Here is a 67,792-nt window from a genome sequence, read left to right as displayed (position 1 = left end):
AGCAATTTCCAAGAAGCTTAGAAATGCCAACTCTGAAGCACATTGTGGACTCTTTCCTTCACCAGACAGCACTGAAATGCTGTAGACATCTTGGCCCTGCAAATATAGACAGCATATTTTAGCCCAATTTCCAATTTCTGATTTTGCGTTAAATTAACCATTGAGTTGAATGATCAAAATCAATGAGTACAGGGACTTGGTGTCTAAAAACTCCTGGTCTAGAAAGAAAACAAAATGATGTCTAGTGGAGTTCAGAGTGATGACAACCAAAAATATAACCTACAATCAAGAAGCATGACTCTAGCAATGCCAGTCACAGCATCATTGCTTCTAAAACCAGAAAGGCTATAGAAGCTGAAACACAATATTCAGAATTCTGTAAAATAAACCCGCTTGGTCTATCATCCTTCAAGAATTTTAAAATTCAACAAAAGGCCTGCCTTGTCAACATTGATAATTATCCTTGATCCTTGTTTCCTTTTATCATGTTTTCTGATAGATAAAAGTGACAGTAATATTCATGTTCCTACAAGCATAATCCAAATTTAGTGAGTACCAAACTAACACATGTCCATGCGTGTGGGTAGCAATGAATTGTGCATTTAGTTTTTAAGCACTAAAATTCCCAGACAAATCAACAGAAACTCATCATTACTTTTTTTAATCTACAACAGTTAAAAAGAGGAACTTACATGTGAATTGTGCAGTGGGCAACTTAGTCTTGCTGGAAATGAAGCTCCCTCAAGCAGAATTGGCAACATATCTGAAATGAATTTCAAGAGAACCATTCAAGATGCATGCTTAAATAAATAAAGTATGTCATTAAGAAACTGATTTTACCTATAGAACAGTGCTGGTTGACCTCATCAAAACTTTGATTTAGTAGCTTGAAACATGAACAGCTGACAGGTAAGCTGCAAATATCATCCTGGATGCCCCGGTTGTTTTGTCCCCCCTGCAAGCAATGTACACGTCAAATTCATGCATGAAACATTCTCTAATTAGGGAGTGGGGGCATTACAATGTGGTTTTACATGACCCGTATACGATACCACAATTATTAAAAGCCATTTGCTACCATCACTACTAGAAAGTTAGAATATGTTTTGGCATGGACAGGCAAAGCAGGACATTTGAGTACCCAAAGGAAGCACTACATAAAAGGGAATTCCTCTACATTTGTTACAGTACAAATGAATAAGTCTTCATAAAGCCAGAAAATAGCAAAGGATCGGATAAGAGAGAAGGAAACGGGGCGTCCTCCTTTTAAAAGGAGATGGGGAAGGATTTGAGGGAATTTGAAGGGTAAGGGATTTACATATTCAAAGTACAGAGTTTAATAGAAGAAGAGTATATTTGTCCATTTCTTTATACATTATCATTTCTTTCCTTTCCCTTCTACAACCAGACAAGAGGGAATTATATCTACTTCTCCTTCCTCGATATTAATTTTAGAACATCCAAATAAGAAGATAGGACATCTTCTCTCCACTCCTCACTTGTCCTCTATCTCCCTCTCTTATCCTCTCCTGTCCTCTCCCCCTCCAATCTTCCAAAAAAAAGTGCAAATTATCGCAATGAATGCGAGGGTTTCGATTCAAAATCCTCATTGTTGTACCAAATGAAGTGAAGATAACAGTCTATTGAATCAGCAAGAAAATGCTTATCATCTTAGCTACATGAGAGTGGATCACATTTAACTCAGTACTAATGATTTTATCAAAACTCCTTTTTTCTTTTTCTTCATTTCCTAAAGCATAAAGGAAACACAACTAAATACTAAACAGTAAACATCTCACTCAACAAGCTAAGAATTTAGTTCAAATACAAAGGAACAAAAGCCTTTGGCACACAATTACAAAATTAAAAAAAAAAAAAAAATACAGATTTCAAGTCCCAAGGAATAAAATTACTTGTAGAAAGAAGTTGATAAGAGCCTAATCAGACTAGGTGGACCAGCTCAATTCTGAATTTCAAGAAACAATAATGTCTGATAATTAGGTCTACCCCATCAATTTCTTCAATGCTTCCATAATGCTAAGAGTAACTAAAAAAATCTTAAATTTGTTAAGTTTTATGTTGCTTTATCTACAAAAATAGAGTCAAATGAGCGAAAAAAATCGAAAATTTAGTTCAATTTCTTGGCTTCTGACCAGTCGAATTGAAAATTGAAGCACAATTACAAAGCAAACTGGAAATGCAGCTGGAATCAGAGAACCAAAGCTTAGAAAAAGCAGCTGGAATTTTGAAAAGAGAATCGAAAACTTTTACCTCTTTAGCCGAATCAGCAGCCATTGGCATTGTGAGCAATCACAGCTAAGGAGTGAAGTGAATGAGAGACAGAGAGAGACAGAGAGAGAGAGAGAGAGCCTTTCGTACTTATATTTCAGATTGCAGAAAGAGAGAGAGAGAGAGAGAGAGAGAGAGAGAGGCTCTCTCGGGTCTACTGGTCTCTCTGTGGATGTGAACGTTACGTGGGCAGAGAGAGCTTTATTACTTTTTCTTTCTTTTTATCGGTATAAATATTTATTATATTCTGTTTAAGTAAGCGGCGCGATTTGTCTGACAAAGCAACTGACTTCTTCTCTCGACTACGATGTCGTCGACTTAGACAATTTGCTATTCAGCTATTGCTATTGCTATTGCTAGCTACCACTCTCGCTGACTGTACGGGATTATGTATGTATGTATGTATTTTGTATGACCAAATCGGCCTTAAGTTTTCCAGTTTTCAATTTTCACAGTTTCTATTTATTGTCCTCCAAACTTTGGTACTTTTATTTTATTTTCTATTATTGTAAGGTGATTTATTTGGTCAATGATTCGCATACTGAATTTATTGTCTTAGATATAGATAAAATAATAGAAGAAGAATTTATTGTCTTAGATAAAGATAAAATAATTGACATATTCTGACGTTTCTATTACAAGATATTTTGGAAATATTTTGGAGCCAATTTTTTTTTTTTTTTTGGAAATAAATTAAAGAAGCATTAAAATGGATGATACTTGTTAAGTAAGATTTTTTTTTTTTTTTTTTTTTGTGCATACTTACTTTTCAAAAATATCCTATGGCAAATTATTTATTTTACATTACATTACATTAAAATATTTTTGTTAATTGTTTCTTCTTCTTTACGCACAATAACTATCATCCACTCTCTTCTTTTGATCTTGAAAAAAAAGAATAAAAACCTATATGAGCAAAGTGAATAGTATATCGGTGTAAATTTACACAATTACTGTAGCAACTTCACAATATTACACAATTTTAGCTTGACTAATGTGGGTGATTTTGGGAGTAGAATGTTTAAAATTGATACATTTTTCTATTTTGCATTGATTGATGCAAATGCTCTAAGTGCCCATTTGGCTTAGGTTATTTTCATTTATTTATTTGACTTACAAAATAAATTGGACAAAACTACAATGACACTAAAAAAAAAAAATTATACTTGTAAGTGCACAGTTGCACCTGGCCCCAAGAACAGGTATGGGCTCAAGCCCAATGAGCCTTAAACAATATGAATTTGTAGAGTGTGGGCTTGAAACCCAGGTTAGAAGTATGTGAGGATTAAATGACAAGCCAAAGACTAGTAATACTTGAAAACAACAAGGAATGTTATGAATCAACCTCCTCGGACGTAAGCCAAGTGCTATTCTTAAATTATCTCTTTCTTTCTGTTTCTGTTTCTTTTTTTTCTTACAAAAGAGTCCGTCCCTGTTTCTGTTCCAGGTTCCTCTTTAAATACTTCTCTTTTTAATATTTTATACACGTGTTGCCCCAACTCCTCCCTTAGCCTAGATATTTCTTTTCTTAGTGCCTTTGAACAGTAACTAGAAGTTTCTCTTCCACTGTTCAAGTGTCACTTCCCCATTAATGCGGCCAGAGTGGTTGGTGCAGGGTCTTTAATGTGGAGGTAGCAGCCTTTATCTTTGATATTTCTCCAACATCGGTGCTTATAGGACATTCAAGAGTTCACTCCCTCTAACCATTGGTCTTGACCATGTCATTCCCTAACCTTTACCATGAAGTCCCGGGTTCTCCGGTGTCAGTCCGAGGGGAAAAACATCCTCGGCCGGATCCTCGGATCCTCGGCGTATGGGCCGACCCGTAGTACTAACAAGTCCTAAACCCAAGAGCAGGTCGGCCTTCCTTAGCAAGACCCAACGGCCCATACTCCCATCAAGGTCTTTTTACCCCCCACAATACTTATAAAAGTTGTACTTAAGCTAAATAAGTTGAATATTAGACCAGGCAGCATAACTCACTTTCCTCCCAAAGTTTGGAAATAAATTGGTCAAATAACTACGAGATTTACAGCCATTTTAATCTTGCTTGAACATGTTTGAACTTTAAACTAGTGACCTTCATTTACTGAGGCATGTTTCTCAACTAATTGCACTACTCCTTAGGGTTGATTCTAAATTTATATCTTGTGTACAGCCCGGAGATTAGCACTAACCAATGGTTAATACTTTAGAAAGCATTAAAAACAATATATAAAATTATGAATAAAATAGTAAATAACATTTTTTATAGGAGCCCAAAAATACAAAGTCCACTTAGAATAGTGGAGTTAGATTTAGGGCCTAGTGCAATTAATTTGTTAGAGTATGAGCTTGCAATGTCAACTTTGACACGCAGTTATGATCCAACTAGAGGATTAATGAAGTGAGAACTTTAAAGGTAACAAAGGAAACACAACTATAGAAGAATAACACTTCCTTGGGTCTGACCGAGGATGTAATATGCATAAAAAAGGTTTAAGCATTTAAGACAAAGTCGTTTCTGCCATTTTCTCTTAGGTTTTTCCTTTCCTTTATATAAGTTTTAGGATTGCATCCTAGCCCTCTACTTGTACAATCAAAGTCTTTCCTTTGGATGCTTGTCACATCAGAGTTGTACTGAAGGTGGTAAACTGTGCTACAAGCTGTGAGTCCACTGTTCAGGGGTCACTCCTTTATTAATGTAACCATCTGAGTTGGTATAGTGCATTAAATGCGGATGTGATGGTTACTTTATCCAAATATTTCCTTACTTTCTTGTCTCTTCCTCCTCCCTCAGTTTCTTGTCTTGTAATATCGTTGGTTACTGTTCAGTTTGGTTGGTACCAAAGGCAATTAGATGTTTCTAATGCCTTTCTTCATGGAGTGTTGCAAGAGGAGGCTTACATGAGTCAACTACTTGGGTATAAGGATATATCTAAGCCTCATCATGTCTGTCTCTTGCACAAAGCTATTTATGGTCTGAAACAGGCTTCTAGGGCTTGGTTTGACAGCTTTACCACTCAACTTTGATACTATGAAAGGGAACTGTGATTTTTGGAGAGAATGTTCTAGAAGAAGAAGCATTGGAAAACTGAATCTTCTATATCCAATAGATTACATGAGATACAACATATATAGGCTCACCAATCATAATAGATTTAGGCACCAAAACTATCCTAACAGAATTGTGTAAAGACTAACAGAATACATACATGCAAGGACGGAACCAAGATTCGTACCTAGGGGGACCAAGCTTAAAACCAAAAAAAAAAATTATGAAAATAAAAACTAACATTTAATTATATTCAACAAAATACTACATATAAAATAAGTATTTCTTAAACATTTCATATTATAAAACACATCAACAAAGTATAACATACAAAATAAGTGTTTCTTATTTTGTGCGCGATTTTTGTTTAGTCCATATTTATTTATTTATTTCTTTTTTTGTAGGTCAATATCTAAATATTTTAGAGGAGGATTGACAAATATATATATATATAGGGAAAATATTAATTTTTGTATACTAGTTTTTTTTTTAAAGCTTATATGCATATATCAGCTTTTTTTGGGGGGGGGGGGGGGCATGGCCCCCTTTGCCCTAGTGTGGGTCTGCCCCTGCATACACATGGACAATAGTGTAACTAACCTATACTCAAAGTTCTCATACTAAACTACATACAATTTTACAATATCATGGCTAAACTACAAGCCGTTTATGCAGTGTATGCAGCTGTGCTTGTCTATGAACTAAAACTCTGTTGACAGATTCACTTAAGGCAGCACCATCATCCTTTACAGGGCTCCTCGAAGGCTCGACCTCTTTATCTTTTTTCCTCGGGCTCAGGCCCTCAGGTTGGGCCAAGATCTAATGTGTGTGAGGCCCTTTTTTCCTCCTCGAGTTGGACCCATAGTTCCTGCTCCGTACTCGGTTCCTCCCCTTCCAAAATTTCATTTATACAAAATTTGACATGAATATTATATATATATATATATATATATATGAGATCTCTCCATAATTTAATTTTAACTTATACTTTAACATATTCAAACTTCAATGGGAGCTCTCAAATATTCAGTTTGAAAATATAACCAAAATTTTCAAAAATATTGGCATTTATAAAATTAAAAAATAAAATAAAATATCAATCCAATATATATTCTCTTTTTTTTTCTTTCAATAAGTGAAGGTTGATAGATTCTCCTCTATGGTAGAATTAGGCCATACCATTAAATTATGAGGTTTTTGAAATTGTTAACCTTTTCTGTATATAAAAGTTTTAAAAAAAATTTGCTTGGAAGACACTAAACAAATTCCTCCTATATATTTTATTAGATGCGATTTTGAAAATCTAATTTTATTAGATGCGATTTTTATACATAATTTTATACCACAAAAAATTGAAATTTTAACATTTAATTAATGACATAACTATTAATCTTCAATTTTTGTAAAATTTTACATGTAGACACCCAAGGACCGAGGAAGGATAGCACAACTATAACCTTCAGTCGTTCCTCATATAGAAGCATTTATAACCTGAGGAATGAGGTTACCCGAGGAGAAGATGGGAAGAGACATAACGTATTCTGGAAGTATAAGAGGTGAGAGGGGCGTCTTAGGGGAGAGGAACAAGATATTTTTGGGAAGTCCCCTATAAAGTTTCACCTACCACTTTCGCATTAAATGACTGGCAACAGCTTTATCAGCTGCATTGATGAGAAAGTGACCTGAACAACAGATCCGCAGCTAAGCAGCTCCTTCTACCACCTTCACTAGAAGTCTAATGGGACAAGTGTACTAATGAGAGTTTAGAGGGTTGTAGGTGGAGGGCTAGGATACAAGGAGTATAAGAGTATATAAAGGAAAAGAACTTCCAGGGAAGAAAGATCCGGAAAAATCAAGGGAAAAAAATTAGAGCCAGAACCGTGACTGAGAGAAAAGAGAGAGAACAATATATACATTTGCACAAGAGTATTGTCCTCAGGCAAGTTTGTAAAGAACTATCAATATACTTAGTTTTGGACTTTCATTTGTTCCTTCTTTATCTGTATTTTCGGGTGAAGTCCAACTTGTTTTATTCCACTCTTTTTACAAATATCTATTGGTATGGACTTAGTCAGGTAATATCAATTTCATTATTCTAAGTGAGTTTGAGTCGCCAGATTTTGTACTCTTACATTACAAGTATATGAAAGATATAGTAAAAACATATAATTCAATAATTAAAAATTAAAAATTCACATTCGAAATATAAATATAATAGAAATTTGAAGAACTTCCCCCATAACTTTTGAAAAAAGACATTTTCCTTGCAAACCACGAAGCATTTTCTCAAAAAAGGGAAAAAAAAATCCAAGCAGCAATACCCCCATACCGTAAGCACGTGGGAGATTCTTTCTACAACGTACAAAACAAGAAGGGCAAAAGCGAGAAAGATGGCAAGAATCTTTGGTGATATAATAGTACGGTACAAGATTTGTCTAGATGTTGAGATTAGCGCTGCATGTGAAGCTTTAAAGCGACGAAAAAGCTATTGCGCTACTGAAAACAAAGACAACGAGACAAATGTCAAATCAAACGGAGTCACGGGGGCTGTTTACTATTTTCTTCACAAAAACCTTTGAGAATAAATTTTGAGACCCCACCCTCTTTTGCTGTCACTGTTAACGTTTACGTAAGACGAAGAATGTAAATGCAGACCGACTTTGTCGTTTGGTGCAGGTTCATGTTATTTATAATTCGATCCGTTTGCATCATGAAGCCGTTGGACCTTGAAAGTGTCGAAATTGTTCCGTGTGAGCTTCGGCTTGACTTTCAGTTTTCAAAGAAACTGTATACACTCGGGTTTCGATTCGATTCGATTCGATTGCCTTGCCCCAATCAATGAAATTTTCCTCCAAATTCATTATAGAACAAGTCACGGGTTGTCGACTTCTCAGAACCTGTTTTTTTTTTTGGACGAATAATGTTATGAAGTACACCAGCCTTGTTTTATTGATTTTATATATTGTCGGTATATACTTAGATTATAATATTTTTTAAAAAATTTTAATTTATGATGTCTGTTTATGATAATAGTTCTTTATTATCAGACCAAGATATTAATAAGTTTTTGGTGTAGGCAGGGATTGAACTCCAAATATCTTGTACAACCCTATGACTTTTTACTAGCTGAGCTAATTGGAGCTCACTTTAGATTATAAGTTAGTAATAATCTTCAAAGAGTTTGCTTAGTGGTTTTTAAGTTCTTATGTTATCTATAAGATCCTGAGTTTGAAATTTCTTGTTCTTGTTAGCATCTTGGTGTGTGTGGGATGGGAGACTATATACACTCGATAAAATAGTTAGATATTCAAAAAGGTCTAGACACTCTCATATGTCACAAAAAATAAAATAGTTTAGTGTAATATTTGAATCATAAATATTTTCTATTGAAAATATGAAAAAGTGTCGATTAAGTTATACGACTCTTAACAAATATAATAGCAACAATTAATAGCACTTTTATGCAAAAAAAAAAAATCTCTCTCTCTCTCTCTCTCTTATTGGGATTTGAGATAAAATTATAGTCTAGCATAATTTAAGTGTATGTGTGTGAAATTTCATAATGAAAATTTTGAACACTAACCTTTGCTCCCAACACCCCATATGCAATTATATTTGTATAGTGACCATTATACCAGTTTTGGCCAATTTTGACCGGTTTTTAGGGTTTTTCTGGACCGAACTAGTGGCCGATTCCCAGTTCAATTGGTTGAATCGACTAATCCGATCTGATTTTTAAAACCATACTCCTAACAACTCTTTTTCTATCTTTTTCATTTGGTTTGACTTGATTGCTTAATGGTGAGGGGACATAGTAGTGTCGTGGGCCTTGTGGCAATGGTGAGGAGCAACAATATGGGAGGAGGGGTTTGGCTTAGTGACTTCTCAAGAACAACTTTCTTTGTAATGGCTAAGTTGATTTTTTTTTTAGTGAAGAGAGAGTGAAGGGGAAACAATGAAATAATGGATGTTAAAATGATAAATAACCATGTATTTTTTTTTTCAATACATGCATATTTCCATCAAAAGATGATAAAAAGTTGAACAAAGCTTTTTGAAAAAGAGCTCCAAATTATAGCTTTAGTTAGATATATTTTCCCAAATTGGTCTATTAATAAAGTCATTAGTAATATCTCAAGTTTCAAATTTCATTTTTTCAATATTTGTTTCGTTGGGTTAAGAGAGATTGCAATTCAACCATTTATATAACTGCAAAGTTCTCACTTAATTTGAAAGACTGTTTCCATTTAAGTAAGACAATCTATCAAGAGTAGTTGTCCATCCGTTATTTTTCTTTGAATGGAAATTACAAATTATCAATAAAAAAATGAAAAATTGATAAATCAGGTTTGTAGGTTACTGGATCAACCATTTGCAAGATTTTGAAAGGGTCATAGAATATAGAGGAATGCTTCCAAGGTCCCAACGAGCTTTTCTTATAGGGTTGAAGTCTTAAAAAGATCTAATTTCCAATTTTAATGGACCTTTTCACTCTATGTCTGTTAGTCTACAACTTCAACCTTACTTGTAAACCAAATTAATTTTATTAAAATTTTTTAAGATTTTAACTCATTTTCTTAAAGAACATAGGATCGTCTAGGATCTATAGGATCCCACTGTCCAAATTGTGATTTTAACAACTACGACCCTAATATTGCATTTCAAGGATACTTTTTTAACTTTTAATTTTCTCCAATGTTTCATGTTAAAATTGATATAGAAAATCGATTGGTCTTTTATATGCATTGATAACGTGAAATGAGTATCCAAATTAGGTTTTATTTATGTGTGATTAAATTCGTAACAAATGTATGTGTGCATACAACTATAATTTATTTGTGATTATTAAAAAAAAAAACAAACGCACACACAATACTTCGGTGCGAAAAGGAACTGTGGATTTTTATTTTTATTTGATGGTTTCTCGAAAGCAAATAGGGGTCAGTTAATAAAAAAAATTATGTATATGAAAAGGAACTTTGATTTTTTTTTCTTTTTTGGGGGTTTTGAAAAGTAAATAGCGGCGTAAGGTAATATTAAGTGGCATATTTCTTGAGAAGAAAAGAGAATTCTATCTAGGCTAAAATATTATTTTTGTCCCTAAACTTTACCAAAAGTTTGCTTTTTATTCCTAAACTTTAAAAAGTTTGTTTTCATTTATAAACTATTGAAAAAAAATTCATTTTTCTTCCCTAAACTAGTGAAAATGTTTACTTTCTATTCTTAAACTTTTAAAAAAAATTTATTGAAAAAAGTTATTCTTTAATCATTATTTTTGTTTCTAAAGTCTAAACTATTGACCAAAAAACTCTTTACGTATTTTAGGGATGGAAAAATTATTTTCAAAAGTTTAGGGATAAAAAAAACTTTTGGTAAAATTTAGGGACCAAAATAATATTTTACCATTCTATTTATTTAACATTTCACCTCATCAAAACTATGCAGTCATGAGGACCGAGGATGAGGCTCAGGGGTCGCAGTGTAGGATGACAGGGCCGAGGGCTGCGGACCCGTGGAAGAAGGCTGCTTGGAAAGGTGCAAAGAGGAGTCCAGGAACACATGGCTAAGAGGGGAAGTCTCTGGCTTGGGATTGCAAGCCTATGGGTTCCGTATTGATTGCTTTGCACCTAGCTTCCTAGCCGCATTAAATGGGGGACAACAGTTTTATTAGCTGCATTGATGTGGAAGTGTCCTGAACTGCATAGATGACAGCTAGGTAGTTTCTTTCCACCAACTTCTACCAACTGTTGGAAGGGACAAGTGTCAAAGGAGGAAATTGGTTAGGTGGGAGATGAATGGTTGAGATGCAAGGAAGGAAGGAAGGAGTATATATAGGGAGAAGGGAGATTGCATGAAAGTGGGGTGAAAAAAGATCAAGAAAAGAGAAAGGAAAAAAATAAGAACATGGTCAAAACAGTGTGATGAATAGTATTACTTCGTTGTAACCTATGCCTCCTCAGGAAGGCTTTAATTGAATGGTTGAACCATTAAATCTAAAGATTTCATCTTTTTCTTCCTAGTCCAATCCTCAGAATGGGACTATTCTTTGTTGTGTTGTTTCCTCTTTACAAATTCTTTGTTGTGTTGTTTCCTCTTTACAAATTCTTTGTTTTGGGCATTGAATGAGTTGATCTAACCACTGTTCTAAGTGTGCTATTCTTCAAACCCAATATTTTCAGGTCCTTACAATATTAATTACTTTCCATGCGTTAATTGGATAAATTTATTTATTCTCACTAATTAATTATCTATAGTCTATAGATGATGTCTAACTATTTATATAAAAATAATTGATATGGTTATTTTTTATAAAATTTATGCAAGAAACTATTTATTGGAATACTTATTATAGATTAGAAAAACAAATTTAATAACATATGCATAAAATTATAAAAACATATGGGCTTAAAATATATTAGTTGATATAAAAAATAGCTGTGAATTAATTAACAAATATGTTCATATTTTTAGTTATATGAATATTAACAACATACTGTTATGTACATTTCTCATCCTTTTAATGTGTGTGTAGAAACAATACTGTCATAGCCTAAATTTGTGCAACATAATTAAAGAAAATATTAATAGAGTAACTGGTAAATTATTTCATGGTTAAATAAGAGATCTAGGGTTCAAACATCGCTTACACAAAAAATTAATTGGTGCCAATTGGTCTGATAATAAAGAGCTATCATCATGAGCGGAGGTCATAGGTTGACACTCTCTTAAATATAAATAGAGTAAAAATATTTATTTTCATGTATTAATTATTTATAGACCGTACACTAATTATTTATATAAAATGATATTTTATGATTTTTTTAAAGATTAATATTGAAATATTGATTTGAAATATGGCATTTTTACACAAATTGAGTTGTTTTGACAATAATTGAAAAGAAAAATATAAAGAAATTTAGTAATATACAGTAAAGAATATTAAAAAAATTTATAAGCTTAAATTAGTCAAAATAATCGAATATTTATTAATTTACTCAAGCAATACATATTTCCCAAATACTGACATACATAATAACTATTAAGTCTACTATATACAAAAAAAAAAAAAAAAAATTCTTACAGAACGTTTCAAAATGCACACAATTAGTTGTTAATAAAATCACTCCAAAAAAAAAAAAAAACCTACCTAACTTTTTTTTTGAGAAGGAAAAACCTACCTAACTAGTTGTTAGTCCTGGACTCTTGGGGACTTGAGTTGCTAGTGCGAGTGGGCTTGTATGGGATTATACGGGTCAGCAGTTCATGGGCTTCTCATTCTAAAAGGAAATAACCAGTTAATCAATAACCACAATTGTAAAAGCTGAACTTTGGGCTTATGTCATGGGTCCATTCTAACTAGAAACGTTCGTTAAAGATAGTTACCCATGGATCAAATTTGTACCCCTTCCATTGAGAAAACATGAGGATAGAGACATGACGAGTTGAGATCGGATCGGGTTCGGACACGGGAACCCACTTAGGACAAGAGTGGGGCAATTTGGGGCAGGTTGGTTGGGGGGTATTTGATGATTTTGACAATACCGAGGTACAAATGAAAAAGAAATTGAAGAGATACACAAGTATTTTGGAGATAATAATAGAATATGCACCCAAAAAAAATTTATAAACAAAATATACAAAATAAATTTAAATTATATATATATATATAAGTTAGTTATTAAATAAAAACATATATTAAAAATTCAGGATGAAATGGAGCAAGCAAAATCTGTCATCATCAATAAGAAATATTCATATGGAATAAAACGAATTAAGTATAATAATTTTTTTTGTCATCATTAAAGAATTACAGATTACATACGTACCATCTGAACCTAGAAAGATTGGTAGCCAACCTTAGATAAACTAATTACCAACAATATTTGTTGGAAAGTCTATGTGATTGCTAGCTTAACCAAAATAGATTCAATAATAATAATAAAAAATATTTTTCCTAATCATTTTTAGAAATTCTGTCCAGTGTTATTGTTAGGTGATGTTTATTTATTTTTGACTGCTTGACTTAGTGCACGTTTGGATAACGCTGAAAATTGAAAGTTTTCAACGCACAACATTTTTAGTGGGTCACAGGATCCACAAACCTCTCTTTCTTTCTTTTTTTTTTTTTATTTTTTTTTTAGCAACTTTTTCTTTAAAACTGGGTCTCACGGCACTATTCACACATTTAAAAATTATTTTGTTAGTGTTTTCAATTTTTAGTTTTCAATTTTCAGTAATAAGCAGTATCCAAATAGACCCTTAGTGTCCGTTTGACAAAGATTATTTTTGCAAACTTATTTTATTCAGCTTATTTTTACCATTATTCATAGGTCTTATCTTTATCTACAATACTTTCAATAAAAGGTTTTCAATTTCAGTAAAATTTTTTCAATTTTAGCAAAATAGCATATCACAAATGGATTCTTATACACGTAAAGCAATGAAAAGAAAAGATTGCCAATGGCAATCTATATTTATCGAAAAGGAAGAGGAACATATTTATTCCACAAACAAGTTGCATCGCAGCTGAAAGCATAATTCTCTTTTTGGATTAAAGATAAAATCTCGATCACCATTTCCATTCTTTTAATAAAAGATAAGAGATAGGAGAGGATGTAATTGTAAAGTGTACGTGAAGGCCTAAGGATTTGGCAATTTAATAAGGAATATCCCAATTCGTTTTTTTATTTTTATTTTTAAAATCACATTTGATGTGGGGAGACCCCTTATATGGAATCAATCAATCTTTTAGAGTTTTATTTAATGTTTTCTATTCTTTTTTCTTTTCCTTTTTTTTACCTCATAGAAATAGAAATAGAATATTGAAATTGTGTTGAAATACTCACCTTTTAGTAATTAATTTCATGGTGATCCGATGTGAGAGGCCACTGAACTAATGGCTATGCCATTTGAAGAAGCCGAAGCTCTTTCTCTCTCAAGTCATTTGATTTATGAAGCCGTAGAGAATTAGCAATAAGAGTGTAAAACTCTCCCAGTTGCTATTTTACCCACCAACAGTCCATAAGTCAGCTCCATCTAGATATATATTTCTAAAAAAGTTTACAACTTGTGAACAATGGGTTTTTAAATATATATAGAACCTAGTGTAGCTTTGGATGTAAAACAAGAAATAATATTTGAAAGTGATTGCATTAACTGTTTTTAACCAAATTGTCAATGATCCCAAAATATAAGAACTAAAATGATATTCTCACAAGTAAACATGCTATATCATTGATGGACTAACCTACAATATTTTGAACATTTTCTTTATATGAATTGCGTCTTCAATGTGGTTCAACTTTGAGAGGTTTGCTCACTTGTCTAAAACACTTATCATGGAGAAAAATGTTTATTTTGTAGAACTTTTTCTTCACTCAAGAATCAGTATATATACGTTTCTCCAAAAAAAGAAGAAGAAAGAATCAGTATACAAGTATTCAAAATTTTAAAACAAAGAGAATTCTCATTATAATTCCCAAAACAAAAATTTGAAGAACTGTTAAATCTTTTGCAAAAAAAGTGAAACTTGTTCATAAGATTATTCTTAACAGAGAGGTGTCTTTTTTAATTTTTTATATTTATTTTTTAAAAGACTGTAACTAAATAAAACTCAAACAATCAAATAGGGTAAAAATTAATAAATAATAATAGTGACACACTATCTATACAGACCATTACAACTCAAGTTTTTTTGTCCGTAATGTTGTTTTTGGCTTTTTGTAAACATATTAATTATATAGCCACTAGCCATAAATAAAACATATTAGTTATGTGATCTCATTTAAAACTTGAATATATATATATAGACTACCTAATGAAAATGTTTACACAAATAGCTTAAGAGCATTCTCATCAACAATTGTAAAAATATTAGCATTTACAATTTCAAAACACAACCTTTACAATTTTAACACCTCATTTTACAATATATCAAACATCAAACATTTTTTTTTTTTTTTACAATTTCATTTAAATATTGTTTCTTTAATATTTATTATTCATTTTTTTACCCCTTCATTCCATTTTTATTCTTTCTTTAAAAGAAAGTGGACCTCACTGAATAAAAAAAATAATATAAGTTTTACAATTTGTGAATAATACGGTCTCAAATTTAAGATTGCACTATTTATTAATGCAAAATATTATGACACTTAAAACACTTGATGAAAATAGTTTTTAGAATTTAATGTGTCAAATATCAAATATTTTATATTTGACACAATGATGGGAATGCTCTAATAAAAACGAAAAAAAAAAAAAAAAAACTCATGTAAAATTGAGTGTTGGAAGGCTTTCCGAAAATAAAAGGCTTTCCTCTTTTTTTGAACCCCATTTCCGAAACAAAACTGCATGGCGGAAAGGAAGCAAAAAAGGCGAAAACAAGCATCATCAGACTCCAACTGGAAAGAATGCAAAAATGCGTATGCCACTGCCAGTGCCAGTAGGTGTGGGGCGATGCAATTGGCCCTCCAATTGGAAGCCAAATTCTCATTCCCATTCCCATTCCCATTCCCATTCCCATTCCATTCTCTCTCTTACTCCTCAAGCTTCTCCCCAGCAATTTTTTTTATATAAATTTTTAAAAAACCCAATGCAATGCAATTATTAAAACCCAAACGCAAACCCTACTCCCACCAACCCCCTCAATTCCCCAAAACCTCACTCTCTCTCTCTCACCACCACCGCACCACCTATGCACGGTCTAGATCGATGGCTCACCCACCTCCTCATCAATTCCGAGCCCTCCGATCCGTGTCTCGGACTCGGCGGCTTATTCCTCGACCACCAAACCATTCCTCCCTCCTTCGTCTCGCTCTTCGATTCGGGTTCTTCCCGGACTATCCAGAACAACGCGGCGGTCCGGCTAAGAAGAGAGAGATTCTGGGGCGGGTTCTTGTCGGTGAGCTTGTCGATAAAGGGCGGCTCCGATGTGGAAGTCATGGGGCAAAGCGGGAATAATAAAAGTTTGGAGGAAGAAGAAGAGGAAGAGGACCACGATACGACGTCGTTGTCGTTGTGTAATAAGGAGGAAGACAAGGTTAAGGTTAAGGTTAAGGTTAGGGGATCATCGTCAGGTGCTTTCAATGTCACCAAGCATCTCTGGTCTGGTGCTGTTTCTGCTATGGTCTCTAGGTTTTTGCTCTCTCTCTCTCTCTCTCTCTCTCTCTCTCTCTTCTCAGTGTTCTATTTGATCAGTTTTAGTAGTTACTAGTTGGTATCTGAATTCCATTGCTCCAACTGTCAACCTGAATTTTTATCATTGCACTGAAATGAGTGATATACTTATATTTTGGAAAATCCAATGTGAAGAAAACATGGACTAAACTTTACTACTTGTCAATTTCACTACTGATATGACAATTGTTAAACACACCAACTATTAAAGTCATTTGTCTCGAAAAACCAATGTGTTATCAAATTTTTAAAAAAATAGTGATTGAGAAATATATTTATGGGCAAAACTTAGTTACATTTCTTTGGGGGTCGTAGTATCTTAGGTTTCCTAATTAAATTAATTTATGTGGCTGCATTGATCAATAAGCCACATGGTTGAATTTAATTCTCTAGAAACATTATAGTGTTTGTACATGGTTGAGTTTAATTGGGTAACATAAGGTACAACACCTATGAGGTTACAAAACTGCATCTAAATTTTTCCATTTATGTTGTTGACTTGGTACTAATGACGTTCATTGTCATGTCAATTTGTAAGCTTATTGTAATAAAATTGATAGTTCTTTTGGTGTGTAGTAGATGTGCTTCTAAATTGGCTTATTCCTTTTTTTTTTGGTGTGGGTGTGCTTGTGTGATGGTGTATCAGGACCTTTGTTGCCCCTCTAGAGAGATTAAAACTGGAATATATGGTTCGTGGGGAACAGAAGAAACTTTTTGAGCTAATCCAGACAATCGCGGCTTCACAAGGGTTGAAAGGTTTTTGGAAAGGAAATTTTGTCAATATTCTTCGCACGGCACCCTTTAAGGCTATCAATTTCTACGCTTATGATACATACAGAAATCAACTAATGAGAATGACTGGGAATGAAGAAACAACAAACTTTGAGAGGTTTGTTGCTGGTGCTGCATCTGGAATTACTGCCACCTTGCTTTGCATACCTATGGACACTGTATGTGGCAAGATAACTCTTTGTTAGTTCTGATTGCATGATTTATTGTTATCTTATTTTTTGCCTGGTGAACATTTGAAACTTTTAAACTAAGGAAAAACATTAAAAATATATAAATTTTGCCCTGGCTCCTCCAAAGGTGGGCTTAGAGGTTCCATGTCATAAAAAAGAAAAGAATTCCCATGATGTGTCTCATACTTATATGCTTAATACTGATATTTTTTACTTTATTTATTTATTTTTGATGATGTGGAATCTCACCAAAGTAGGGCCCTTTGGACCCATCCTTGGGGAGTAAACCATTGATACACGACCCCACCTATTAGAACCATGTATCATGATGTAGTTTAATTCTACTTTAGGAAAATATAGAATCCAACACCCCATTTGAAACCATATATTTTACCTTTACTGCTCTCTTATCCTAAGATCGAGTCACGAGCATCCACCTTTGTTGTTCCTGCAGGTCATTGTTTGCCTAAAGTCTAGGGTATGCAAGCTACTTCTCAAAAAAATAAGTTTAGGGTACCAAGCTAGTGCAAGAATAAAGAGTGCCATAAATATGTTTCTATCTATCACTGTATTTTGGGTAATGTAATGTAACAATGGGCTACAAGGTTAAGCAAGGCTCTCTCTTTGTATCAATTTCAATTATTGTGTGTCAATCTAGAAAGAGGTTTCTGTTTCTCATTGCTGTTGCTCTTCTAGGTCATCCCACTTTTGTCTATACTTGATATGAGATGAAATGATTGTAATCGAAAGTCAAGTGTTGGGACATCACTTGCAAGGGCACAACCTTAGCTATGCCTAGGGTACATTAGCTTACTTGCCAAATAGACCATATGGCACTAATGTTTTCACAAATATTAGTTGAGTTGGATATGGTATCTATTTTTACTTGGATGTCCTTGAAATAAGATCATTCAATTGTGTTTATATTTTGCTTCAAATGAATCCATTTTGTTTTCATTGCATATGTGAGTCTATGAGGTAATTATAAGATGTCATTAGTGGACCTTACTTTTGTTGCAAAAAATAACCATTTCTGTGATTCAAAACAGCCTTACACAAGTTTCATGTTGTAATCTTGGGATCTCAGGTTCTAGATTTGTTTCAGCTTATGGCTCCAACTTGGGCAATGTTATATTGAAGTCTGCCATCTTACGTATCAGTATGCTCATATTACGCATGTTTTGTAAATTTTAACAGAATGATATTTGGTTTGGATGAGATATGTGACTGCCTCCATAACAATTATAGATAATATTACCTTCACCTATACAAGAAACTATTGTTTAAGTAGTTAGTATATGTTTTTGTTTTGTTAATCTAAAAAAATTCCTGCATTGATAATAATGCTATATAGAAATCACCTCTGGAAACAAATCATCCATACATCACATCCTAAAATTTTAAAGTTTTCAGATCAGGACAAAGATGGTAGCACCTGGTGGGGAGGCCTTGGGTGGTGTGATTGGTACTTTCCGCCACATGATCCAAACGGAAGGGTTCTTTTCTCTTTACAAGGGCTTAGTACCCTCTATTTTAAGCATGGCTCCTTCTGGTGCAGTGTTCTATGGTGTTTATGATATATTAAAATCAGCATATCTGCATTCACCAGAAGGGAGAAAAAGAATCCAAAACATGAAACAAGGTCAGGACTTGAACGCTTTAGAACAGCTGGAGTTGGGTCCATTTAGAACATTAATTTATGGGGCAATTGCTGGTGCTTGTGCTGAAGCTGCTACGTATCCATTTGAAGTTGTGAGGAGACAGCTTCAAATGCAAGTGAAGGATACACAGTTAAGTGCAATGGCGACTTGCATCAAAATTGTTGAGCAAGGAGGTGTTCCTGCTCTCTATGCAGGATTAATTCCCAGCTTATTGCAGGTACAGTTCAGATCTTTGGTAATCTTTTATTTCTTGAAGGATTTTTGGCTCCTAGAGTAATGATGACTTGGTGGATGAATGCTTTAGTAGACCCTAAAATTGAAATAGATGCCTAGTTTTTCATTTTTTGTTTATGTTTTACACATTATCAATCCGTGTATGCCACACAACTGGTAATTGTCCTGCTAATGATAGGTGCTATTGAAAGATGAAGTTTAAGATAGTGAGAATTTCTTAGATTCCCTTCCCACCTCTCTCAATTTTTCTTTCCCGAGGTGAAACAAATTACTTTTGAGCACTTAAAGAGATCCAAATTAAATATATTCGTGGTCTGTATATCTTTGGAAAAATTGTTTATGTAGAGGAGCTTTATTTAGCTTGAAGTATAGGGGGTGGTGAAAGAAGAAAAGAACTGAAGAAAGCAACTGAATATGTCTTTCTGATTCCCCCCCTCCCCTGGTAGAGCCATTGTGTGGCTCACCATAGGTCTTACAAGAAGGCCTTGCATCTTCTTTCTTTTCAATTTTTTAGTTTGGGTAAATCTGACTGGATTCAGCAAAAATGCATGGGCCTCTCTAAAACACAATTGTTGGGTGAGCTATCACTGGCATCTTAATCCTTCTTTTGTTATTCATGAAATTTCTTGATCCAGATAGGATAATTTTGGGTGAGCTTTATTCATGACTCCTGTCTATCCCTCAAATCAATCACTTAATTAAAGAGATCGACATTATCTAGATTATAAAATTTTTATTCCTATCAAATAATAAAAACTAGAATCCCAGCCTCTGATATTAAATTTCACTCAGGCTGCCTACCCTAGAATTTAAACCTTACTTACATCCCACTTTTGAATAGAATTCCTTACCTCCAACCTCAGAACCATGTGAGGTCAATGTATTATTGTATTTTACCTCTTTATGCTCGTCACAGAAAGGTGAGACCATGGGTTCAACTGTTTAAGACCTACTAGGTGCATGTAAAAATGCATTACTTAAAGTTTCAGGTTTGCATAACATGTACGTTAAGTTCAATTTCACTGCTTTCTTGTGGAGCACTTGATAACATCAATTTACTATTTCAAGTTTCTAACCTGATTTTATGTCTTTGATTTTCAGGTTTTACCATCAGCTGCCATAAGTTATTTTGTCTATGAGTTTATGAAGATAGTTCTCAAAGTTGAGTCCACATAGAAGTGCAAGTCTGCTATAAGGTACATCGGACAGCACTTGTGATAGTTAAATCTTTTCCATAATTTTTTGAGAGGCCGCTGCGCCCATGGTGGGAGAGAGGGGGGGAGGGGGGGGTGTTGCTAGGATAAAGGGTGATACGAAAAATGGAATATACATGATTAAATGGAGCAGTTGATGTTTTCAGATGTGCTTTTGCTAGACAATTGAAATCTTTTTAATTTTTAAAGCAAAAAATGATGGAAATTTTTCCATCAATGTATTTCTCCGATAACTTTTTTGTGTTTTGGAAGAAAAGTGAAAATAAGTTCCCCCAATTTTCTTTTTGGTAGCAAAGGATGTTGCCGTGCTAGTCGTTGGACAAAAACATTACAGGTCTTTTAAACCTTTCGATTGTCATTATGTCAGGGTAAAATTTTCTGGATGCTCTGTAAATGCTACTTCGGTTTATGAAAATTATGGTTTGCTGTCTCCAATTATAGAAGTCGACAATCATTTTTCTTCATTTAGTATTGGATAAGAACCTATAAATTCGGTTAAAAAATTGCTATTGAAAATTTAAAACATCAGAGAGAGTGGCAAGGCATGCGTTACTACATTACACTCTTTACAGCTAATAATCTCGTACAATAAATAATAACTAGACCAAAGCTGTAAAGAATTTCTTTTACTATGCTATAGGATTAATTCTTAGGTATTCTCGGAGCACAGAGAATGATGCTCCCTCCTTTTACATTCAAGGTGAGGTCTATCATGAATGTGAGAAGAGGGAGCACCATTTCACTATACTTCGGGACTATCGAAGAATTTTTCATGCTATAGGCCCTGGGTTCAACCGGTCAAGGCCACAAATTAGAAACTTGTAGCATTGCCATGTGCATTGATATAGCTATTGAGCGCCACTATCTAGCAAGTCATATATAAAACATTGAGAAAATGCTTGTTGTCAGTTGTCAACAATGAAAAATCTAAAGATTATGCAGAGTAACACTACATACACAAAAAAATTTGACAACTTTTTTCATATTGGTTGAATTGGCAAGTTTGCAATGATTTTCATTTAGGTCATCACTTAACGAAATTTTTTTTACCTATAACTAATAATCTGCCACATCAACAGATGTCCAATTTTTTGTATATGTAGACTTTCTTGTATGCATAAATTTCGTAAAAAATGAGAGTATTGAGTACAGACTACAGAGGTCTCTTTACCCTTCTATTTCTTTATTTATTTTTATTTTTATTTTTATCCTTTGATGCCCTATCTATTATAGTAAGCAGAAAAATGGCCTTGGAGATTTTGGTGTATGAGTTGCTGATGTAACATGTGCATATAAAGTATAGACATGGAGGAATAGATAGTTGTTGATATCATGGTTGTCAAAATCGTGATTTGGATCGTAAAATCGCACGATTTTACGATTCCATCTCACCAAAAAGTTTAAAATCGTAGCAGGATCACAAAAATGGTAGGATCGTATGTAGGATTGTGTAGAATTGTATAGGATCGTATGGGATCCTACCGATCTTATCATTTGGCTTGATTTTTTTTTTTTTTTTTTTAAAAGTGGGATTCATTTGGGGTAAGATAATCCACCTAAACCCACAAGCCCAACGGGTTATCAAAAGCCCAATAATGAATTGAAGTCCCAAATTTACCCCTATGTCAATATAAAATCTCAAAAAAACCTATGGTACTTAAGTTTAACGGTTTAAAAAAAAAAACCTAAAATATTTAGAAACATTCAGATTAGAAGAATCTTGGAATGAGAATTCTCTTTTGGATTTCATATTTGTAATTAGCTAGTTTACCTTAGATTGAGAATTTTCTTTTAGATTACATATTGTAAATTTGTAGTTTGCTAGTTTTTATATGCTAACTAGCCTAACTTATTTTGGATTTGAAATTTAGAATTTGGAAAACATTTTCTATATGTGTAGATAATATTTTGGTACTTAGTTCCTAATTAAATATGTACTTAACTTTTTAGATACATTATGTCAAAAGTTAAATATATTTTGTTTCGTTAGAATGACATAAGAACGATGTAGTGCGTGCAAATTACATTTTATGATGCAATGTTTTTTTAATGGATGGATTCATATTTTAAGCGATTATATAACATACAAAGTTATTATCAATAGGTTTTTTGCTTAAAATCTAAAAATATGTAAGATCTTACGATCCACGATTCGATCCTACGATCTACAATCTTACCTATTTACCTCTCACGATCTTACGTAGGATCCCAATTTTGACAACCTTGAAACTATAAGACATTATTGAATTCCGGCAAGTTCTTCAAAGTCGATTTTTTTCTCGACATATTCAAAGTAGAATATAGATAGAAACAAGAGAGTAGGTAATGTCATAAATGTGGTGGACTATAAATGTGGATCTAATAGGAGGTTCCGAAAGACTATTCTCTAACAATTATCACGACTATACCTGACGGCTGAAACTCTAGACTAAAAATAAACCTTTCTAATAAAATTATTCCTTCAACTCCCAGCATTTGCTTCCAAAGTCCAAATTCAACATAGGTAGGCGCGGTCTTGAAAATGTTTAACCAAATAGTATTGAATTGGTAATAGATGAGTTATTTATGGACTCTGATCTTCTCTTATTATAATTACTGAGAGTATTTTTTTTGAGAAGAACACTTTAGATGCCATGGTCCTTTTGTTGTATTTTGCAAATATCTGTAACCCAAGTAATTTGGTGGATTATGATTCCCGTAACTCATGTTGTATCTGTTGTAGCAAAATTACACCAACCCTGTGGACTTAGCAGAGTGTGCTTAGTTGATTATCAAAAAAGCAGTGTGCTTGTGTATGTACTGATATTTTATTTTCTTTCTTTTGCGTTGTTTGCATGCTATGGTCTTCTCATGTCCCATCCAGAGTTCCCCCCCTAAGGACATCTTAAGAAAATCTTGATTATTATAGGGCTTCGGTTCTTTGTGTAAGATAGGCACACGATATTTTTAAATTGTTTTTACAAGTATGATTTTTAGTGATTGGTGTAAAATCACTTTCATTTGGATCTCACTTTCACGTGAATTTATCACTAATTATTTGTTTGATTAGAATTTATTATATTAATTTGAGTCTTTTGATTATATTTTCAGATTGCTTGAAGTGAATCTCAAAATGTTCAAAACTAGCTTGAACTGATATTTGCCATACTTCAAAAATTAGGGTCTAGGGTTTCGATTGAAAATGCTTAACTTAATAGGAATTTTGTAAAATGTGCAAGTTAACAATGAGTACCAGAAAATACTTAGTGACTAAAGTGACTAAGTTATCAAGTTTGCTTTATCAAGCCTAAGTTATCAAGCCTACTCTGCCAAACCTAAGTTATGAAGCCTACTTTTTTTTTTTGGCTGAAGCCTACTTGAAGTGCACATTCTCAAAGTAAACTGATCCAGATTAAGCCACCTCAAAGTAAAATAAATAATAAGAAATGTATAGGATTTAAGAGCATACTTAATTATCCTAACACTAAACTTATTCGAACTAAACAAGAGAACTGAATAAAGCATCATACCTAATAAACAATTGATCTCATAAGTGCTCTGGTTTATTGTGTGTGTCCTTTTGAGGTTTTGACTGGTCTTAGGCATGCTTGTTCCCTATGCTAAGTGTCATTTCTTGATTGCATCTTCGTTGTCATATATGCTGCGAATAGTAAGGCTTCATAACCTCTCTTAACCTGTACCAGGTGACCATTACCTCATTATTCCTTGACTGTCTGGCACGTGCCTTCATATTTTATATTCCGATAATTGCTTGAATTAACCACTCGAAGTACTTATTGCCTCTCCTTCCTCGTGAAGGCTTGAAACTTCCAATAGGTTAATGTGATCTATCATTTCATTGGCTTTAATCTTTAATTTTCTTTTTGAGAGATAATTATACTATGTGCTAACTCTACCATTTAAATTTTTTTTTTCTTCTTAAACCCTCAAATACTTTGTGCATGAGAAGATGTCAATTCAGTTATAAAATTCTTGACTTAATCTTTAACTAAATTATTTCTGACTTGGCAAATGTTTTAGCATATCCTTTTCACATGGCTCATTTCCATCTTGCCATATACTTTCGTTATGTACCAATAACAACAGAGCATGTTAACAATGATGAATAATAGTGTGAACCTAGTAATTAGGAATATGGACATAATTTTTTGTAAATAGCGCAAAATTACTCTAACTTAAATTTCACTTTTATTTGAGTTCACTATTGATAGATAAGTCAACAATGATAATAATGCCGTGTACCTAGAATGGACAAGGATGGATTTAAATCTGTTAGAATTTCTTACACCACAATCAAGATAGGTTGACGAATCAACCGCGTGCTTTTGAACTTTCTGTATCTTTTATTGGACTAGATATAAAGAGTTTTAAAAAAATTATACAAAAATTTAAATTAAAAAAAAACAAACAAACATGTGGACGAAGTTTAATACATTAAGAGACCCAAAAATGTAGTCAAATGTTGGTGGTTGATTCGTCCACGCTTTTATTCAAGTGCACTTGGCTTTCAAACGTCTTAATGGACAAGGATGGATTGAGATCTGTTAGAATACTGCACTAGCAAGGTACAGATTGACATGTCAACCATGTGATGTTGAATTTTTTGTATCTGTTACTATTATTGGATTAAACACAGAAAGTGATATAGGACAAAAGATGTGTTCAGTTTTTATGCTTTGTTATTTTAATTTTTGGGGTTTTGTGTTCTTGATTTTAGTTGTTTTTAAGACTTTCGTAGTCATATTAGAGTTCTATTATGATAGGATATCAATGAGAATCAATTTAGAAATATTTTAACTTGCATAATAAGTTTTTTTTGTAACCTATAAATAGGCTTCCAAGAAGTAAATTGAAATTAACATTTAACATTAAAAAATTTATATTTTTATTATTTTTGGTGGATTCCAATATTCTTCCTCGTGGATTCAAGAGCTCCCTTACGGATTTAAGGATTTCGTTAAGCAAGAACGAGATTAGCCCTTACTGCGCTTTATATCCTAAGTCAATTGGTATCAGAGGTTGTTAGTTTCCTGATAGTTAACCTACTGCTTTTTCTCGTTTTGCGTTAGGCGATATTAGAGCTTTTCAATGATTTGGTATGGCAAAAAACCAAAGGTGAGCATAACAAGCATGTTGAAGGAGATTAACGGGTACAAGCCTTTTGGGATGCACTCCAAACTCATCAACAGAGTAAGAATGAGAATTCCATGAGATTTTCAATATGCTCATCAATCTTGGTTTCAAAGATCGACAAAGGTGATCGTGACGATGGTAGAGGTATACATGTCAAAGACTGTGCTTATAATTGATCCATCAACCTGCGCCTTCATAATTTTAATGATATTCCATATATACTAATTTGATGGGGTATCATACAAAGAAGATTTCATAGATTAGATCTTAGATCTTGGATATCTTGAAAAGTATTTTGCTTGTAGAAAGATCCCTGAATATTAATTTGAAGGTGTAAATTGTAATAGGAAAGTTTTTTATTGTGATGTAGCGGATTAGTGCAATGATATAGAGTATTTCAGAATGCGAAGGGGCAAGCCTAGAATTTTCTCATGGCCAAGAATGAAAAAGATGAAGGTAAACACTTCCTTTTCTTTTGATTTTGGTGAAATTATGTTTTTGTACAAGTCAAAATTATGAGGGAATAAACTCATATATAATGTATAGAAACAAGATTTTAGGCATTCCATTATCAAGTGAATTTAGGGTTCAATTATAACAAGCCAATTTTTGAGGAAGAAAATATTGAAGACGTTAAAAGTGACTAGCCTCTGAGCACGTGCGTGCTCAGAGGCTCGTTTATTTTTTTTTGGCTAAGGGTTAATTTAGAGTATCAATTATAATTTTGGATTACTACATTTTTCAATAACAAAAAAAATCTAGGGGTGTGATGAGTATTATGTGTGGCAAAATAATTTTTCATCACCCCTAAGCTTTTTTATTTTTTATTTTGGTAATGGTTAATTTAGAGCATTTATTATAATTTGGCATTACTACATTTTCCAATCACAAAAAAATCTAAGGATGTGATGAATAAATTATTTCATCCAAAACACTAAACACTCATCACACCCCTATATATTTTTGTGATTGAAAAATATAGTAATTCCAAATTATAATAGAGGTAAATTATTAATCTTTACCATATATATATATATATATATATAGAAGAGTCTCTAAGCACGCGCTCACACGCATGCTCAAAAGCTAGTATTTTGTAATTATCATTGTTTTTGGCAATTTTATTAATGTAGTAATCAATATTTTAATGATTGGAAGATGATTGTATTTACTGTTTGATGTTTTTGAATTGATTTTATATTCCCGAGTGAATATTTGATGTCCATTTGTGTGTTTCAAAGCAAGAGAAATTGAGGAAGGATTTACGATAGGTGTTTTTAAGGCATGTAGTAAAAAACAATGGGAAATCTCAAAAATTTGTATGAGTTGTTGCAAGAGAAAGGTTTACATAAAATTTTGAGCATTTTGATAAATATCATTGTACTTAGGTCTTATGGACAGATATTTCTGCATTTATTTTCTGCTCTGCACCCTTTCTACTTTTTTATTAACAAAGATTTTCAATAGAAACCAATGGTTTTATGTGTCAAAATTTAGTGCTTGTGAAAGGTGCTATCTAATGTTTCTAAATTTATTTCAAATTCCTGAGTTAATATTTTTGGTCCAATTTCAAAATTATTTTGATGGATGTTTGAATTCATAGTGAAAAATAATTTCTTCAAACTTATTTCAAATAGAAGAAAAACTGAAATTATCATCTTTAAAAATAGTGTTTCTCACGATAAAAATCATTAGCAAAGTTTTTCAACATACATATTATTTGTTGTTTGCTCAGTTAAATCTCATTACTTCCTTAGGCTTTCACAATTTTTGGTACCACTTAACTATACTTTCTTTAAAAAATATTGCATTTGCATCTCCTATAAGAGAAATACATATATGATTAATTGGTTAAAATATTATCTAACTTGAATGATAGATAAGCAATAAAACTTTAGTAAATTTTTTCCATCCTATTTTTTAGCAAGAAAATACAGCTTCTCAAGTTTAGATTACATTGGTAACACCTGTGTGATTCGGGCTGCTATATTAGAAACAAATGCAAAAGAATCCTATGAAGACCATTCGATACCATTTCCGGCCTTTGTAATGCGTCCTGTAGTGAAAAGAGATACTACAACGCCCATTGAAATGAACCCTGCTCATAATGTTTTGAAATCCACTACTCCAATGTCCTATCTAGTCATCAAAATATTTTCGAATGACTTTCCCCAAGATTTCATCAATCACCACAAGACATTGAACATGCCTAAAAAAAAAAAAAATTAACCAAACATAAGTTCAACCCACACGCAAAAAGAAAAACTTAAACTTCGATTTAAATATTACTTAAATTCATTGAAAATACATACCTCCTATCCTGAGCAATACCCCTTTTCACACTTCAAAGTTTTCCACAATTGTCAAAAATGAAAATGAATTTAATATGGAAGTTGGGTAACAAGTGTTGTGTTTTTGACTTTTTGGTTAACCACTTTGTTGTGGTTGATTTATCAGATTGTCTTTTAAATAGATAAAGCAATTTGAAAACCAATAGAAAAGTGGGTTTGTTTTGTAGGCAATGTTTGAGTGGGAGTTAGAAATGTATTTTTACTAAGTTGTCATTCAGTTTTGTCTCTACTTAAACTTAAAAGTGTTGTGGTATTTTGGGGAAAAAAAAAGTTCGGTTTAAATAGGAGAAACCTTTTAAATAGTAGTATTGTAAGTGCACAATTGCACCTGGCCCCAAGAACAGTTACGGGCCCAGGCCCAATGAGCCTTAAACAATGTAATTTGTAGAGTGTGGGTTTGAAACCCAGGTTAGAAGCGTTTGAGGATTAAACAGCAAGCTAAAGATGATAAAGACTAAAAAAAGAAACAACAAAGAATGCTCTGAACCAATCTGCCCGGACATAAGCCGAGAACTGTTCTTATATAATTTCTCTCTCTTTTTCTCTTTCTTTTTGGTTACAAAGAGGGAGCCCCCTTTTTCTGTCTTAGATTGCTCTTTAAATACTACTCTTTTGAATACTTTGTACACGTGTTGCTTTACCTCCCCTTTAGCCTAGATATTTCTTTTCCCAGTGCCTTTGAATAGTAACCAGAAGTTTCTCTTCCACTGTTCAGGTGTCACTTCCCCATCAATGCGGCCAGGGTGGTAGGTGCAGGGTCTTTAATGTGGAGGTAGCAGCCTTTATCTTTGACATTTCTTCAACACCAGTGCTTCTGGGGGCATTCTAGGGTTTACCCCTTTTAACCATTGGCCTTAACCGTGTCATCCCCTAATCTTTATTACGAAACCCCGAGTTCTTCGGTGTCCGTCCGAGGGTAAGTTCACCCTCGGCTGGATCCTCGGACCCTCGGCGTATGGGCCGACCCACAGTACCAATAAATTCTAAACCCAGTAGCAGGTCGGCCTTCCTTAACACGGCCCAAAAGGCCCACATTCTCATCAGGATCTTTTTACCCCCACAAGTATAGATGATGAAATTGTAGACCGAGATACTATTTTGCACGAAAAAATTAACCAAACATAAGTTCAACTCACACACATAAAGAAAAACTTAAACTGCAATTTAAATATTACTTTAATTCATTGAAAATACATACCTCTTGTCCTGGGCAATACCCTTTTTCACACTTCAAAGTTTTCCACAATTGTCAAAATCGAAAATGAATTTAATATTGGTGTTGGGTAATAAGTGTTGTGTTTTTGACTTTTTGGTTAACCGCTTTGTTGTGGTTGATTTCACAGATTGTCCTTTAAATACATAAAGCAATTTGAAAACCAATAGAAAAGTGGTCCTGTTTTGTCTACAATGTTTTAGTGGGAATTAGAAATATATTTTTACCAAGTTGTCCTTCAGTTTTGTCTCTACTTAAACTTAGGAGTGTTGTGGTATTTTTGAACAAAAAAAAGTCCGGTTCAAACAAGGGAATCTCCTTAAATAGTAGTATAGATGATGAGATTGTAGACCGAGATACTATTTTGCATGAAATTATTGAAGAGGCTCTAGAGGAAAACACAAAGTTAGATTGAAGTGATTTGTAAAATTGCATCGAGGAAAATATTGTGTTGAGGAAATTGTTCTATTACAAATCTAATAGGGTATCAATTAGAATCAGTTTAGGAATATTCTATTTGTAAATAATTTTTCTGGAGCCATTAAATAGACCTCCAAGATGTAAAATGAAATTAGCAATTTACATTTAATAAAATTGAGGTTTTTACTTTTTTTTGGTAGATTCCAATATTCTTCCTTGTTAATTTGAGGATCTCCTATCACGATTCTGTTCTACTTCAAAATGTTTATAAAAAAAAAAAAATCATACAAAATGTTAAAAAAACGAACATGTGGATGAGGTTTAATCCATTAAGAGACGCAAAAAGAATTGTAGTGGATGACTTGTCCATGCATTCATTCAAGTGCACCCTGATTTCAAACTGACAAGGTCAATGATGTATGGAAAATTATATCATGTATCGGCTACATGTGTGTGAGAGAGAGGGGCAGTGTATATACTTGCTCATCATGTTCTATATCCGGACAATAATTCTTTATTATAAATACGGCACCAAGCAAGGCAAATACTGCACACAATAAAAATCAGTGTCCGTACGTAGCCTTTGCTCTAAACACTCGCTCAAACACTGTCTTCACTGAACAAAAAATGGCAGCGACTCATATTGCTACTCTCATCTATGACCGTGTGAAAGAGGTTAAGGAATTCGACGAATCCAAGATGGGTGTCAAGGGCCTCGTTGATTCTGGCATAACCTCAATACCCAATATGTTCATTCACCCACCTGAGACTCTGTCCACCCTCAAAAAACCCACCTCTCAAACATGCACCAAAAAGACCATACCGTTAATCGACCTTTCCAACTCAACATCCCCACCAAAAGGCACCAACTTGTGGAACAAATCAGAGATGCCACTTCCTCATGGGGCTTCTTCCAAGTCATCAACCATGGGATACCTCTGTCAGTCCTAGACGAAACCATGAACGCAATCAAAGCCTTCCATGACCAACCCCACGAGGTCAAGTCCAAACTCTATACCCGTGCCCACGATAGGGAAGGGGTTATATACACGAGCAACTTTGACTTGTACCGAACTAACGCTGCAACCTGGCATGACTCGCTCGCGGTTTGGTTGTCCCCAGAGAAAAAGCGTGCAGAGGAGAAGGAAATTCCTGAGGTTTGTAGGAAAGAGTTGCTTGCATGGGATTTGCATTCAGCAAAGGTGGCTGAGGCTTTGTTGGAGTTATTGTCTGAAGGGTTAGGTTTGGGGGCTGAGAAGTTTAAGGACTTGGGGTTTTTGGTTTCTAAGCTGATTGTGGGACACTACTATCCTTATTGTCCACAGCCGGATCTGACGGTGGGGATTAGACCTCACACAGATTCAGGGTTGACTGTGTTGTTGCAGAACCAGGTGGGAGGGTTGCAAGTGAAGCATGATGATGAGTGGGTGGATGTAGAGCCCATCCCTGGAGCATTGACGATCAACATTGGCGATACCATTCAGGTATAAACATATTTTCTTTTGAAAAAAAAAAAGAAACAATTTCCTCGGCACAATATTTTTCAGGACTACTACTAATACTAGATGTTGCGTTTTTTTTTTCTTGAATAACACGTTTTATTGAAAAACAAGGACAACAAAAAGGGGTTTGAGAGAAAAAAATAGCCTCTCAGATTACAAAAAATGGATTGATACATAATAAAATATTAAACTCATGTAAAAAATAATGTTACCTTTATTACTATAAGTCATATCAAAAGTTAGAAAATGATTAAATTGCAAAACACACTTCTAAAATTTAATTGGATGAAATAAAATATGTGGCAAACTTATGTGTTACTTAACAAACACATCATAACAAGATGAACAAAGGGGTTGTTAATCAAATCAATACCCTAACTAATTAAAGCAAGGATATCAAAATTTTAAAATGTTAGGAGGCAAAATCAAAATGATCCTAAACTTTAAGATGTGCTTTACAATTTAGTCTAATTCAATAGTATAACCAAAGGGGGGATTTAGACCTTGGTTGGTTATCCTAATAAAGGAAAATATCCTATATAACTGGGCATTAGACTATGTTTTAGAAAGGTCTCAATAATAATAACAACACGTTAATTAGTGTGTAACTATTAACATGTCTCACGTCACTCCATGTTTATGACTATTGTAAGATGTAATTTATAAGAAAATGGTGCTCCTATAATTCATGTTTGTCCGGATTGTATTGTTTCATTTGGATTAATGTATTTAAAGAGAAATATTTTGATTTTAAACTATAATTTAAATAACTTGAATAAAGTATGAAATGAAAAAATTTTCTCTCCTATGAATGAAATTTATTGATAGATTCAATATAACTAAGTGTAAGATGCCATTTTAAATCTGTAACATTACAAGCGTTTTTATTTAGAATAAGAAATTGTTCTTCAAATTCCTTGATTTGAAATCCTCAAATTCAAACATTATTTATAGAATTTTGTGCATGATATTCAATAAAAACACTTACATCATGTGTTTTTGCCGTGTCATGTTCTCTGCGTACATGTTAGAAAGTTTTGTCACAATTCTCACTAGTTTTGTAATTTTTATTTAATTATTTTCTAACAGATAATGTCTAACGACAAATATGTAAGTGTGGAGCATCGTGTTTTGGCTAAGGCATCTAAAGAGCCACATATCTCAGTCATGACATTTTTCGACTTGGAGACTGAGAGCGATACTAATTACTATGGAGCATTACCAGAATTATTGACACCCGATAAACCAGCTCTTTACCGCAAATTCACGATGCCAGAACTCCTAGAAGGTTTTTACAGCAAGGGATTGGAAAACAAGTTTTTCATTCAAAAAATCAGGCTGTGAAATGAGAGTGCTAACTAAATAAAGCTACAAGTAGAATATTTTCACAAAAATTTCACAATAAAATCTAATTGGCATGCTTTAATTGGTTCTCATCTTGGCTCACCATTTGTATTACTTTTTCACTTACCATTAACAGTTTACTACCTAGATTTTGTTGTGAAATTGTTCTGAAAATATTATAATTGTAGCACTATTCATACTAAACATCAATTTTAAAGTCAATATAATGCATGTTGCATATTTATGTAGCTATATGAATGGAATGGAGTGACCCATTCCTTGCTCTAGAATGTGTATTGCTTGAGGCATAATAAATGACGCAAACTCAAGTACTTGGCTTAAAGCTACCTAACTATGAATAAAATTCATGCGAAATAAGCTTTTAGTATATATTTTGTTTCATATTGCTTTTTTCTCGAACCAATTTTTCAATCTGAGTGGTACCTCTTCCAAATAAGAAAAGTAAGGACCAACATTTACAAGCCAATTAACTTGAAGCACCCCATAATGTAATGGGTTCTAAAATACAGGGATCAACATCACTCTACAAATATAAATACTTGTGGAGTGTTGGGGGTAAGAGTCGGGGTTCAAGTCTCCAGAAGAGAGTTTAACATACATATACACTTAAATTAGGTTAGAGTAAAATTTTTATCTTGTACATAAAAAAAAATTTCCTTCTTTTCCCTCTTTTGAATTAGGATCTCTAAATAAACTTTTAGCTGAAAACTGCAACTCACTTTAAGAAGGAAAAATATCATAGGTATGGGACCCAAAGATTGGAGAAATCATAAATTAGAAGTGGGACAACCAAATGACAATTTCATCCTGTATAAGAAATACCCATTGGGAAATGTCATAATTTTTTTTTCAATTGTTTTTACCAGCAGTACAACTTCATCTCACCAATGGAACAAAATCATATGAAAAGCTCACAACAAATTAATGTCAAACATTTTAACCTCAAAAAAATTACACTATAAGACACTGCTAGCTCCAAAGCTTTTGAGTTCTTCTAGCCTATAATTGGAATTACATTATGAAAGGAGGCCAAATTTACACCCCCCCCTTGTTTCTGTTTCTCTTCCGAATCATATCTATTCTCTCAAAATATTCTTCCCATTCCAAGCATTGGTTCTCAACTGTTATTACTGCCAACCACCATACTGTTATAATCACAATTACCACTTGGGATGCACGAACGCAGCAAAATGGCCGCCGCACTCGCGTCCGACGCGGCGACGTGTGAGGGACGCCGCTGCTTGCACATCCGTGAAGCGTCCATTTTTTTTGTTTTCCGATTCGCGCTGACTTGGGCCGACCCGCGCAGAATCAGGCCGACTCGTGCCAATTTGGGCTGAATCTGTCCGTATCGGCTAAAACCGCCGATACACGCCAAATTTTTTTTAAAAAAGGTCCTAACTAATCTAACCCGATTCATTCTTCTCATCTTCAACTCTCTCTCACTCGTCTTTGTCGTTGGTTTCTTAAAGGAACCCACCTCCTCACAGCTAATAGCTTCTCCATTATTTTGCTTCTTCTTTTGCATTTTTGTGTTCTCTTCTTCTTCGCTTCTTCTTTTTCAGTCCTTTGCGTCATTGCGTGTAGTCTGTCGTGCCTTCACTGCCTTGTATTGATTTATTGTTTAATACTTAATACTTTAATTTCTTTTAGTTTTGTGAGCCCTTCACACGTGAGTGACTTATTGGAAAGCTAAAAGTTTCAGCCTTTAGTCATTTTTGTTGACTTCTAAGCAACCCCACTCCATGCGGCTAGCCTATGTCTTACCATTTTCAATTTTTTTTGCTTCTTTTAATTTTATCATTACTCTTGTTATAATCTAAAAAATAATTATTAGTTATTTATTATCATTGAGTGATATTTTAATACTTCTGTCAATAATTCAAGTGTCAAAAACTTTGGTATACTTATTACTATCTATTTTTTTTATTATTATTATTATTATATGAGTTTTCTATTATTATTATAAAAAAAAGCAAGCTTAGCAATATAAAAAATATATAAATAAAAATATTTTTAATAATTTTTTAATTGCCGCACCTCACCATACTTGCACTCTATTTTTTCAAAAATTGCCGAGTCCCGCACCCACACTCGCACCAGCACCTGTACCTAAAAACGCACCTGTGCTTCATAGGTTACCACCCATATATCGAGTTTGGACCTCTACCACTAGCTGAACCTCCATAACCACTAGCAACTCCTCTTTGACCAGGAGGAGGCATACCACTCCCAAGTCCCAACATATGGTGGTCATTGGCCTTGCGGTGAATATAGCCCTCCACCGTAGCGGTGAATATAGCCCTCCACCGTAGCCTCCAACTTTGGCCTCACGATTTTGGTTATAACCCCCACTCTGGTTTCCTTTAGGATTGGTGCTTATTTGGACATCCAGGAGAACCGTGAGGCCTTCCATATTGTTAATGACTAGGTCCAGTAGACACTGGAGGTTGTGTATTGATGGGATGATTAGGCCTATGCCAATGTTGCGAATGATCTTACTCGGTATGTTGAATGGGGGGCAGGTGGGCATGCTGTTGAGGGTGCTGCAATATCTCTTGGCTATTTCTTCATTTTGTTGTTGTTTTTAAATTTTTTTCCCTTTAATTTCTAATGTGATGATTCATACTGCGGCAGGCTACATGATCCAAAGATAAAGCATGGTTACAAAGGTAGCACCATAGCACAAAGGTACTCTCACAAAACTCAAACCCCAAATACACCTAAACAACTATCTCTCACTAGAAGCACGTGACAAGAAAATTTGAAAATTTTCTATAAATCCAAAGCACGACTTAGCTCTATTCTATACTGCTCTTTATTCAATATTGTGGCACAACTCAATTCTCATGCTATTAAAAAAAGCTGCCTTCATATACATCATGAGTTTGGCCAGTGCTTAATGCCCTTTTGGTTGCTGAGGTTACTGATGTTTGTACGAAGTAGAAGGTTGCATGGGAATTGCATGCAACAAAGGTGTCTAAGGCTTTGTTGGAGTGTCTGAAGGGTTAGGTTTGGAGGCTGAGAGACTGTGGGTTTAACCGTTTAAGACCTACTAGATAGTAGATACATCTAAAAATGCACATGACTTTAAATTTTGAGGTTTGCATAACACGTAGGTGAAGTTCAATTTCGCTGCTATTTTGTGTAGCACTTGATGACATCAATTTGCTATTTCAAATTTCCAACATGATTATATGTCTTTGATTTTCAGGTTTTACATAAGTTATTTTGTCTATGAGTTCATGAAGATAGTTCTCAAAGTTGAGTCCGCATGGAAGTACAATTCTGCCATAAAGTACATTATTGGAGAACGCTTCTTCTAGACAATTGAACTCTTTTTAAATTTTTAAAACAAAAACTGATAGAAGTTTTCCATCAATGAATCTTCTCCGTTAATTTTTTATTTTTATTTTTATTGGAAGAAAAGTGAACATATTTTCCCTCAAATTTTCCTTTTTATTTTTATTTTTTATGGGCAAGGTATAATGTCTTGATGTTTTGATACCATGTTCTAGATGTTTTGAAGACTTGAACCTCGGCATTTGCCTCCATTCCATCCTATAAAAACTTGTATTTGTGGGAGTGACCATTGTACCAAAGGTGCATAGTGGTATTAATTAATCACATAATACTAACATGCTATAAATTGGTTCAACTTCAATTGAAAATTTAAGACATGAACTTATAATTTCGTCTAAAAAAATGAGAAGAATTTCTTTTATTATTCAAGCAATCAATAAAACTAGAGTCACAACAAAAATTCATAACAATAAGAGTATCTATGTCAGGTGATATGTAAATTGGGCAGTGATATGAAATTTTTATTGTCAACCTCACCACAAATCAAGCAATCAATAAAACTAAAGTCACAACAAAAATTCATAACAATAATGGTTTATATGTAAGGTGATATATAAATATGAGGGTGATGTGAAATCTTTGTTGTCACCTTCGCTAGAAATTAGAAATTTGCAATTTTTCATGTTGTGTGCTTATTGGATTGGGTGGGTTGAGGATAAAAATTTCAACCAATTGCAAAAAATGGCATGTTAATTGAAAATTTGGGTGGTTTTGACTCGACACATTAAGTGAGTTATGCAAGTTAGATTTAGTTATGTGTCATATACTAAATTTTAAAATTTATTTTACCATTTACAGATAAATTTAAGAAGTTCTATTTCCTTTAAATCCTATAAATCATTGAAGAAAACTACAGAAAGTAACTCACTTGCCCATAGATCAAACTATAAATATCCACATTTCCTAAAGACTTAAATTATGAGTATTTTAAAATGAACCTTTTCTAAAAAAATAAATTAATAATAAAAACTATGAGTATCATAACCAAGTCACTGTACATGGTTACGAATATGTTGGAAAGTATCATTCATTTTTCATTTAAAACATGTGTAAGTTATGGAGTTAACAAAATTTAATTAAATTCTAGGTGAAAATGCAAATTGAATCCTCCAAGTTTAACTAAAATTCATTTCAGGCCTCTAACATTACTTTTATTTAATTGAGTCCTCTAAGTTTCATATTTATTTAATTCAAGCATTTCGTCCAATTCCGTTAAAAAAATTACTATCAAGTATGTAATTAACTAATGAAAAAAGATTTTTCGAAAAAAAAAATTCTCACATAAAAAATCTATAAAATGTTTTTATTAATTTATTAGTGTTGTTGTCAATGTCTGACAATAATGAGTATGTACGTTCAACTAAAGTATGGAATGCATTAATGATATGTGAGTCTCACCACCTATGGACGCATATTAACAAATAATAGATAGGGAGACCAGCATACAATTTCGTCTATAGTAACCACTTTATTGCTTTTGCATTGTTGATTTGTTAATAATAGCCTTCTAGAGTTATCAACATGACCAAAAATGCTACTTATCATATTCTTATAATTATGTGGTATCTTTCATTTCACTAACCATCTTATAACAACCTAAGAAAAGTAAGTTATATAGTTGATTACTTCTTGCTATAGTAAAGATTCTCATTCTCTTGTGATTAAAATTTACTACAACAAATGACCAAAATCATACCAATGTACTCACATAACACTCATGCAACCAAAAAAAAAAAAAAAAAAAATTTAGTACAATATCAAATGAAGATACCATTGCCATAAAATTCTAGTATGAGTTTTTTACCTAGGTGGTACAAATTTCAATTCAGTCCAGAAGCAATTGTGGATTTGTGGAGCAGCAATGGAATTTAGTTCAGACTGAAAGCAAAACAGTCTAAATGGGAGGATAAGTAAAGTTATAACATGAGCATAACTCGATTTTATAGAGTTCGATTTTGCTTTATAACTCGATATTCTAATAGTCGGTTATATAACTCGAAGTTACAGTAATTGAGTTATGTACGGATTAATACAAAAGAAAATGCTACGCCTGACACCAGGACAGTCTGAATGGGAGAAGTATAGCTATAACACGAGCATAACTTGATATTTTTATAGTCGGTTATGTAACTCGATTTTATAATAAACGAGTTATTCAGGGATTAAAAAAAAAAAATGCCACGCTAGCAGGCTAGCATGGCAAAAATCTCGTCCAAACTCGATTACAAAATGATCGAGTTCTTCATAAAACTCGATTGCGGTAATGTCAAGTTACAAAATAGTGGCATTTCCCTAATTACTTTGAGAAAGAGAGCAAAATGCTGAAAAGTTTGTGAGAAAGAGGCAAATGCCCATTTTGGCCTAGATCTTGGGTATCTTGAAAATTATTTTGCTTGTAGAAAGATCCCTGAATATTAATTTGAAGGTGCAATTTGTAATAGGAAAGTTTTTAATTGTGATGTAGCAGATTAGTGCAATGATATAGAGTATTTCAGAATGCGAAGAGGCAAGCCTAGAATTTTCTCATGGCTAAGAATGAAAAAGATGAAGGTAAACACTTCCTTTTCTTTTGATTTTGATGAAATTATGTTTTGTACAAGTCAAAATTATAAGGGAATAAACTCATATATCATGGATAGAAACAAGATTTTAGGCATTCAAATATCAAGTGAATTTAGGATTCAATGATAACAAGCCAATTTTTGAAGAAGAAAATTTTGAAGACGTTGAATGTGATGATGAAATTGTAGATCGAGATACTATTTTGCACGAAATTATTGAAGAGACTCTAGAGGAAAACACAAAGTTAGATTGAAGTGATTTGTAAAATTGCATTGAGGAAAATATTGTGTTGAGGAAATTGTTCTATTACAAATCTAATAGGGTATCAATTAGAATCAGTTTAGGAATATTCTATTTAGTAAAATAATTTTTCTGGAGCCATTAAATAGATCTCCAAGATGTAAAATGAAATTAACAATTTACATTTAATAAAATTGAGGTTTTTATTTTTTTGGTAGATTCCAATATTCTTCCTTGTTGATTTGAGGATCTCCTTTTTTAATTTAAAGGTTTCATTAAGTTAGAACGAAATCTAATCCCTATCACGATTTTGTTCTACTTCAAAATGTTTATAAAAAAAAAAAATCATACAAAATGTTAAAAAAACGAACGTGTGGATGAGGTTTAATCCATTAAGCAGGGCCAACCTTAGGCCTAGGCCACTTAGGCCACCGCCTAGGGCCCCCTACTAGAGGAAGGCCCCAAATTTTGGGGGGAAAATTGATATATTAAAAAACAAAATTGGAGATATAGAAAACAAATAGTTTTATATTTTTCCTCTACTTTTAAGAAATTCGAAAGAATTGAGTAATGCTAGAGATAATACAACTTTAAATATATGGGTCTTATAAATAGAGTAATGCTATAGTTACAAATTATTTTACAACATTTTTACAAATTGATGTTATAACCAACTTCTTACTAGTTCTCATCTAGACCCACCGATAACATCACTTTTTTATTTATCTATAATCATTTACTACATCATCTTTTTGTAAAAGTTTTTATAAAAGAATTTGTATCTCTAGCATTTTCCCTTATAAATATATATTTCACTAATCACAAGAAATAATTCAAATAGGAAACTGTTAGAAATATTATTAATTTTACTTGAAAACTGTGCGTTTCAAAATAAGGCTGCTGGGCCTAAGGGGAGTTTGGGCTCACAATTTATTTGTATGGTGGGCTTTTGGATTTCCTACCACGGGTGGTGCTATGCTCGGCTGCCCCGTTTCCTGAGTCTCCCCTCTTTTCTCACTAACACTCCCCTTTCTTCCTTGGAGATGATCAGTATTACTTTCTCTAGTCTTTCCACTCTGGAATTGCCAACCCCTCCAACTGAGTTCCCCTTGCCTATTTATAGCTAAGGTTAATGGAGTGATCATCATCATTCCCCTGGTGGGTGGAATGAGAGGTCCAATACCTTCTCCCCTAGGTGGATGTTTAATGGTGAGTGGGGAAGGTGGCAGTGGCATTGAAACTAGCTCTACCGCCGGATTTGATGCTCGGCATGGGCGTTCCCTAGGCAATGGAAGGGAGGTCCAATACCGTTTCGCCTAAGTGGATGTTTGGTGATGGGAGAGAGAAAAAGATAGTGGCGTTGGGACCAGCCCCGCTAGTAAGTTCTGTGCTCGGCAAGGGCACGCCACAGGCTGCTTCGAGCACTCCGAGCTCAAACCCCTCGAACAGCATATGCGTTACAATGTGTGATCAGTGCGGGGCTCTTATACAAGTTAGTCTTCATGGGTCTCAGGGCGATGGGGCTTGACGGGGGGTGAGGCCCGTACAATATCCCTCCCTTGATTCATGCTTTGCTTCAGGTGATGAATCAAGGATCTCGAGCAAGTCGTGGTAATGGCTTCCCGCGGATGTATACTCTCTGCACACGACCAGGGTGATTGTCATAGCAGAATTTTGGAAAATGGCGCTGTATCAGGTCGTTACGTCAGTAAGTAATATTTGGTAGTTGGTGAACCGCCCGACGGTTCGTGAACCGTGCCCACGCGTGTGGGGGGTTATCCAAGAAAGGGATTTGGGAGGGTTTTCCCGCTCCTGGCCTCATTAAATGCTTCAAAGTCCTATAAATAACCTATTCTGGACTCATTTTCACTTTTTGCGTTCCTTTCGCTCCCAATCCCTCCCTTGCCGAGCATTTTTCTCCTGCGCAAAACTTCCTCAGTTCTTCACTCCCTAGAGCCCAAAGTAAGTTCTCTCTGTCTCTCTTTCCTTTTCGATTCTCTTCCATTTCATACTCTAGGAATGGGGTTTTCTCACCTACTTACCCCTGGGGCTACCTTGGCTAGTTTTAGAGAGACCTTTGGCGTCCCAGGGGATGTCGACGTTGCGTATTGCAATGTGGGCGACCTCGAACTCCAGAGAGCTGCTGGCTCGAATGCAGCGTTCTTTCCACTGATGTCCATACTTGAGGGTGGGGTTAGGTTCCCTGTAGACCCTCTCATAATAGGTACCCTAGGGTTTTACAGTTTGTGCCCCGACCAATTTCCCCCCAACTTTTATAGGGTTGTTAGTTGTGTCAGCTAGTTAAATCACATGTTCGGGTTGCAGTTGAACTAGCACGACATAAATTTCATGTATAAACTGTGCGGCAACTACACAAGTGATTATTACTTGAAAACTAGAGATACATGAGTTCGGCTTATATCCTGCCTGCCCGACTCTAATAGGAACTTGGCAGGAGAGTTCGTTCGGGTGCGTGGTAACTGGCATGCCAGTGAGCTTCTTTGCCCGCTCTCACCACGGGAAGTTGGTCGGTACTGACAATCTCCATTTGATTTGTTCTTGCATCTTATATATTTTTTCTTTTATAGTTGATTGGTTTGTTCCGGGACTTGTTGCAGAATCCAAAGGTTCTTTCCGGACGCTCGAGTTATACACGTGCGAGACCTCAAATTCGTTCTTAGGTCAGAGATCTTCGTGCATGACAACGGGCAACTTAGGGCATCTTATTTGATCCTCGACGTTAACTTTGTGTACACCACTTGGCAAAACTTCAGCTAGACGGTTTTGGTAGACAGTGCGCTCCTGTCGTACATCGACGTGCGATACAAGAAATGCCTTCCCCCCGGGCTCACCACAGGCGAGGCTCGAGAACGTGGCCCGTGCTATACTACTGTAGACGACATCGCGCCTGTGAGGGACGGTTCTGCTGAGCGCGTGTCACAGAATCGACGGAGGCTCGAAGCAATCGGACAGCCAGAGGACGCCACCCCCGTAGCCGAGGAACGAGCTGCCGAGCCAGTAGGTATTCCAGGCGCTACATCCGACCACGTGGAGAGAATGGTGATGCATAGGGAGATGACCCTTTCTCGGTTCATTCCTGGCGCTGGACCTACGGCTCAAACTCAGTCCCCAAAAGGAACGGGTCAAACTCCTCCCAGGGGTGAAAACAGGAAGAGAAAAAGGGTTGCCAAGAAGAACCCTCTTGTCCCGGGTGACACTTTGTCGAAGACCCCACCCCGTGCATTGGGCGGTTCTAGGCTTCCAAAGGCGCTGGTGGTCACACCCTTTGCAGTTCAGGTTGGAGCAAAAGTGGCTTCTTCTTCCCGATCGGGAGTCGGCTGGCAGCACACCTTCTGGTTAGGTGATGAGTGCTTGCCGAAAACCACCAGCGTCCGGCTATGGGACAGGGGTGAAGGGGGGCGAGTGGCCCAAAGTTTGGTGCAAGGCCTCATGCTGCCCGAGGATGTCCATTATTATGCGCAAGGCGATCACGAGACACTTGCCACGTGACTACAATGGCATTCCATTGCGGTAACAATCTATTCCCCTTGGCTGTGTACATTGTAATGAGTGGTCTTTTTTTTTTTTTTTTTTTTTTTTTTTTTTTTTTTTTTTCACCATTTGGCTACTATCCTATCTTCAGGCTGCTCAGTTGACTAGCATTATGAACGGGCGGTTGAAGGATGCGGCCGAGGCCCTGGAGGGGGAAAAGGCGCTAAAGGCTATTGCTGAGGCCACGGCTAGGGAAAAGGGGGAGGCTGCCGCGGCATCGAAGAGGAAAGTGATAGATGCCGAGAACGCCCGGTAGGCCGCCGAGAGAAAGCTGACCGTCCTGGAGGCGAAGTTAGGGGAGACAGAGCTCAAGTTAGCGACGGTGGATAGTTTGAGTCTAGCCCAAGCTAATGAAATCGCCGGCTTGAAAGAGTCCCTCGAAGCCTGCGAGGAAAAGTGGTACAATGTTGGCTTCTCGGAGGCTGAAAACTTCGCGGAGCCGATCATTCACCAAGCTCGGCGCCATGGATTCGGGGAGGGATGGTTAGCTGCCCTTCAGGCGATAGGAGTAGCCGTGGACTCTCCGCTGTGGGACCTTGAGCAGATCCCTTACCCGGCTCCTCCTCCCCCCGTCGTTCAGAGTCGGACCGAGGCTTCAGATGAGGAGGAGACTATGAGTATGATTGACCTCGTGCGGGATATTGATGCTCACGGGGAGGCAGCTGACCCGAAGGTTACAAGCAACATTCGCGTCGGGGCCGAAGCTGCACCAGACTAGGTCCCACCGATAATCCAGACAATTGCAAGCGGAACTGAGCAACCCGTTCCTTCGCCCACACCAACCGACCCTGCCGTTTGAAGATTTAGCTTTTCTTTTCTCTTTTTTTTTTTAAAAATAAAATTATTGGTGTTATTTTTTTTTTGATGTTTGATGAGCTTAAATCACCGGGCTGTGGCGATGGAACAATTTCCTTGTCTTCCGGAAAGTTTTAATTAATGTCGTTTAAATATCGTTGTTTTAATTAATGTCGTTTGTGCTTCCCTGTTGCTTGCTTGGTAACTGCCGATCATGTACATGATTAAGGTTAGGTTTCCCATCATACCTTACTTTCTCACTTTTGGGGGCCGGGAGTAGCCCCTTTGAATTCAAGCCGTAGTGGCTTACGTTACTGGATGCTCGGCGTTGCTGGCCATGCCGAGAACGGGTCCTTGTACCTAGGTGAGAATAGCGTAAGGTTTTCACCTGCTCGGTGATAGGAATCGAATCGAGGGCAGGTTTCTTTCCTTAGATAAAAATAGCCTAAGGTTTTCACCTTCTCGGTGATAAGAATCGAACCGAAGGCAGGTTTCTGTGCTTAGATGGAAGTAGCCTAAGGTTTTCACCTGCTCGGTGATAGGAATCGAACCGAGGGCAGGTTTCTGTCCTTAGATCAAAACAACCTAAGGTTTTCGCCTACTCGGTGATAGGAATCGAACCGAGGGCAGGTTTCTGTCCTTATCGTGAATGATTTGCCTTTACCCTCGCGATTCTCTTTATAATTCTTGCCTGGCGATAATAACTTGAAATAAGAAAAAAAGGGGGAATCTTGCTGAATAAATGCCTTCGTATTAAACATGCAGTAATGCAGGATTACATCAAGTTTATATCTTTGGAGGGTGTCTGGTCACTGATAAATTTTTTTCAAATTGCGAACATTCCATGGCCGGTGGAGCAGTTTTTCCTCCAAATCCTTCAGATAGTATGCCCCTGCTCCGGCAATAGCAGTCACACAGTAGGGTCCTTCCCAGGACGGAGCTAGCTTTCCCGCGCTCGTCACTCGTATATTCCCCACGACCTTACGAAGTACCAGATCTCCCGCGGCGAACTCCCTCCTTCTGACGGCTTTATTGTACCTCTGGGAAAGCTTTTGTTGATACTTTGCCAGCCAAATGGTGGCCACTTCTCGGTGTTCCTCCAGCAAGTTCACCTCCTTGGCCGTCAACTTCTCGTTCTCGTCAGGAGCGAATCCCGCAACTCGGGCGCTGCACAGGTTTACTTCAGCAGGGATAACTGCCTCCGCCCCGGAAGTTAGAGACAATGGCGTTTCTCCTGTGGATCTCCTTGGAGTTGTTCGGTATGCCCATAGGACGCTTGGCAACTCCTCGGAACCAATAATCAGTTATCCTCGGAACAATGGCTTTAACCCGAGACACAGGAAGGATTTGAGAATTCAAGAGCCTGGCCCAGCGACTTGGGGAGTCAATGCGACGTTCAAAGAGCCCGTGCATCGCATCATTGATAGCATAAAAAATGAGCCGTATTTTAAGCGGCCGAACAGGATGGCGGGCGACCCGTCAAGGAGAAACCAGAATTTGTATTGCACCTATCACAAAGATAAAGGGCACACCACCGAGCAGTGTAGGGTGTTAAAAGATCACCTGGAATAGTTGGTGAAGGCGGGGCATTAGAAGGAGTTTCTAGTGGAGACGGGGAATAAGGAGACCGGGCAGGCAGATCAGCTGCGTCGAAACCCTCTCCCACCCTCTTTGGGAGTGATAGAGGTCATCCACGCAGCACCGAGGGTGATTAGAGCACCCACAACAAAAGGGGTGTTGACCGTGGTGTTAGTGGAGGGAAGCACGAGCGAACAATCCCCGGGGAAGAAGTCGAGGTACAGTAGACAACCCATAGCGTTTGACAACGACGACCTGGAAGGCACTACACAAACCCACCACGATGCTTTAATAGTCACGGCCCGTGTAAGGGGTTTTATAGTGAAGAGAATAATGATAGATCAAGGGAGTGGCGCAGATGTAATGTACCCGGACCTATACAGGGGGCTCGGCCTGAAAAAGGGGGACTTGTCCAAGTATGATACACCTTTAATGTGATTCGATGGGCATATGGTGGCTCTAGAAGGGCAGATTTCACTCCCAGTTATCATGGGAGGCAGGGAGGTAATGGTGACATTCATAGTGGTCGCCTCTTTCTCGCCGTACACGGCAATATTCGGAAGGCCATGGATACATGACATGGGGGCTGTACCGTCCACCTTGCATGTGAAAGTCAAGTTCCGAACTGATGAAGGGATTACAGTAATAAGGGGTGATCAGCAAATGGCCAGACAGTGTTTGGTAGCCATGGAAAACAAACAAACGGAGCAGAGGGAATCAGCTGAGAAGGCGCCCCTATAGCAATTATAGCATCCCCAGGTGGAGGGGACTAACGTTGTTGAGGATTTGGTAAGCGTAAAGATCTTACCGGAAGGTGAAAGGAGTTTTCAGATAGGGGCAGGCTTGAATGATGGGGAAAGGGTGTAGCTACTGCTGTTCTTTATACAAAACGTGGACGTGTTTGCATGGAATCCATATGAGGTGCTCGGTGTCGACCCCGAGTTCATAGTTCATAAGTTGAATGTGGATCTTCTATGCCCTCCCAAGAAACAGAGACCGAGAAGGTCTGCTAAGGAGCATGTGGAAGTCGTCAGACAGGAAGTTGGGAAGCTGAGAGAGGCGGGAGCCATAAGGGAAACGTTCTTTCCGGAATGGCTCGCAAACATGGTGGTCGTGAAAAAGAAGAGCAGTAAGTGGAGGGTTTGTATTGATTTTACTGATCTGAACCAAGCATGTTCGAAGGTTCCGTTTCCAATGCCGAAAATCGATCAATTGGTGGACGCTATGTGCGAGCACTTGAGAATGAGTTTCCTTGATGCTTTCCAAGGCTATCACCAGATTGCCCTAGCCGCTGAGGATCAGGAGAAAACGGAATTCTTAACACCCAATGCTAACTACCACTATACCGTGATACCGTTTGGATTGAAGAACGCGAGAGCCACTTATCAACGAATGATGACGAGGATGTTTAGGGATAAGATTGGATGGACAATTGAAGTGTACATTGACGACATGGTGATAAAAAGAAAGCAAGAAGGGCAGCACATTGACGACCTGAAAGAAGTGTTCGAGATACTCCGACGACACTGGCTGCGCCTCAACGCCGACAAGTGTGCCTTCGGGGTTGCATCTAGCAAGTTCTTGGGTTATTTGATTACTAAACGGGGGATCGAAGTTAACCCCGATCAAATTGAAGCCGTGAAACGTCTTAAACTGCCGAGCAATCCGAAAGAGGTTCAAAAGCTGACCGGTATGCTGGCTGCTCTTAACTGATTTATTTCCAAGTTCACTGATCGGTGCCAGCCCTTTTACCAACTTCTGAAGAAGTGGAAGGGGTTCTAATGGGACGAGGAGTGTGACAGAGCCTTCCAAGATCTAAAGGATTACCTTGGGCGGGCATCGACGTCGTCAGCCCTGGAACCAGGAGAAGACTTGTATATGTGACTCTCGGTATCCGAGCATGCAGCAAGCGCCATACTATTGAGCGATAGCGGTGTACAGCTCCCGATTTATTACATCAGCAAGACGTTAGTCGACGCGAAGACCAGGTATTTACCACTGGAGAAACTGGTGCTGGCACTTGTGTATTCCACCTAAAAATTACCCCATTACTTTCAGGCCCACACAGTCCACATCTTGACTGAGTACCCACTTCAGTCGTTGTTGAGGAGGTTTAACTTTACGGGGAGGATAGCCAAGTAGGGGACTCGGCTGGGCTCTTTCAACATTAGATACAAGCCGAGGAACTCAATGAAGGGACAAGTACTTGCAGACTTTATTGCCGAGTTCTCGCCAAGAAGTACGGACATAACCTGCCGAGTAGAGGTCAAGCCATGGAAGGTATTTGTGGATGGCGCGTCCAATGTGGCTAGGATCGTGGTCATCACCCCGGAAGATCTAAAGCTACAACACTCATTCAGATTAAGTTTCAGGGCTTCTAATAATGAGGCCGAATATGAGGCTCTGCTGGCTGGACTAAGGGTTGTCACGGATCTGGGGGTAAAGGAGGTGGAAGTGTACTCGGATTCCCTCTTAGTAGTAAGTCAGGTCCAAGGGAACTTCGAGGCCAAAGATCCCCAGATGATAGAATATTTACGGCTAGTAAAGCAGATGATGAGTAACTTTATGACAGTCAAGATCGAGCGGATAGCCCGGGGACAGAATCGGCACGCCGATTCTTTGGTAACTCTGGCATCATCAATAGCTGACGAGGTACCTCGGCTAATCAGGGTGGAGTTGGTGCCTGAACCAAGTATTACAGGTCATTGAAGCCGAGAAGTGCTGGATGGATCTAATCATCGACTTTCTTGCAGAAGATCGAGCCTCGGAAGATGAGAAAGAGGCAGCCAGAGTATGGCGAACTTCCGCTCGGTTCTGGTTATCTGCTGATCGGAAGCTATATCGCAGATCATTCGAAGGGCCATACCTACAGTGCCTTCGCCCCAGTCAGGCTAAAGAACTATTAGCTAAACTGCACGAGGGAGTTTACGGTAGCCATGTGGGGGGATGCTCACTGGCGCAACGAGCAATGACCCAAGGGTTCTGGTGGCCGCAGATGAGGAAAGAAGCTACCGAGTATGCTCAGAGGTATAAATAGTGTCAGGTGCACGCGCCGATGATCTACCAATCGGCCAGGAACTTGAACCCAGTTTGCAGCCCGTGGCCATTTGCCTACTAGGGGCTAGATATAGTCGGACCATTCCCCCGAGCAACGGGCAACCGAAGGTTCGTGCTAGTGGCAGTAGACTACTTCACAAAGTGGGCAGAAGCTAAGACACTGGCCAACATTCGAGACGTTGACATTAAGAGATTCGTGTGAAGGAACATTATAACAAGGTTCTGCGTGCCGGAATCTTTAATATCGGACAATGGCCTGCAGTTCGACAGCAGGGCTTTCTGGGAGTTCTGCGAGAACCTCGGTATCCGGAACCGATACTCCACACCAGCCTACCCGCAGAGTAACGACCAGGCAGAAGCGACCAATAAGGCCATCGTGAGCGGTTTGAAGAAAAGATTGGAGGGCGCCAAGGGTAGATGGGCCAAAGAGTTGCTAAGCGTCCTATGGACATACCGAATAACTCCAAGGAGATTCATGGGAGAAACGCCATTCTCTCTAACTTACGGGGCAGAGGCAGTCATCCCTGCTGAAGTAAACCTGTGCAGCGCTCGAGTTGCGGGATTCGCTCCTGACGAGAACGAGAAGTTGATGGCCAAGGAGCTGAACTTGCTGGAGGAACACCGAGAAGTGGCCACCATTCAGCTGGTAGAGTATCAACAGAAGCTTGCCTGGAGGTACAATAGAGCTGTCAGAAGGAGGGAGTTCGCTGCGGGAGATCTGGTACTTCGTAAGGTCGTGGAATATACGCGAGCGACGAGCACGGGAAAGCTAGCTCCGTCCTGGGAAAGGCCCTACTGTGTGACTGCTATTGCTGGAGCAGGGACATACTATCTGGAGAATTTTGAGGAAAAATCGCTCCACCGGCTATGAAATGTTCGCAATTTGAAAAATTTTTATCAGTGACTGGAAACCCTCCAAAGATATAAACTTGATGTAATCCTGCATTATTGCATGTTTAATACGAAGGTATTTATTCAGCAAGATTCCCCCTTTTTTCTTATTTCAAGTTATTATCGCTAGGCAAGAATTATAAAGAGAATCGCGAGGGTAAAGGCAAATCATTCATGATAAGGACAGAAACCTGCCCTCGGTTCGAGTCCTATCACCGAGCAGGTGAAAACCTTAGGCTATTTTGATCTAAGGACAGAAACCTGCACTCGGTTCGATTCCTATCATCGAGCAGGTGAAAACCTTAGGCTACTTCCATCTAAGGACAGAAACCTGCCCTCGGTTCGATTCCTATCACCGAGCAGGTGAAAACCTTAGGTTGTTTTGATCTAAGGACAGAAACCTGCCCTCGGTTTGATTCCTATCACCAAGCAGGTGAAACCTTAGGCTACTTCCATCTAAGCACAGAAACCTGCCTTCGGTTCGATTCTTATCACCGAGAAGGTGAAAACCTTAGGCTATTTTTATCTAAGGAAAGAAACCTGCCCTCGATTCGATTCCTATCACCGAGCAGGTGAAAACCTTACACTATTCTCACCTAGGTACAAGGACCCGTTCTCGGCATGGCCAGGGACGCCGAGCGTCCAGTAACGTAAGCCATTACGGCTTGAATTCAAAGGGGCTACTCCCGGCCCCCAAAAGCGAGAAAGTAAGGTATGATGGGCAACCTAACCTTAATCATGTACAGGATCGACAGTTACCAAGCAAGCAACAGGGAAGCACAAACGACATTTAGACGACATTAATTAAAACTTTTCGGAAGACAGGGAAATTGTTCCATCGCCACAGCCCGGCGATTTAAGCTCATCAAACGTCAAAAAAAAAATAACACCAATAATAAAAAAAAAAGGGAGAAACGAAAAGCTAAATCTTCAAACGGCAGGGTCGGTTAGTGTGGGCGGAGGAACGGGTTACTCAGTTCCGCTTACAGTTGTCTAGATTATTGGTGGGACCTGGTCTGGTGCAGCTTTGGCCCCAATGCGGATGTTGCTTGTAACCTCCGGCTCAGCTGCCTCCCCGTGAGCATCAATATCCCGCACGAGGTCAATCATACTCGGAGTCTCCTCCTTATCTGAAGCCTCGGTCCGACTCTGAACGACGGGGGGAGGAGGAGCCGGGTAAGGTATCTGCTCGGGGTCCCACAGCAGAGAGTCCACGGCTACTCCTATCGCCTGAAAGGCAACTAACCATCCCTCCCCGAATCTATGGCGCCGAGCTTGGTGAATGATCGGCTCCGCGGAGTTTTCAGCCTTCGAGAAGCCAACATTGTACCACTTTTCCTTGCAGTCTTCGAGGGACTCTTTTAGGCCGGCAATTTCATTAGCTTGGGCTAGACTCAAACTATCCACCGTCGCTAACTTGAGCTTTGTCTCCCCTAGCTTCGCCTCCAGGATGGTCAGCTTTATCTTGGCGGCCTGCCGGGCATCTATTGCTTTCCTCTCCGATGCCGCGGCAGCCTCCCCCTTTTCCCTGGCCGTGGCCTCAGCAACAGCCTTTAGCACCTTTTCCCCCTCCAGGGCCTCGGCCGCATCCTTCAACCGCCCATTCATAATGCTAGTCAACTGCGTAGCCTGGAGATAGGATAGTAGCCAAATGGTGAAAAAAAAAGACCACTCATTACAATGTACACAACTAAGGGGAATAGAGTGTTACCGTAATGGAATGCCATTGTAGTCGCGTGGCAAGTGTCTCGTGATCGCCCTGCGCATAATAATGGACATCCTCGGGCAGCATGAGGCCTTGCACCAAACTTTGGGCCACTTGCCCCCCTTCACCCCTATCCCATAGTCGGCAAGCACTTATCACCTAACCGGAAGGTGTGCTACCAGCCGACTCCCGGTTAGGAAGAAGACGCCACATTTGTTCCAACCTGAATCGCAGGGGGTGTGACCACCAGCGCCTCCGGAAGTTTAGAACCACCCAATGCACGAGGTGGGGTCTTCGGCAAAGTGTCATATGGGACAGGAGGGTTCTTCTCAGCAACCCTTTTTCTCTTCTTGTTTTTGTCCCCAGGATGAGTTTGACCCGTTCCTTTTGGGGACTGAGTTTGAGCCATAGGTCTGGCGCTAGGAATGAACCGAGAAAGGGTCATCTCCGTATGCATCACCATTCTCTCCGCGTGGTCGGATGTAGCGCCCGAAATACCTACTAGCTCAGCAACTCATTCCTCAGCTACGGGGGCGGTGTCCTCTGGCTGTCCGATCGTTTCGAGCCTCCGTCGATTCTGGGACACATGCTCGGCAGAACCGTCCCTTACAGGCGCGATGTCGTCTGCAGTAGTATAGCGCGGGCCACGTTCTCGAGCCTCGCCTCGCCTGTGGTGAGCCCGAGGGGAAGGAATTTCTTGTACTGCACGTCGATGTATGACAGGAGCGGGTTGTCTACCAAAAGCGCCTGACTGAAGTTTTGCTAAGTGGTGTACACGGGGTTGACGCTGAGGATCAAATGAGATGCCCTAAGTTGCCCATCGTTGTGCATGAAAATCTCTGACTTAAGAATGAAGTTGAGCTCTCGCGCGTGTATAACTCGAGGGTCCGGAAAGAACCTTTTGGATCCCGCAACAAGTTTGAGAACAAACCGATCAGCTATAAAAGAAAAAAAAATATAAGATGTAAGAACAAATCAAATGGAGATTGTCGATACCGACCAACTTCACGTGGTGAGAGCGGGTAAAGAAGCTCACTGGCATGCCAGTTACCACGCACCCGAACAAACTCTCCGGCTGAGTTCCTATTAGAGTCGGGAAGGCAAGATATAAGCCGGACTCTTGTATCTCTAGCTTTCAAGTAATAATCACTTGTGTAGTTGCTGCACAGTTTATACATGAAATTTATGTCGTGCTAGTTCAACTGCAACCCGAACATGTGATTTAACTGGCTGACACAACTAACAACCCTATAAAAGTTAGGGGGAAACTAGTCGGGGCACAGACCGTAAAACCCTAGGGTACCTATTATGAGAGGGTCTACAGGGAAACTAACCCCACCCTCAAGTATGGACATCAGCGGAAAGAACACTGCGTTCGAGTTAGCAGCTCTCTAGAGTTCGAGGTCGCCCACATTGCAATACGCAACGTCGACATCCCCTGGGACGCTAAAGGTCTCTCTAAAACTAGCCAAGGCAGCCCCAGGGGTAAGTAGGTGAGAAAACCCCATTCCTAGAGTATGAAATAGAAGAGAATCGAAAAGGAAAGAGAGACAGAGAGAACTTACTTTAGGCTTTAAGGAGTGAAGAACTGAGGAAGTTTTGCGCAGGAGAAAAATGCTCGGCAAGGGAGGGATTGGGAGCGAGAGGAACGCGAAAAGTGAAAAAGGAGTCCAGAATAGGTTATTTATAGGACTTTGAAGCATTTAATGAGGCTAGGAGCGGGAAAACCCTCCCAAATCCCTTTCTTGGATAACCCCCCACACGCGTGGGCATGGTTCACGAACCATCAGACGGTTCACCAACTACCAAATATTAATTACTGACATGACGACCTGATACAATGCCATTTTCCAGAAATCTGCTATGACGATCGCCCTGGCCGTGTGCAGAGAGTATACGTCCGCGGGAAGCCATTACCACGGCTTGCTCGGGATCCTTGATTCATCACCTAAAGCAGAGCATGAATCAATGGGGGGCTATTGTACGGGCCTCAACCCCCGTCAAGCCCAATCGCCCTAAGGCCCATGAAGACTAACTCGTATAAGAGCCCCGCACTGATCACACATGGTAACGCACATGCCGTCCGAGGGGTTTGAGCTCGGGGTGCATAAAGCAGCCTGTGACGTGCCCCTGCTGAGCACAGAACTTACTGGCGGGGCTGGTCCCAATGCCACTATCGTTTTCTCCCTCTCGTCACCAAACATCCACTTAAGCGAAACGGTATTGGACCTCCCTTCCATTGCCTAGGGAACGCCCCTGCCGAGCATCAAATCTAGCGGTGGAGCTAGTTCCAATGCCACTGCCACCTTCCCCACTCACCATTAAACCTCCACCTAGGGAAGAAGATATTGGACCTCTCATTCCACCCACCAGGGGAATGATGATGATCACTCCATTAACCTTCGCTATAAATAGGCAAGGGGAACTCAGTTGGAGGGGTTGGCAATTCCAGAGTGGAAAGACTAGAGAAAGTAATACTGATCATCTCCAAGGAAGAAAGGGGAGTGTTAGTGAGAAAAGAGGAGAGACTCAGGAAACGGGGCAGTCGAGCATAACGCCATCCGTGGTAGGAAATCCAAAAGCCCACCATACAAATAAATTGTGAGCCCAAACTCCCCTTAGGCCCAGTAGCCCTATTTTGGAACGCATAACCTCAATACCCAATATGTTCATTCACCCACCTGAGACTCTTTACACCCTCAAAAAGCCCACCTCTCAAACATGCACCAAAAAGACCATACCACTAATCGACCTTTCCAACTTCAACATCCCAACCAAATGACACCAACTTGTGGAACAAATCAGAGATGCCACTTCCTCATGGGGCTTCTTCCAAGTCATCAACCATGGTATACCTTTGTCAGTCCTAGAAGAAACCATGAAAGTATAAACATATTTTCTTATGAAAAAAAAAAAGAAACAATTTCCTTGGCACGATATTTTTCAAGACTACTACAATTACTAGATGTTGCGATTTTTTTTTCTTGAATAACACGTTTTATTGAAAAACGAGGACAAAAAAAGGGGTTTGAGAGAAAAACTGGCTAGCCTCTCAGATTACAAAAAATGGATTGATACATAATATAATAAAATAGTGTAAAAATAGTAAACTCATGTAAAAGTAATGATACTTTTATTACTATAAGTCATATCAAAAGTTAGAAAATGATTAGATTGCAAAACACACTTTTAAAATTTAATTGGATGAAATAAAATATGTGGCAAACTTGTGTGTTATTTATCAAACACATCATAACAAGATGAACGAAGGGGTTGTTTATCAAATCAATCCCCTAACTAATTAAAGCAAGCATATCAAAATTTTAAAATGTTAGGAAGCAAAATCAAAATGATCCTAGACTTTAAGATGTACTTTACAATTTAGTCTAATTCAATAGTATAACCAAAGGGAGGATTTAGACCTTGGTTGGCGATGATGCCGAAAATCGTCAGTAAGCCATACGGCTCTCACATACTCCGAAGAGAACCTGCACAACACAAAAGCTGAAGACCTTAAGAGGTGTATCGATGTGGTACCTATCAAATACCTTCTGACGGTCAAGTTAGAGAAAATCTCTTATTCACAACTCTAGAGTATAAGAACTGGGATGAATTATGCGTACCTTTATTTGTGAGGGTTTTGGGGTATTTATAGTAGTGTAGGGTTGACATCCATGCCTTGGCCAAGAAATCTTTTCCTTCTAGGATAGAACCTCTTGGATTTTGCGTATCTCCTAGAGTTCTTTTCCTTGTAGGAGTTTTCTTGATTAGGGTTAGGCGTGTGACGTAAGAACTCTCCTTATACATGTATGAGTGGAGACCAAGTAAGGTTGTATCAGACCCAAAGGAGGTCTACACATTCCTTTCTGCTTATTACCTTCAGCTTACCCTCTTCAGCTCAATGTCATCGGCTTACTGTTGTCGACTTACAGCTGTTGGCTTATTGTGCCCAACATGTAGCCTTCAGGTATGGAGTGGAGCTGTAGACCTTACAACAAGATCGTCTCTTGTGAGTGAAGCTGACGACCCTGTTATGTCTGTCGCCTATTGTCTAGCCAGGTTAAATTACAAAATTATCCTTATCAGCTGCCCTTTACTCCATAACTCTGTTAGCTTTAGTTGACGGGTTATGGAGTTAGCATCGTCAGAAAAGTCATTCATGTGTGATAGCCTCGAGCTGCCTTAATTAAATGCTTGAACACGTGGCACGAGTCGGTTGGCTCAACGTCTGGACGAGTGTGTCGCTTCGTTTTTCGTGCAGCCTCTGCCTATATATATTTCGGTTCCTCCCTCATTTTCAACATTTTGCCCTTTGCTGATCTTGAGAGAAAGAGCTCGTTACCTCCTGAACTCCTTTTCTTCGTCAGCCATATGATCTCGTCACCTTTTACACTGTCATTTTTCCAGGAGCGTCTCTTGTCAAGGAATTACTTGTAAGTTCTCTTTCCTTTTATCCTTCAATTTATTTTCATTTTTCTAGCTAGTAGTCTCTATAGTGAGGTCGTCGACTTAGGTTCTTAGAATGAATCTGTCGCTTGTAGGTAGTCAGATGTCTAGAGAGGTGATGAGTGAACAATTGTCGATCCGCGAGGGAGCGGGTTACGACGAGGTCTTTCAATCAAGTCGTGAGCCCGAGGAGGGCTTCTTCTGGTCGTCAGAAAGGGAAACGTCAGCCCATTCTTCTGACGAGGAAGTGGAGAGTTGTAGTGAAGGTGAGGTGAGTGAGGGTGAAGATGAGGACGATGAAAGGGAGGAAGAGAGAATAAGCGATGGAAACCAAAAGACTGGTGAGGGGGAAGGAGAGAGAACGGGTGACAAGGGTGAAGGTGACGGTGGTGAGGAGGTTTTAGAAAGCACTTCGGGAGTCCCCAGGGATGACCGTCCTTTCCTTCTACCCAAGAAATGGACCATCAATGAATTCTTGCCGACGATATCCCAATCCGTCTCTCTGAGGAGGGTGAGAAATGTTATTCAAGACAAACCGCGGATGTTGGCATGTATGATGCCATGTTCGCAGCAGGATTGAGACTACCACTGATGACACTTCATCATCAGCTAGCTAATTTTTTAGGTTTATCCATCAGCCAGATTGCCCCCAATGCTTGATGGATATTTATCGGTGTTGAATTCTTATGGGGTCGTCTGAGTGGCGAAAATCATCAGTTAACCCTTGATGAGTTCTTTTGGTGCTACCGTTCCCAGCATATTTCCTCGTCCTAGGGGATATACCATTTTGCAGTAAGGAAGAAGGAGTTAAAGTTGGTGTCAGATATGCCCGATTCGAATAGGAAATGGAAGGGCAAATACTTTTTTGTAGAGGGGACGAACTGAGTGTGCCATTAGGAGGAGTGGGAGTCGATACCTCATGGTTTTGACAACACTTGGGCTTACGTCAGGGACTCAAGTTGATCTCGTCTACTTCTTTACTTAGTTCATTTGTTCCAGACTTCTAACCCCGTCTACTTTTCTTTTCAGCTAGCGTTTGTCCGCGTATTACCGTGGAACAAGAGGATTTTATCTGTTGGGTAACGACCATCTCGTTGGACGATCGGAAGTGTCGAGACCTGATTATACTCGACGATTGACATTTATATTGTGGAGGTCCAGAGCCGTCGGAGGAGGCTCGTAAACTAAATGCCTATTCTCGTTGGCGTGAGAATCCCTTAATTTCTTCCATCTCTTTTCTTTCTTTGCTTTCTCTTATTCTAATTCTTGCCTCTCATCTTTTTGCAGAAATGGAGGCAGCTACACAAAGAGTTCGGGCAACTACTGCCAAGAGGAAGGAAGAGGAGAAAAAATTGAAAGGGGAGGGGATGTCCTCGTCAGCCCCCAAGGCTGCCGGGAAAGCAGCTACCAAAAGAAAAACTGACGAGAAGGTCGCTCGTCCTAGTAAGAAGGCAGCCATAACTCTTGGGGATAAACTTCCCAAGAAGCCATCGCCTCCTAAGTCTGGCCATGGGGCAGGCAAAGGGCTGATGACAACGCCAGGCCCCGTCAGCCAGGGACCTCATCGTCGCCTCCTTACCCACAAGGATTACGCCATGGAGGTGATGGAATCCATCCTAAAAGGTGAAGAAATGGAGGAGATAAGAGCGTTAGGACTTTTTGACCTTGCTCGGGTATGTTTCTTTTCTTACTTCAATACCAGACAAGATTCATAAGATTAACGTCAGTTTTTTGCCGTGTAGGCTATGGTTCGTATGAAAGCTTTGCAAGACAGGTGCGTCACTAAAGAGGGAGTGATTACCCGTCTGCATACGCGCATCAAGAACTTGATGATGGGCAAGAGCAATTCAAGGAGTTCGCTCGTCTTCTTGGTAAGGAGGTGAAGGCATTAAAGGAACAATTGGCGGAGGAAATTTGTCAGAGGAAATAAGAACAAAAGGCCAAAGTGATGGTGGAAAAGGAGTTGAAAACTCTCTTAAGTCAGGTGGAAACGACCAGGAGCGACGCTGTGACGGAATTCAAGGACTCGCAGCCCTTCATAGATGCTTGTACCGTTTACTATGGTGACGGATTTGAGGACTGCTTAAAGCAGGTCAAGTCCATCTATCCTGACTTGGATTTATCCAAGGTCAATATGGATGAGCCTCTACCGTCAACTCCTGTGGGCGACACCATCCTTGAGGAGAGTGACGATGCTTCCTAGCTCAAGGCGAATCTAAAGGTTGATGGCGTTGTTTTTACCCAGCTTGCCATGGATCAACCCATTGACCCTTTGACTCAGTTAGCCAACCCTTCTAATGCACAAGGCCTTCCTTCTCAAGGTGTTCAGGACCTTCCTTCCAAGAACGACAAGAACCCTCAAGACCCTCCAGCCTTTTGAACTCAGTTCTTTCTTTTTGTAATTTGAACAATGTTTTGAAGCCCATTTTTTTTTTTTGGGCTTTACTTGTAAAAACATAACTTTATTTGTAATATTTTATGCTTGTCACTTTCAATATATATATGCATTGCTTTTTCCTTGGCGTGTATCTATTTTTTGTACTTGTATGCCTGGGTATTTAGTGAAATAGGGTGAAGGCCGTCTGCCTAAGTTGTCCTTAGGCTTGTCTTCCCTACTGATTTCAACCCGTCGCCATGGATTCGTCAACTTTATGAATAATGGCGTCAGTTTTCTTTTAGTTGACTATTCATCCACGTTATGGATTTTAATAAGTTTATTCATTTTGAAGGTTTTGTAGTGAACTCGTCCAGTTAGTGGACGTTATATTGAACCCGTCCACTTTATGGACTTTGTGGGGTCGTCCACTTTATGGACTTAAGCTCTTCTGTTACGCCCGTCCACTTCGTGGGGTTGTCCACTCTATGGTCTTGATAACAATTTCGTCCACTTTGTGGACTTAGTGCTAACTTCGTCCACTTTGTGGACTTAGCAATAGAATCGTCCACTTTGTGGACTTGGTGATGAGTTCGTCCACTTTGTGGATTCAGTAGATTCGTCCAATTTGTGGACTTGGTGATGACCTCGTCCACTAAGCAGTAGACTCGTCCACTTTTGTAGACTTAATAATAATGTCGTCCATTTGGACTTAGCGATAAGGTCGTCCACTTTGTGGACTTGTCAATAGACTCGTCCACTTTATGGACTTGGTAGTAGACCCATCCACTTTGTCTTAAAGACTAGCTAGCTTCGTCCACATAATAAATACGCCTGTCGTTTCTGACTGAAACTCCTCTTATTATGATGAATGCATATATAAGTAGAGAATTGTTCCAAAAAAGAATAAACTTCAGCCCTTTGGGCAAATGTACCATAAATAAAAAGTAAACTAAGATAAACCACTAAAAGAAATAAACTGGAAATGAGGAGTTGCTATCTTCATGCTTTCTTCTACTGGTAGTACTTCCTGAGATGCTCAGCATTCCATGGATGATGTAACTTCTGCCCATCAAGGGTCTCCAAGTGGTAGGTGCCTTTTCTCAGCCATGATGTGATTCTATAGGGTCCTTCCCAGTTTGGGCCGAGCTTTCCTTGTGCGAGGTCTCTGGCGCTGCCCATTACTCTCCTCAAAACGAGGTCTCCAACTTTGAAGTCCTGGTGTTTGACTCGGGAGTTGTAGTGTTTGGCCATTGGGTCTTTGTATCGTGCGAGTCTCTGTTCAGTTGTCGCCCTGACCTCGTCAACTAGATCAAGCTGTAGACGTATGGCCTCGTCATTTCTTCCCTCGTCGTGATTGTCCACCCTGTAGCTCGTGAGTCCAAACTCGGCTGGGATGACCACCTCGCTCCCGTATGTTAGTTGAAATGGAGTTTCTCTTGTAGGAGTTTTGACTGTCATCTTGTACGTCCATAGTATGCTGGGCAGCTCCTCTGGCCATATACCCTTTGCCCATTCGAGCAGAGTCTTGATGATCCGAAGCAAGGATCGGTTCGTGACCTCAACTTGTTCGTTAGCTTGGGGATGGGTAGAGGAGGAGTAGTGGTTCTTGATTCCCAACTGTGAGCAAAAGTCTCAGAAGGAGTCATTGTCAAATTGCTTACCGTTGTCCTAGATCAAGACCCTTGGAATTCCGTACCTACAAATGATGTTCCTCCAAACAAAGCTCCGTACGTTCTTCTCAGTGATTGTGGCCAGGGCTTCAACTTCTACCCATTTGGTGAAGTAGTCTATACCGACTATTAGGAATTTTAACTCCCTTGCTGCTATTGGGAATGGGCCCATGATGTCCAATCCCCATTGAGTGAATGGCCATGGAGTGGTTATTGGGGTCAGCTCTTCCATTGGTTATCTGATAATGCTGCTGAACTTTTGGCACTTGTCGCAGGCTTTGACATACATCTGGGCGTCCTTCTGCATAGTCGGCCAATAATATCCAGCTTGAATCAATTTATGCACAAACGATCGTGACCCTGAATGATTGCCACAGATCCCCTCGTGCACTTCTCTCATGACATAATCCACTTCTTCGGAACCTAAGCATCTTAGATATGGTCGGGAGAAACCCCTTTTATACAAGACGTCCTTTATCAAAATGAATCATGCCGCCTGAACCTTCAACTTTCTTGCGGCTTCCTTCCCTTTAGGTAGGATGCCTTCTTTCAGGTAAAAAGCTAAAGGGGTGGTCCAATTGCTTTCGGATCCTACCTCCTGCACGTTGATGACATCTATTAGTGGTGAGAGCTGAATAAAGGAAAGTACCTTGCTAGGGGCGGTCATGTATTCTGCTAATGTGGCCTTAGCAAGGCGGTCGGCTTGCTCATTCTCTCCCCTTGGAATTTGAACGACCTTTGCCTATAGCCCATTTATCCTTCTCTTTGCTTGCTCAAAGTACTTCTTCATCTTTTTGTCCTTACATTCATAATCGCCATTTACCTGATTTGTGACGACCTGGGAGTCGCAATGGATAACCATGTTCGCGGCCCCTACAGCTTTGGCAAGATCTAACCCTGCTATTAGGGCTTCATACTTCGCTTCGTTGTTAGTCGTAGGGAAATTGAGACGAACCATGCATTCGATCTCGTCACCCTCTAGAGATTAAAGTACGACCCTTGCTCCACTAGCCTTCCTGTTGGACGATCCGTCCGTGAACACACTCCATTGGGGATACCCTGCCTTCTGGCCTTCCGCGTTGGTAAACTCCGCAATGAAGTCGGCGACCACTTGTCCCTTGACGGCGGTACGTGGGCGATATTGTATGTTGAATTCACTCAGCTCTACTGCCCATAAGGCCATACGTCCGATGGCTTCTAGACTGCTCATTGCTCGCCGTAAGGGCTTGTCAGTTAGGACAACCACCGTATAGGCTTGGAAGTACGGCTTGAGTTCACGGGCTGCTGTGACTAGAGCGAAGGCGAGCTTTTCCATTGGAGGGTACCTTTCTTCTGCACCATGAAGTACCCAGCTGGCATAGTATATAGGCCTTTGCACCTTGTCATCTTTTTTGACTAAGGCCGCACTGACGGCGGCCAAAGAGACAGCCAAGTAGAGGAACAATTCCTCTCCCAGTTGTGAGGGACTTAGTAGTGGTGGTGATGAGAGGTAGGCCTTCATGTTCTCGAATGCCTGCTGACATTCGGCCATCCACTCAAAAGACTTCTTCAGCGTGCGGAAGAATGGTAGACATTTATCCGTCATTCTGGATACAAATCTATTAAGCGCGGCAATCTTGCCGTTGAGGCTTTACACTTCTTTTATGTTCTTAGGAGGTGCCATTTCTATTATATCCCAGATCTTGTCTGGGTTGGCTTTAATACCTCTCTGAGATACCATGTATCCTAACAATTTTCCTGCCGTCACTCCGAAGGCACACTTGCCTGGGTTAAGCTTCATGTTGTAAGAGCGAAGAGTGTCGAAGGTTTCCCTAAGATCCTCTAGGTGGTCGTCTTCCCTTCGGCTTTTCACTGACATGTCGTCGACATATACCTGGACATTTCTCCCAATTTGCCGTGCGAACATCTTATTCATAAGCCTCTGATATGTTGCGCCTGCGTTCTTTAAGTTGAATGGCATGACCTTGTAACAAAAAAGGCCTTGGCTTGTTATGAACGAAGTCTTCTCCTGATCAGCTTCGTCCATTTGGATTTGGTTATATCCTGAAAATGCGTCCATGAAACTCAACAGCTGGTGTTGAGTCGTAGAGTCCACTTGGAGGTCGACCTGCGGGAGGGGGTAGCTATCTTTAGGGCACACTTTGTTTAGGTTCGTGAAATCGACGCACATCCTCCATTTTCCGTTGCTCTTTTTTACCATCACAACGTTCGCCAACCAATCAAGGCAGTGAACTTACCTAATGAACCCTGCCTCTTGTAGCTTGCGGACTTCTTCTGTGACCGCCAAATCTCTCTCTTGGGCGAACACTCTTTTCTTTTGGAGGACGGGTGGAAAGGAAGGCGATACATTCAACCTGTGCACCATGACTGATGGGTCAATTCCTAGCATGTCTTCATGGCTCCAAGCAAATATGTCCCGATTTTCTTTGAGGAAGGTTGCGAATGCTTGGAAAACCGTCGGGTCTGCAAGGGTGTCGATCTTGGTTGTTCAGTTTGGTCTTGAGTCGTCAAGAGGCACATCTTCGAGTCTCTCAATGAGCTCCGTTGCTACTCGATCTTCTTCTATGCTCATGGCCTAATGGTAGTCAGTAGGGAAATTTATCATCAAATGGTAGGTTGAGGTTATAGCCTTCCACGAGTTGAAGGTAGACTGTCCTATGATGGCATTGTAAGCTGATGAGCAATCGACCATGAGGAATGCTACATTCTTAGTAATCTACTGAGGGTAGTTGCCAACGGTTACAACCAAAGTGACGACGCCAAGGGGGAATACTCTCGTCCCTCCGAAGCCGACGAGTGGGGCATTAGTCGGAACTAGTCGCTCCCTACCAATCTCCATCCGCTAGAATGCGGGGTAGTAGAGGATGTCCGTCGAGTTGCCGTTGTCTACGAGAACCCGGTGCATGTTGTAGTCTTCTGCTTGTATGGTGACAACGAGCGCGTCATCATGGGGGTGGTGAAGACGTCGTGCATCTTCTTCCGAGAATCCAATGAAGGGGTTGTCAATCCGCGCCATCTTGGGTACGGAACCCATCAGCTGGATGTTTTGAACCATCCTAAGGTAAGTCTTCCGAGCTCTCTTCGACGACCCAGTTGTCGCGATGCCCCCTACAATCATTCTTATATCTACTACGAGCAGCCTGGGGCGCTCGTTCTCCCGTCGGGGGGCCTGTTCTTGCGGCGGGTCCGTTCTTTCCTTGCTAACGAATCTTTGTAGCCTTCCTTGTCTAATAAGAGTTTATATTTGTTGCTTCAAGTCATAGAAATCAGTTGTGTCGTGGCCGTGATCATGATGAAAACGGCAATATTTGTCCCTTGACTTTTTGTTAGTATCTCCCTTCAGCTTGCCAGGAAAAGTTAAGGCTCTTTCATCCTTAATTTGCATCAGTACTTGGTCGATTGGGGAAGTCAGTGGGGTGAAGCTTGTGAACTTTCCCGTGGGTGGTTTGGAGTGTCGATCCTCCCATCGTTCTCTAGTTCTAGCCATCTTCCACCCCTTGTCCGATCGCGTGTCTTCTTGTCTTTCCCTTTTTCTAGGCTTCTCTTCTCGGGCCAGTAGAGCATCTTCTGCGTTCATGTACTTAGTTGCCTTGTGAAGCACATCTGACATGGTCTTTGGGTTATTCTTATATAGGGAAAATAGGAACTTACCCTTCCGCAATCCATTGGTGAATGCCGCTACGAGTATCTTGTCGTTTGCTTCATCAATCGAGAGGGCCTCCTTGTTAAAGTGAGTTATGTAAGTCCCCAGCGTCTCGTCTTCTTGCTACCTAATGTTCATCAGGCATGCGGTGGATTTCTTATACCTGTGCCCTCCGATGAAGTGCAGGGTGAATTGGGTGCTTAATTGTTTGAAAGTACCAATGGAGTTAGGCGTCAGCCTATAAAACCAGATCCTTGTGGGTCCCTTCAGCGTGGTGGGGAAGGCTCTGCACATGATCGCGTCTGGAACCCCTTGAAGGTGCATCAAGGTCTTGAAAGACTCCAAGTGATCTAAGGGATCCTTGGACCTGTTGTAGCTTTCTACCTGCGGTATGCAAAACTTTTATGGAGGGGGGAATGAACTAACGAATGCTGTGAATGGCAAGTAGGTTCGCTGGACCAGGTCATCAAGATCACTGGACACCTATCCTCTAAGGGCGTTCATCATGCAGTCCATTTGCTCCTTCATCATCTGCATCTTAACAACTATGTGAGGTGGGATAGTATCAGCGACAGACGGCCGACCTGTGTCCTGTGGTTCCAGCCTGCTTGGGGCGTTGCTACCTTTCGGCCCTTCCTGGTTCCTTCTCTCCGCATTAGTTCCTTCTTGATCTTCCTTCTATGTGTTAGCACTCGTGTTCCTTTGGCGCAATTGCTCTTCCAAATCTTGATTCTGTTTGGTGAGGTGTTCCACAGCGACGGCCAGAGTTTGGACTTGTCTCTCAAGCGTCGTTGTGCGTGGTTCGTCTCCTTGAATGTTGTTGGTGGTCGCCATCGAGCGAGTGAGTACCATGCAACTCTTTGTCCAGGAAGCAATATCACGGCTTTACAATCGCTAATCTCTTCCCACAGACGGCGCCAATTTATGATGCCGAAAATCATCAGTAAGCCACACGGCTCTCACGTGCTCCGAAGAGAACCTGCACAACACAAAAGCTGAAGACCTTAAGAGGTGTATCGACGGTCAAGTTAGAGAAAATCTCTTGTTCATAACTTTAGAGTGCCAGAGCTGGGATGAATTATGCGTACCTTTATTTGTGAGGGTTTTGGGGTATTTATAGTAGTGTAGGGTTGACATCCGTGCCTTGGCCAAGAAGTCTTTTCCTTCTAAGATAGAACCTCTTAGATTTTGCGTATCTCCTAGAGTTCTTTTCCTTGTAGGAGTCTTCTTGATTAGGGTTAAGCTTGTGGCGTAAGAACTCTCCTTATACATGTATGCGTGGAGACCAAGTAAGGTTGTATCAGACCCGAAGGAGGTCCATACATTCCCTTCTGCTTATTGCCTTCAACTTACCCTCTTCAGCTCAATGTCGTCGACTTACTGTCGTCGGCTTACTGCCGTCGGCTTATTGTGCCCAACATGTAGCTGCCAAGTATGGAGTGGAGCTGTAGACCTTACAACAAGATCGTCTCTCATGGGTGAAGCTGATGACCCTGTTATGTTCGTCGCTTATTGTCTAGCCAGGGTAAATTACAATATTATCCTTATTAGTTGGTTATCCTAATATAGGAAAATATCCTATATAACTGGGCATTAGACTATGTTTTATAAAGGTCTCAATAATAATAACAACACGTCAGTTAGTGTGTTACTATTAACATGTCTCACGTCACTCCATGTGTATGACTATTGTAAGATGTAATTTATAAGAAAATGGTGCTCCTATAATTTATGTTTGTCCGGATTTTATTGTTTCATTTGGATTATTGTATTTAAAGAGAAATATTTTGACTTTCAATTATAGTTTAAATAACTTGATTAAAGTATGAAACGAAAAACTTTTCTCCCCTATGAATGAAATTTATTGATAGATTCAATATAACTAAGTGTTAGATGCGAAATCAAAAAAGAAAAAAGAAAAAGTGTAAGATGCCGTTTTAAATCCGTAACATTACAAGTGTTTTTATTTATAATTAGAAATTGATCTTCAAATTCCTTAATTTGAATTCCTCAAATTCAAACAATATTTATAGAATTTTGTGCATGATATTCAATAAAAACACTTACATCATGTGTTTTTGCCGTGTCATGTTCTTTGCGCACATGTTAGAAAGTTTTGTCACATTTCTCACTAATTTTGTAATTTTTATTTAATTATTTTCTAACAGATAATGTCTAACGATAAATATGTAAGTGTGGAGCATCGTGTTTTGGCTAAGGCATCTAAAGAGCCACGTATCTCAGTCGTGGCATTTTTCAACTTGGAGACTGAGAGCGATACTAATTACTATGGACCATTACCAGAATTATTGACACCCGATAAACCAGCTCTTTACCGCAAATTCACGATGCCAGAATTCCAAGAAGGTTTTTACAGCAAGGGACTGGATAGCAAGTCTTTCATTCAAAAAATCAGGCTGTGAAATGAGAATGCTAACTAAATAAAGTTACAAGTAGAATATTTTCACAAAAATTTCACAACAAAATCTAATTGGCAAAGTTTTAATTGGTTTTCATCTTGGCCCACCATTTGCATTACTTTTTCACTTACCATTAGCCGTTTACCACCTAAACTTTGTTGTGAAATTATTCTGAAAATATTATAATTGTAGCACTATTCATACTAAGGAGCAATTTTAAAGTCAATATAATGCATGTTGCATATACCTATATGAATGAAATGGAGTGACCCATTGTTTGCTCTAGAATGTGTATCGCTTGAGGCATAATAAATGGCGCAAACTCAAGTACTCAGCTTAAAGCTACCCAACTATGAATAAAATTCATGCTAAATAAGCTTTTTGTATATATTTTGTTTCACATTGCTTTTTTCTCGAACCAAATTTTCAATCTGAGTGGTACCCCTTCCAAATAAGAAAAGTAAGGACCAACATTTACAATCCAATTAACTTGAAGCACCCCACAATGTAATGGGTTCCAAAATATATACAGGGATCAACATCACTTTACAAATATAAATACTTGTGGAGTGTTGGAGGTAAGGGTTGGGGTTCAAGTCTCCAGAAAAGAGTTTTACATACATATACAATTAGATTAGGCTAGAGTTATATATATATATATATATATATATATATATATATATATATATATATATATATATAATTATCACCGCGCACCCTTGGTGTGGTGGTCACTCCACAAGTATAAATGCTTATAAGGTGTGGGGGGTAAGGGCCAGGGTTCAAGTATTCAAGAGGGAGCTTCCCATACATATACACTTAGATTACGTTAGAGTAAAAATTCTATCTTGTATATATATAAAAAAAAAAAAAAATTACTTATTTTCCCTCTTTTGAATTAGGATCTCTAAATAGACTTTTAGCTGAAAACTGCAACTCACTTTAAGAAGGAAAAAAATCATAGGTATGGGACCCAAAGATTGGAGAAATCATAAATTAGAAGTGGGACAACCAAATGACAATTTCATGCTGTATAAGAAATACCCATTGGGAAATGTCATAATTTTTTTTTCAATTGTTTTTACCAGCAGTACAACTTCATCTTACCAATGGAACAAAGTCATATGAAAAGCTCACAACAAATTAATATAAAACATTTTAACCTCACAAAAAAATTACACTATAAGACATTGCTAGCTCCAAAGCATTTGAGTTCTTCTAGCCTATAATTGGAATTACATTATGAAAGGAGGTCAAATTTACACCCCCCCCCCTTGTTTTTGTTTCTCTTCCGAATCATATCTATTCTCTCAAAATATTCTTCTCATTCCAAGCATTGGTTTTCAACTGTTATTACTGCCAACCACCACACTGTTAATCACATTTACCACCCATATATCGAGTTTGGACCTCTACCACCAGCTGATTCTCCATAACCACTAGCAGCTCCTCTTTGACCAGAAGGAGGCATACCACTCCCAAGTCCCAACATATGGTGGTCATTGACCTTGCGGTGAATATGGCCCTCCACCATAGCCTCCAACTTGGGCCTCACAATTTTGGTTATAACCCCCATTCTGGTTTCCTTTAGGATTGGTGCTTATTTGGACCTCCAGGAGGTTCGAGAGGCCTTCCATATTGTTGATGACTAGGTCCAGTAGACACTGGAGGTTGTGTATTGATCAGTGTTATTGATACCGTACTATACTGGCCAGTGTACTGGTACAGGTACACTATTATTTCGTATCGGAAAAAATACCGGCCGTGTATCGGTGAATTCTGGCCGTATCGGCCAGTAAATGAATACCGGACCAAAACACAAAATGCTGTGTGTGTGTGTGTGTTTTTTTTTTTAATTGTGGCAGTTTTTTAAGGATGTATGATATGTAAATTGTATCAAAGTCTGTAATCTATATAGCAAAAGAGCTATTTTTTGCGAGCTGGTTTAATTCATGAATTATATCATGATGATATATACTTTATTTGTTTCTAAAATAATCAATAATGAAAGTATTTTGTAGATAATTTCATTATTTCACTTAACCTTTGATCTCTTCAATTTTTTTACTTAACTTGGATTTGGTGTTTGAATTAAGAGTTCCATTTTCTTCTTTTTTAACTGTTTTTCCTGCATTAATTCTAATCTCTAGTTGATCTTTAGGTTGCTGTATCAATTAGTATACAATAGTTGAAATGGAAGGTATTTATGAGACTAAAAGTTGGAGAGTCTAATCATTTGATATACATGAAAAGATTGTGTAGTGTTTACTGTTTAGCGACTAACCTAATTTAATCTGTCACATTCAAGGCAGTCAGATATTATCATAGATTTAGATCTTTTTATTTGTTAAGCTACTAAGTTCTAAAGAGGCTTTGACATTAATAATAACTGTTTCTATAATCTATGTTGGTGGAGTCACTTAATGTGTGTGTGTGTATATATATTAAATATATAAAATAGCGGTAAACCTGAAACGGTATACCGGTATTGACCGGTATCCAAAATATATCGTACCGGTGGCCAAACCGGTACAGCCTCTGGTACGGTATTGACTTCCTTGGTATTGATGAGATGATTAGGCCTATGCCAATGTTGCGAATGATCTTACTCGGTATGTTGAATGGGAGGTAGGTGGGCATGTTATTGAGGGTGCTGCAATTTCTCTTTTCTATTTCTTCATTTTGTCGTTGTCTTTAAATTTTTTTTCCCTTTAATTTCTAATGTGATGATTCATACTGTGGCAGGCTACATGATCCAAAGATAAAGCATGATTGCAAAGGTAGCACCCTAGCACAAAGGCACTCTCACAAAACTCAAACCCTAAATACACCTGATGATGCCAAAATCGTCAGTTGGGCCACTCATTTAATCTGGAGCATTAGACGATCTTATAGAACCTACAAGATAAAGGAGTGATGGATCGAAGAGAATACCGG

At 38.5% G+C, this 67,792-nt stretch overlaps 3 protein-coding genes and 1 pseudogene across 4 annotated transcripts in view; 3 read left to right on the top strand and 1 right to left on the bottom strand.

Annotated features, from left to right (window-relative positions):
• LOC142625619 (uncharacterized) overlaps nt 1–2,809 on the bottom strand; it is a 5,059-nt gene extending 2,250 nt beyond the window's left edge. The window contains exons 1-4 of one of the 2 annotated variants that reach the window (XM_075799281.1): nt 2,272–2,809; nt 841–955; nt 693–763; nt 1–96 (exon numbers count right to left, since the gene is read on the bottom strand). The exon at nt 1–96 is cut by the window's left edge and continues 189 nt beyond it. In XM_075799281.1, the coding sequence (XP_075655396.1) occupies nt 1–96; nt 693–763; nt 841–955; nt 2,272–2,301 (312 nt within the window). In that variant the 5' untranslated portion in view covers nt 2,302–2,809. The remainder of the gene's footprint in view (nt 97–692; nt 764–840; nt 956–2,271) is intronic. The other variant, XM_075799282.1, reaches the window with a different exon arrangement.
• Nucleotides 2,810–15,657: 12,848 nt separating this feature from the next.
• LOC142623446 (putative mitochondrial adenine nucleotide transporter BTL3) lies at nt 15,658–21,006 on the top strand. The gene is made up of 4 exons (XM_075796864.1): nt 15,658–16,459; nt 17,148–17,451; nt 18,877–19,341; nt 20,460–21,006. Exons 1-4 carry the CDS (start codon nt 16,020–16,022, stop codon nt 20,532–20,534), a joined length of 1,284 nt encoding a protein of 427 aa, XP_075652979.1. The 5' UTR covers nt 15,658–16,019; the 3' UTR covers nt 20,535–21,006.
• A 9,296-nt stretch (nt 21,007–30,302) lies between these two features.
• On the top strand, nt 30,303–32,903 carry LOC142626271 (1-aminocyclopropane-1-carboxylate oxidase homolog 4-like; annotated as a pseudogene).
• A 13,933-nt stretch (nt 32,904–46,836) lies between these two features.
• Nucleotides 46,837–47,355, top strand: LOC142625484 (uncharacterized). The gene has a single exon (XM_075799129.1). The coding sequence runs from the start codon at nt 46,837–46,839 to the stop codon at nt 47,353–47,355; it is 519 nt and encodes a 172-aa protein (XP_075655244.1).
• Nucleotides 47,356–67,792: the final 20,437 nt, after the last annotated feature.

This window comes from Castanea sativa, chromosome 2 (genome assembly GCF_040712315.1).
Source record: "Castanea sativa cultivar Marrone di Chiusa Pesio chromosome 2, ASM4071231v1".
Taxonomy (NCBI): Eukaryota; Viridiplantae; Streptophyta; class Magnoliopsida; order Fagales; family Fagaceae; genus Castanea; species Castanea sativa.
The sequence above is the reverse complement of the archived record's forward strand: the minus strand, read 5'-3'. Positions and strand labels throughout refer to the sequence as shown.

Coding starts and splice junctions, on each gene's coding strand:
- LOC142623446 (XM_075796864.1), top strand. CDS start 16,020: ATGCACGGTCTAGATCGATGGCTCACCCACCTCCTCATCAATTCCGAG. Junction 17,452..18,876: donor TTTGCATACCTATGGACACT/GTATGTGGCAAG, acceptor TAAAGTTTTCAG/ATCAGGACAAAGATGGTAGC. Junction 19,342..20,459: donor TAATTCCCAGCTTATTGCAG/GTACAGTTCAGA, acceptor TTTGATTTTCAG/GTTTTACCATCAGCTGCCAT.
- LOC142625484 (XM_075799129.1), top strand. CDS start 46,837: ATGAAGGGACAAGTACTTGCAGACTTTATTGCCGAGTTCTCGCCAAGA.